The following is a 72089-nucleotide window of genomic DNA, read 5'->3' as shown; positions in this document are numbered from 1 at the left end:
GGTGCCTGAGAGTGTGATCGAGGCAGCTTCAATCGAGCGTTCAGGGTTTGGAATGTGGTGCCTGAGAGTGTGATCAAGGCAACTTCAATCGAGTATTCAGGGTCTGGAATGCGGTACCTGAGAGTGTGATTGGGGCAGCTTCGAGTGTTCAGCGTCTGGAATGCGGTGACTGAGAGTGTGATCGAGGCAGCTTCAATCGAGTATTCAGGGACTGGAATGCGGTGCCTGACAGTCCGATCGAAGCAGCTTCAATCGAGTGGACAGGGTCTGGAATGCGGTGACTGAAAATGTGCTCGAGGCAGCTTCAATCGAGTGTTCAGGGTCTGGAATGTGGAGCCTGAGTATGTGATCGAGGCAGCTTCAATCGAGAGGACAGGGTCTGGAATGCGATGCCTGAAAATGTGATCGAGGCAGCTTCAATCGAGTGTACAAGGTCTAGAATGCGAAGCCTGAATGTGTGATCGAGTCAGTTTCAGTTGCGATTTCAAGGACTGGATAGCAGTTCCTGAGAGTGTGATTGAGGCAGCTTCAATCGAGTGTTCAGCGTCTGGAATGCAATGCCTGAGAGTGTGATCGAAGCAACTTCAATTGAGTGTTAAGGGTCTGGGATGCGGTGACTGAGAATTTAATTGAGGCAGCTTCAATCGAGTGTTCAGGGTCTGGAATGCGGTGCCTGAGAATAAGATCGAGGCAGATTCAATCGAGTGTTCAACGTCTAGAATGCGAAGGCTGAATGTGTGATCGTGTCAGTTTCAGTTGCGATTTCAAGGACTGGAATGCGGTTCCTGAGAGTGTGATCAAGGCAGCATCAAGCGAGTGTTCAGCGTCGGGAATGCAGTGCCTGAGAGAGTGATTGAGGCAGATTCAATCGAGTGTTCAGGGTCTGGAATGCGGTGCCTGAAAGTGTGATCGAGAAGGTTTCAATCGAGTGTTCAGGGTCTGGAATGCGATGCCTGAGAGTGTGATCGAGGCAGCTTCAATCGAGTGTTCAGTGTGTGGAGTGCGGTGCCTGAGAGAGTGATCGAGGCAGCTTCAATCGAGTATTCAGGGTCTGGAATGCGATGCCTGACAGAGTAATTGAGGCAGCTTCAATCGAGTGCTCAGCGTCTGAAATGTGGTGCCTGAGAGTGTGATCGAGGCAGCTTCAATCGAGCGTTCAGGGTTTGGAATGTGGTGCCTGAGAGTGTGATCAAGGCAACTTCAATCGAGTATTCAGGGTCTGGAATGCGGTACCTGAGAGTGTGATTGGGGCAGCTTCAATCGAGTGTTCAGTGTGTGGAGTGCGGTGCCTTACAGAGTGATTGAGGCAGCTTCAATCGAGTGTTCAGGGTCTGGAATACGGAGCCTGAGTTTGTGATCGAGGCAGCTTCAATCGAGTGTTCAGGGACTGGAATGCGGACCCTGAGATTGTGATCGAGCCAGCTTCAATCGAGAGGACAGGGTCTGGAATGCGATGCCTGAAAATTTGATCGAGGCAGCTTCAATCGAGTGTACAAGGTCTAAAATGCGGAGACTGAATGTGTGATCGAGTCAGTTTCAATCGAGAGTTCAAGGACTGGAATGCGGTTCATGAAAGTGTGATTGAGGCAACTTCGATCGAGTATTCAGGGTCTGGAATGCGGTACCTGAGACTGTGATCGAGGCAACTTCAATCAAGTAGACAGGGTCTTGAATGCGGTCCATGAGATTGTGATCGAGGCAGCATCAGTCGAATGGACAGGTTCTGGAATGCGGTGACTGAAAATGTGATCGAGCCAGCTTCAATCGAGTATTCAAGGACTGGAAAACGGTTCCTGAGAGTGTGATCGAGGCATCTTCAATCGAGAGGACAGGGTCTGGAATGCGATGCCTGAAAATGTGATCGAGGCAGCTTCAATCGAGTGTACAAGGTCTAGAATGCGAAGCCTGAATGTGTGATCGAGTCAGTTTCAGTTGCGATTTCAAAGACTGGAAAGCAGTTCCTGAGAGTGTGATCGAGGCAGCTTCAATCGAGTGTTCAGGGTCTGGAATGCGGTGCCTGAGAGAAAGATCGAGGCAGATTCAATCGAGTGTTCAGGGTCTGGAATGCGGTGCCTGAAAGTGTGATCGAGGCAGTTTCAATCGAGTGTTCAGGGTCTGGAATGCGATGCCTGACAGTGTGATCGAGGCAGCTTCCATCGAGTGTTCAGTGTGTGGAGTGCGGTGCCTGAGAGAGTGATCGAGGCAGCTTCAATCGAGTGTTCAGGGTCTGGAATGCGATGCCTACAGAGTAATTGAGGCAGCTTCAATCGAGTGCTCAGCGTCTGAAATGTGGTGCCTGAGAGTGTGATCGAGGCAGCTTCAATCGAGCGTTCAGGGTTTGGAATGTGGTGCCTGAGAGTGTGATCAAGGCAACTTCAATCGAGTATTCAGGGTCTGGAATGCGGTACCTGAGAGTGTGATTGGGGCAGCTTCGAGTGTTCAGCGTCTGGAATGCGGTGACTGAGAGTGTGATCGAGGCAGCTTCAATCGAGTATTCAGGGACTGGAATGCGGTGCCTGACAGTCCGATCGAAGCAGCTTCAATCGAGTGGACAGGGTCTGGAATGCGGTGACTGAAAATGTGCTCGAGGCAGCTTCAATCGAGTGTTCAGGGTCTGGAATGTGGAGCCTGAGTATGTGATCGAGGCAGCTTCAATCGAGAGGACAGGGTCTGGAATGCGATGCCTGAAAATGTGATCGAGGCAGCTTCAATCGAGTGTACAAGGTCTAGAATGCGAAGCCTGAATGTGTGATCGAGTCAGTTTCAGTTGCGATTTCAAGGACTGGATAGCAGTTCCTGAGAGTGTGATTGAGGCAGCTTCAATCGAGTGTTCAGCGTCTGGAATGCAATGCCTGAGAGTGTGATCGAAGCAACTTCAATTGAGTGTTAAGGGTCTGGGATGCGGTGACTGAGAATTTAATTGAGGCAGCTTCAATCGAGTGTTCAGGGTCTGGAATGCGGTGCCTGAGAATAAGATCGAGGCAGATTCAATCGAGTGTTCAACGTCTAGAATGCGAAGGCTGAATGTGTGATCGTGTCAGTTTCAGTTGCGATTTCAAGGACTGGAATGCGGTTCCTGAGAGTGTGATCAAGGCAGCATCAAGCGAGTGTTCAGCGTCGGGAATGCAGTGCCTGAGAGAGTGATTGAGGCAGATTCAATCGAGTGTTCAGGGTCTGGAATGCGGTGCCTGAAAGTGTGATCGAGAAGGTTTCAATCGAGTGTTCAGGGTCTGGAATGCGATGCCTGAGAGTGTGATCGAGGCAGCTTCAATCGAGTGTTCAGTGTGTGGAGTGCGGTGCCTGAGAGAGTGATCGAGGCAGCTTCAATCGAGTATTCAGGGTCTGGAATGCGATGCCTGACAGAGTAATTGAGGCAGCTTCAATCGAGTGCTCAGCGTCTGAAATGTGGTGCCTGAGAGTGTGATCGAGGCAGCTTCAATCGAGCGTTCAGGGTTTGGAATGTGGTGCCTGAGAGTGTGATCAAGGCAACTTCAATCGAGTATTCAGGGTCTGGAATGCGGTACCTGAGAGTGTGATTGGGGCAGCTTCAATCGAGTGTTCAGTGTGTGGAGTGCGGTGCCTTACAGAGTGATTGAGGCAGCTTCAATCGAGTGTTCAGGGTCTGGAATACGGAGCCTGAGTTTGTGATCGAGGCAGCTTCAATCGAGTGTTCAGGGACTGGAATGCGGACCCTGAGATTGTGATCGAGCCAGCTTCAATCGAGAGGACAGGGTCTGGAATGCGATGCCTGAAAATTTGATCGAGGCAGCTTCAATCGAGTGTACAAGGTCTAGAATGCGAAGCCTGAATGTGTGATCGAGTCAGTTTCAGTCGCGATTTCAAGGACTGGATATCAGTTCCTGAGACTGTGATCGAGGCAGCTTCATTCGAGTGTTCAGCGTCTGGACTGCAGTGCCTGATAGTGTGATCGAAGCAGCATCAATTGAGTGTTCAGGGTCTGGGATGCGGTGACTGAGAGTGTAATTGAGGCAGCTTCAATCGAGTGTTCAGGGTCTGGAATGTGGTGCCTGAGAGTGTGATCAAGGCAACTTCAATCGAGTATACAGGGTCTGGAATGCGGTACCTGAAGTGTGATCGAGGCAACTTCAGTCGAGTAGACAGGGTCTTGAATGCGGTCCATGAGATTGTCATTGAGGCAGCATCAGTCGCGTAGACAGGGTCTTGAATGCGGTCCATGAGATGGTGATCGAGGCAGCTTCAGTCGAATGGACAGGTTCTGGAATGCGGTGACTGAAAATGTGATTGAGCCAGCTTCAAACGAGTATTCAAGGACTGGAAAACGGTTCCTGAGAGTGTGATCAAGGCAGCTTCAATCGAGAGGACAGGGTCTGGAATGCGATGCCTGAAAATGTGATCGAGGCAGCTTCAGTCGAGTGTACGAGGTCTAGAATGCGAAGCCTGAATGTGTGATCGAGTCAGTTTCAGTCGCGATTTCAAGGACTGGAAAGCAGTTCCTGAGAGTGTGATCGAGGCAGCTTCAATCAAGTGTTCAGCGTCTGGACTGCAGTGCCTGAGAGTGTGATCGAAGCAGCATCAATTGAGTGTTCAGGGTCTGGGATGCGGTGACTGAGAGTGTAATTGAGGCAGCTTCAATCGAGTGTTCAGGGTCTGCAATGCGGTGCCTGAGAGAAAGATCAAGTCAGATTCAATCGAGTTTTCAGGGTCTGGAATGCGGTGCCTGAAAGTGTGATCGAGGCATTTTCAATCGAGTGTTCAGGGTCTGGAATGCGATGCCTGAGAGTGTGATCGAGGCAGCTTCAATCGAGTGTTCAGTGTGTGGAGTGCGGTGCCTGAGAGTAATTGAGGCAGCTTCAATCAAGTGCTCAGCGTCTGAAATGTGGTGCCTGAGTGTGTGATCGAGGCAGCTTCAATCGAGCGCTCAGGGTCTGGAATGTGGTGGCTGAGAGTGTGATCAAGGCAACTTCAATCGAGTATTCAGGGTTTGGAATGTGGTACCTGAGAGTGTGATCGAGGCAGCTTCAATCGAGTGTTCAGTGTGTGGAGTGCATGCCTGACAGAGTGATTGAGGCAGCTTCAATCGAGTGTTCAGGGTCTGGAATGCGATGCCTGAGAGACTAATTGAGGCAGCTTCAATCGAGTGCTCAGCGTCTGAAATGTGGTGCCTGAGTGTGTGATCGAGGCAGCTTCAATCGAGCGTTCAGGGTGTGGAATGTGGTAACTGAGTGTATGATCGAGGCAGCTTCAATCGAGTAGACAGGGTCTTGAATGCGGTCCATGAGATGGTGATCGAGGCAGCTTCAGTCGAATGGACAGGTTCTGGAATGCGGTGACTGAAAATGCGATCGAGCCAGCTTCAATCGAGTATTCAAGGACTGGAAAACGGTTTCTGAGAGTGTGATCGAGACAGCTTCAATCGAGTGTTCAGGGTCTGGAATGCGGTGCCCGAGACTGTGATCGAGGCATATTCAATCAAGTCTTCGCCATCTGCAATGCGGTGATTGAGAGTGTGATCGAGGCAGCTTCATTCGAGTGTTCAGGGTCTGGAATACGGAGCCTGAGTTTGTGATCGAGGCAGCTTCAATCGAGTGTTCAGGGACTGGAATGCGGACCCTGAGATTGTGATCGAGCCAGCTTCAATCGAGAGGACAGGGTCTGGAATGCGATGCCTGAAAATTTGATCGAGGCAGCTTCAATCGAGTGTACAAGGTCTAGAATGCGAAGCCTGAATGTGTGATCGAGTCAGTTTCAGTCGCGATTTCAAGGACTGGATAGCAGTTCCTGAGAGTGTGATCGAGGCAGCTTCATTCGAGTGTTCAGCGTCTGGACTGCAGTGCCTGATAGTGTGATCGAAGCAGCATCAATTGAGTGTTCAGGGTCTGGGATGCGGTGACTGAGAGTGTAATTGAGGCAGCTTCAATCGAGTGTTCAGGGTCTGGAATGCGGTGCCTGAGAGAAAGATCGAGGCAGATTCAATCGAGTGTTCAGGGTCTGGAATGCGGTGCCTGAAAGTGTGATCGAGAAGGTTTCAATCGAGTGTTCAGGGTCTGGAATGCGATGCCTAAGAGTGTGATCGAGGCAGCTTCAATCGAGTGTTCAGTGTGTGGAGTGCGGTGCCTGACAGAGTGATCGAGGCAGCTTCAATCGAGTGTTCAGGGTCTGGAATGCGATGCCTGAGAGAGTAATTGAGGCAACTTCAATCGAGCGCTCAGCGTCTGAAATGTGGTGCCTGAGAGTGTGATCGAGGCAGCTTCAATCGAACGTTCAGGGTTTGGAATGTGGTGCCTGAGAGTGTGATCAAGGCAACTTCAATCGAGTATTCAGGGTCTGGAATGCGGTACCTGAGAGTGTGATTGGGGCAGCTTCAATCGAGTGTTCAGTGTGTGGAGTGCGGTGCCTGAGAGACTAATTGAGGCAGCTTCAATCGAGTGTTCAGGGTCTGGAATGCGGAGCCTGAGTTTGTGATCGAGGCAGCTTCAATCGAGTGTTCAGGGACTGGAATGCGGTCCCTGAAATTGTGTTCGAGGCAGCTTCAATCGAGAGGACAGGGTATGGAATGCGATGCCTGAAAATTTGATCGAGGCAGCTTCAATCGAGTGTACAAGGTCTAGAATGCGAAGCCTGAATGTGTGATCGAGTCAGTTTCAGTCGCGATTTCAAGGACTGGATAGCAGTTCCTGAGAGTGTGATCGAGGCAGCTTCAATCGAGTGTTCAGCGTCTGGAATGCAATGCCTGAGAGTGTGATCGAAGCAGCTTCAATTGAGTGTTAAGGGTCTGGGATGCGGTGACTGAGAGTTTAATTGAGGCAGCTTCAATCGAGTGTTAAGGGTCTGGAATGCGGTGCCTGAGAGTAAGATCGAGGCAGATTCAATTGAGTGTTCAAGGTCTAGAATGCGAAGCCTGAAAGTGTGATCGAGTCAGTTTCAGTTGCGATTTCAAGGACTGGAACGCAGTTCCTGAGAGTGTGATTGAGGCAGCTTCAATCGAGTGTTCAGCGTCTGGAATGCAGTGCCTGAAAGTGTGATCGAGGCAGTTTCAATCGAGTGTTCAGTGTGTGGAATGCAGTGCCTGAGAGAGTGATTGAGGCAGATTCAATCGAGTGTTCAGGGTCTGGAATGTGTTACCTGAGAGTGTGATCGAGGCAGCTTCAATCGAGTGTTCAGTGTGTGGAGTGCATGCCTGACAGAGTGATTGAGGCAGCTTCAATCGAGTGTTCAGGGTCTGGAATGCGATGCCTGAGAGACTAATTAAGGCAGCTTCAATCGAGTGCTCAGCGTCTGAAATGTGGTGCCTGAGTGTGTGATCGAGGCAGCTTCAATCGAGTAGACAGGGTCTTGAATGCGGTCCATGAGATGGTGATCGAGGCAGCTTCAGTCGAATGGACAGGTTCTGGAATGCGGTGACTGAAAATGTGATCGAGCCAGCTTCAATCGAATATTCAAGGACTGGAAAACGGTTTCTGAGAGTGTGATCGAGGCAGCTTCATTCGAGTGTTCAGGGTCTGGAATGCGGTGCCCGAGACTGTAATCGAGGCATATTCAGTCAAGTCTTCACCATCTGCAATGCGGTGACTGAGAGTGTGATCGAGGCAGCTTCATTCGAGTGTTCAGGGTCTGGAAAGCGGTCTCTGAGATTGTGAGCAAGGCAGCTTCAATCGGGTGTTCAGGTTCTGGAATGCGGAGACTGAATGTGTGATCGAGTCAGTTTCAATCGAGAGTTCAAGGACTGGAATGCGGTTCATGAAAGTGTGATTGAGGCAACTTCAATCGAGTATTCAGGGTCTGGAATGCGGTACCTGAGAGTGTGATCGAGGCAACTTCAATCGAGTAGACAGGGTCTTGAATGCGGTCCATGAGATTGTGATCGAGGCAGCATCAGTCGAGTAGACAGGGTCTTGAATGCAGTCCATGAGATGGTGATCGAGGCAGCTTCAGTCGAATGGACAGGTTCTGGAATGTGGTGACTAAAAATGTGATCGAGCCAGCTTCAATAGAGTATTCAAGGACTGGAAAACGGTTCCTGAGAGTGTGATCGAGGCATCTTCAATCGAGAGGACAGGGTCTGGAATGCAATGCCTGAAAATGTGATCGAGGCAGCTTCAATCGAGTGTTCAGGGTCTGGAATGCGGTGCCTGAGAGAAAGATCGAGGCAGATTCAAACGAGTGTTCAGGGTCTGGAATGCGGTGCCTGAAAGTGTGATCGAGGCAGTTTCAATCGAGTGTTCAGGGTCTGGAATGCGATGCCTGACAGTGTGATCGAGGCAGCTTCAATCGAGTGTTCAGTGTGTGGAGTGCGGTGCCTGAGAGAGTGATCGAGGCAGCTTCATTCGAGTGTTCAGGGTCTGGAATACGATGCCTGACAGAGTAATTGAGGCAGCTTCAATCGAGTGCTCAGCGTCTGAAATGTGGTGCCTGAGAGTGTGATCGAGGCAGCTTCAATCGAGCGTTCAGGGTTTGGAATGTGGTGCCTGAGAGTGTGATCAAGGCAACTTCAATCGAGTATACAGGGTCTGGAATGCGGTAACTGAGACTGTGATTGGGGCAGCTTCAATCGAGTGTTCAGTGTGTGGAGTGCGGTGCCTTACAGAGTGATTGAGGCAGCTTCAATCGAGTGTTCAGGGTCTGGAATGCGGAGCCTGAGTTTGTGATCGAGGCAGCTTCAATCGAGTGTTCAGGGACTGGAATGCGGACCCTGAGATTGTGATCGAGCCAGCTTCAATCGAGAGGACAGGGTCTGGAATGCGATGCCTGAAAATTTGATCGAGGCAGCTTCAATCGAGTGTACAAGGTCTAGAATGCGAAGCCTGAATGTGTGATCGAGTCAGTTTCAGTCGCGATTTCAAGGACTGGATAGCAGTTCCTGAGAGTGTGATCGAGGCAGCTTCATTCGAGTGTTCAGCGTCTGGACTGCAGTGCCTGATAGTGTGATCGAAGCAGCATCAATTGAGTGTTCAGGGTCTGGGATGCGGTGACTGAGAGTGTAATTGAGGCAGCTTCAATCGAGTGTTCAGGGTCTGGAATGCGGTGCCTGAGAGAAAGATCGAGGCAGATTCAATCGAGTGTTCAGGGTCTGGAATGCGGTGCCTGAAAGTGTGATCGAGAAGGTTTCAATCGAGTGTTCAGGGTCTGGAATGCGATGCCTGAGAGTGTGATCGAGGCAGCTTCAATCGAGTGTTCAGTGTGTGGAGTGCGGTGCCTGACAGAGTGCTCGAGGCAGCTTCAATCGAGTGTTCAGGGTCTGGAATGCGATGCCTGAGAGAGTAATTGAGGCAACGTCAATCGAGTGCTCAGCGTCTGAAATGTGGTGCCTGAGAGTGTGATCGAGGCAGCTTCAATCGAGCGTTCAGGGTTTGGAATGTGGTGCCTGAGAGTGTGATCAAGGCAACTTCAATCGAGTATTCAGGGTCTGGAATGCGGTACCTGAGAGTGTGATTGGGGCAGCTTCAATCGAGTGTTCAGTGTGTGGAGTGCGGTGCCTTACAGAGTGATTGAGGCAGCTTCAATCGAGTGTTCAGGGTCTGGAATGCGATGCCTGAGAGACTAATTGAGGCAGCTTCAATCGAGTGTTCAGGGTCTGGAATGCGGAGCCTGAGTTTGTGATCGAGGCAGCTTCAATCGAGTGTTCAGGGACTGGAATGCGGACCCTGAGATTGTGATCGAGCCAGCTTTTATCGAGAGGACAGGGTCTGGAATGCGATGCCTGAAAATTTGATCGAGGCAGCTTCAATCGAGTGTACAAGGTCTAGAATGCGAAGCCTGAATGTGTGATCGAGTCAGTTTCAGTCGCGATTTCAAGGACTGGATAGCAGTTCCTGAGAGTGTGATCGAGGCAGCTTCATTCGCGTGTTCAGCGTCTGGACTGCAGTGCCTGATAGTGTGATCGAAGCAGCATCAATTGAGTGTTCAGGGTCTGGGATGCGGTGACTGAGAGTGTAATTGAGGCAGCTTCAATCGAGTGTTCAGGGTCTGGAATGCGGTGCCTGAGAGAAAGATCGAGGCAGATTCAATCGAGTGTTCAGGGTCTGGAATGCGGTGCCTGAAAGTGTGATCGAGAAGGTTTCAATCGAGTGTTCAGGGTCTGGAATGCGATGCCTGAGAGTGTGATCGAGGCAGCTTCAATCGAGTGTTCAGTGTGTGGAGTGCGGTGCCTGACAGAGTGATCGAGGTAGCTTCAATCGAGTGTTCAGGGTCTGGAATGCGATGCCTGAGAGAGTAATTGAGGCAACGTCAATCGAGCGCTCAGCGTCTGAAATGTGGTGCCTGAGAGTGTGATCGAGGCAGCTTCAATCGAGCGTTCAGGGTTTGGAATGTGGTGCCTGAGAGTGTGATGAAGGTAACTTCAATCACACTGATGGGGAAATGAAGACAGAGAGCGACAACACACTGAACTAGGGAATGAAGACTAGAAATGACAACACGCTGAACTGGGGAATGAAGACGCAGAGTGACAAGAGGCTGAAATGGGGAATGAAGGCACAGAGCGACAACACATTGAAATTGGGAATCAGGACACAGAGGGACCACACGATCAATTGGGGAAATGAAGACACAGAGTGACAACACTCAACTGGGGAATGAAGACACAGAGCAACAACAAGCTAAACTTGGGAATGAGGACACAGAGTGACAACACATTGAACTGGGGAATGAAGACAGAGAGCAACAACACTCTGAACTGGGGAATGAAGACTCAAAGCGACAACACGCTGAACCGGGGAATGAAGACACAGACCGACAACACTCAACTGTGGAATGAAGACACAGAGCGAGAACACACTGAACAGTGGAATGAAGATACAGAGTGACAACGCACTGAATGGGAATGAAGACACAGAGAGCCAACACGCTGAACTGGGGAATGAAGACAGAGATGACAACATGCTGAAATGGGGAATGAAGACTCAAAGCAACAACATGCTGAAATGGGGAATGAAGACAGAGCAACAACGTGCTGAATTGGGGAATGAAGAAACAGACCGACAACACTCAACTGGGGAATGAAGACAGAGAGGGACAACACGCTGAACTGGGGAATGAAGACACAAAGTGACAACACACTGACCAGTGCAATGAAGACGCAGAGTGACAACGCACTGAATGGGAATGAAGACACAGAGTGACAACACGCTGAACTGGGGAATGAAGACAGAGAGCGACAGCACTCTGAACTGGGGAATGAAGACTCAAAGCAACAACACGCTGAACTGGGGAATGAAGACACAGAGTGACAAGAGGCTGAAATGGGGAATGAAGACACAGAGTGACAACACACTGAACATGGCAATGGTGACATAGGGCTTCAACACACTGAACTAGGGAATGAAGGCAACGAATGACAATACACTGAACTGGGGTATGAAGACACAGTGCAAAATCACGCGGAAATGGGCAATGAAATCACGAAGCGAACGAAGACACAGAGTGACAACACACTGAACTCGGGAATGAAGGCAATGAATGAAAATACACTGAAGTCGGGAATGAAGACACAGAGCAACAACACACTGAACTGGGGAATGAAGAGGCAGAGTAACAAGTGCTGAACTGGGGAATGAAGGCACAGAGCAACAAAACACAGCACTGGGGAATGAAGACCACAGTGTGACAAGATGCTGAACTGGGGAATGAAGACATAGAGCGACAACACACTGAACTGCAGAATGAAGACATAGAGCGATAATACACTGATCTGGTGAATGAAGCCACAGAGCGACAGTACACTGAACAGAAGAATGAAGACACAGAGGAACAACACATTGTACTGGGGAATGAAGACACAGAATGACAACACACTGAACTGGGGAATGGAGACACTGAGTGACAACACGATGAACTGGGGAAAATAAGACACAGAGTGACAACACATTGAACTGGGGAATGGCAACACAGAGTGACAAGAGGCTGAACTGGGGAATGAAGACACAGAGCGACAACACACTGAACTGTGTCATGAAGACACAGAGTGACATCACACTGATGGGGAAATGAAGACAGAGAGCGACAACACACTGAACTAGGGAATGAAGACTAAAAATGACAACACGCTGAACTGGGGAATGAAGACGCAGAGTGACAAGAGGCTGAAATGGGGAATGAAGGCACAGAGCGACACCACATTGAAGTTGGGAATCAGGACCCAGAGGGACAACACGATCAATTGGGAAAATGAAGACACAGAGCAACAACAAGCTAAACTTGGGAATGAAGACACAGAGGGACAACATGATCATTTGGGGAAATGATGCCACAGAGGGACAACACACGGAACTGGGGAAAGAAGACAGAGAGAGCCAACACACTGATGGGGAATGAAGACAGAGAGCAACAACACTCTGAACTGGGGAATGAAGACGCAGAGTGACAAGAGGCTGAACTGGGGAATGAAGACACAGGGTGACAACATGATGAACTGGGGAATGTAGACAGAGAGGGACAACACTCTGAACTGGGGAATGAAGACACAGAGCGACAACACACTGAACTGGAGCATGAAGACACAGACCGACAACACTCAGCTGGGGAATGAAGACACTGAGCGACAACAGGATGAACTGGGGAATGAAGACAGACAGGGACAGCACGCTGAACTGGGGAATGAAGACAGAGAATGACCACACACTGACCTGCGCAATGAAGACACAGAGTGACAACCACTGAATGGGAATGAAGACACAGAGAGCCAACACGCTGAACTGGGGAATGAAGACACAGAGCGACAACAAACTGAACTGGAGAATGAAGACACATAGCGGCAACAAACTGAAGTGGGGAATGGAGACAGAGAGTGACAACACACTGAACTGGGGCATGAAGACACAGAGCGACAACACACTGAACTGGGAAATGTAGACAAAGTTTGACAACACACTGAACTGGGGAATGAAGAAACAGACCGACAACACTCAACTGGGGAACAAAGACAGAGAGGGACAACACACTGAACTGGGGAATAAAGACACAAAGTGACAACACACTGAACTGTGGAATGAAGACACAGAGTGACAACGCACTGAATGGGAATGAAGACACAGAAAGCCAACACGCTGAACTGGGGAATGAAGACGCAGAGTGACAAGAGGCTGAAATGGGGAATGAAGACACAGAGTGACAACACACTGAATTTGGCAATGGTGACATAGGGCTTCAACACACTGAACTAGGGAATGAAGGCAACGAACGACAATACACTGAACTGGGGAATGAAGACACAGTGCAAAGTCACGTGGAAATGGGCAATGAAATCACAAAGCGAACGAAGACACAGAGTGACAACACACTGAACTCGGGAATGAAGACACAGAGCGACAACATGCTGAACAGTGGAATGAAGACACAGAGTGACAACACGCTGAACTGGGGAATGAAGACACAGAGTGACAACACACTGAACTGGGGAATGAAGACACAGAGTGACAACACACTGAACTGGGGAATGAAGACACAGCGTGACAACACACTGAACTGGGGAATGAAGACACAGCGTGACAACACACTGAACTGGGGAATGAAGACACAGGTTGACAACATGCTGAACTGGGGAATGAAGACAAAGATAGACACCACACTGAACTGGGGAATGGTGACACAGAGCGACAACACGATGAACTGGGGAATGAAGACACAGAGCTACTACACACTCAACTGGGGAATGAAGACACAGAGCGACAATATATTGAACAGTGGAGTGAAGACACAGAGCGACAATATATTGAACAGCGGAGTGAAGACACAGAGCGACAACACGCTGAACTGGGGAATGAAGACACAGAGGGACCACACGCTGAACTGGGGAATGAAAACACAGGCCAACAACACAATGAACTGGGGAATGGGGACACTGAATGACAAATGCTGAATGGGGGAATCGACGGCACAGACGGACAACATGCTGAACTGGGGAATGAAGACAGAGCGAAAACACGCTGAACTGGGGAATTAAGAGGCAGAGTGACAAGTGCTGAACTGGGGAATGAAGGCACAGAGCAACAAAACACTGGACTGGGGAATGAAGACACGGTGTGACAAGATGCTGAACTGGGGAATGAAGAAATAGCGAAACACACTGAACTAGGGAATGAAGGCAGTGAGTGACAACACACTGAACTGGGAATGAAGACAGAGCGACAACACTGTGATGAACTGCCTCAAGTAGTAAAAGTGCTTTGGTTGGCACGCGCTAGGTAGTGAGGGCTCGGGAGAAACCATCCGAATCTGAAAAGGCAACAGAAGGTCACTGCCTCTGTGCTTTTTGCCTTTGAAACAACACTGACATTCTGGATGGGTGGCTGAGAAATCCATGGGATCTGTCTTGGTCGCATCTGTCATTTATTTTGCAGTGTGGTGTGTTCAACCTCAGTTTGCCTGTTTATCCACATTTACCTCTTGTTAATCCTGAATGTTCGAGTCTGAGATAGATGTTTTAAACTTTTTTAGCTTTCTGAACTTGCATCATTTATTATTCTTCATTCAAAAACCATGGCATCTTGTGGTTTTATTCTCTTAGCAACTGCCTTGGATGTCAAATTTTAGCAACATCAAACAAAACATTACTGGTGCCTAACTGGATCTTACTAAAAACCTGAAGGTCTGGTCCAGGATCTTAACAAAAGTCAGCAAGAAATAAAACTGGACAGACCACCCGGCATCGACCTAGGCACCAGAAATAACAAAAGCAAACTCAGGCCTGTCACCCCTGCAAAGTCCTCCTTACTAACATCTGGGGGGTAGTGCCAAAATTGGGAAAGCTGTCTCCAAGACTAGTCAAGCAACAGCTTGACATGGTCATACTCACGGAATCATACCTTACAGATAATGTCCCAGGCACCACCATCACCATCCCTGGGTATGCCCTGTCTCACTGGCAGGACAGGCCCAGCAGAGGTGGTGGCACAGTGGTATACAGTCAGGAGGGAGTTGCTCTGAGAATCCTCAACATCAACTCTGGACCCCATGAAGTTTCATTGCAGCAAGTTAAACATGGGCGAGGAAACATCTAGCTGGTTATTACGAGCACCCCATTTTGCCCCCACACAGGCCCCCCCCGCCCCCCCCGCCCCCCCCAGCCCCTCAGCTGATGAATCAGTGCTCCTCCATGTTGAACACCACTTGGAGGAAGCATTGAAGGTGACAAGCAGGCAGAATGTACTCTGGGTGGGGAGCTTCAATGTCCATCACCAAGAGCACCACTACTGACTGAGCTGGCCAAGTCCTAAAGGACATAGTTGCTGAACTGGGTCTGTGGCAGGTGGTGAGGGAACCAACAAGAAGGAAAAACATACTTGACCTCATCCTCACCAATTTACCTGAGCAATTGCATCCATCCATGACGGTATCAGTAGGAGTGACCACCACACAGTCATTGTGGAGACGAAGTCCCTTCCTCACATTGAGGATACCCTCCATCATGTTGTGTGGCACTACCACTGTGCTAAATGGGATAGACTTCAAACAGGTCTAGCAACTCAAGACTGGGCATCATGAGGTGCTGTGGGCCATCAGCAGCAGCAGAATTGTACTCAAACATAATCTGTAACCTCATGGCCTGGCATAACCCCCACTCTACCATCACCACCAAGCCAGGGGATCAACCCTGGTTCAATGAAGAGCACAGGAGGACATGCCAGGAGCAGCACCAGGCATACCTAAAAATTAGATGTAAACCTGGTGAAGCTACAACACAGGACTACTTGCGTGCCAAACAGCATAAACAGCAAGTGATAGACAGAGCTAAGCGAGCCCACAACCAACGGATCAGATCTAAGCTCTGCAGTCCTACCACATCCAGTTGTGAATGGTGGTGGACAATTAAACAATTGAGGAGGAGGCTCCACAAATATCCCCATGCTCAATGGTGGGGGAGTCCAGCACATCAAAGCAAAAGATAAAGCTGAAGCATTTGCAACAATCTTCAGCCAGAAGTGCTGAGTGGATGATCCATCTCATCCTCCTCCGTTGGTCCCCAGCATCACAGATGTCAGTGATAAAAACAAAAAAACTGCGGATGCTGGAAATCCAAAACAAAAACAGAATTACCTGGAAAAACTCAGCAGGTCTGGCAGCATCGGCGGAGAAGAAAAGAGTTGACGTTTCGAGTCCTCATGACCCTTCGACAGAACTTGAGTTCGAGTCCAGGAAAGAGCTGAAATATAAGCTGGTTTAGGGTGTGTGTGTGGGGGGCGGAGAGATAGAGAGACAGAGAGGTGGAGGGGGTTGGTGTGGTTGTAGCGACAAACAAGCAGTGATAGAAGCAGATCATCAAAAGATGTCAACAACAATAGTACAATAGAACACATAGGTGTTAAAGTTAAAGTTGGTGATATTATCTAAACGAATGTGCTAATTAAGAATGGATGGTAGGGCACTCAAGGTATAGCTCTAGTGGGTTTTTTTTTATATAATGGAAATAGGTGGGAAAAGGAAAATCTTTATAATTTATTGGGGAAAAAAAAAAGGGGGAAACAGAAAGGGGGTGGGGATGGGGGAGGGGACTCACGACCTAAAGTTGTTGAATTCAATATTCAGTCCGGAAGGCTATAAAGTCCCTAGTCGGAAGATGAGGTGTTGTTCCTCCAGTTTGCGTTGGGCTTCACTGGAACAATGCAGCAAGCCAAGGACAGACATGTGGGCAAGAGAGCAGGGTGGAGTGTTAAAATGGCAAGCGACAGGGAGGTTTGGGTCATTCTTGCGGACAGACCGCAGGTGTTCTGCAAAGCGGTCGCCCAGTTTACGTTTGGTCTCTCCAATGTAGAGGAGACCACATTGGGAGCAACGAATGCAGTAGACTAAGTTGGGGGAAATGCAAGTGAAATGCTGCTTCACTTGAAAGGAGTGTTTGGGTCCTTGGACGGTGAGGAGAGAGGAAGTGAAGGGGCAGGTGTTGCATCTTTTGCGTGGGCAAGGGGTTGTGCCATAGGAGGGGGTTGAGGAGTAGGGGGTGATGGAGGAGTGGACCAGGGTGTCCCGGAGGGAGCGATCCCTACGGAATGCCGATAAGGGGGGTGAAGGGAAGATGTGTTTGGTAGTGGCATCATGCTGGAGTTGGCGGAAATGGCGGAGGATGATCCTTTGAATGCGGAGGCTGGTGGGGTGATAAGTGAGGACAAGGGGGACCCTATCATGTTTCTGGGAGGGAGGAGAAGGAGTGAGGGCGGATGCGCGGGAGATGGGCCGGACACGGTTGAGGGCCCTGTCAACGACCGTGGGTGGAAAACCTCGGTTAAGGAAGAAGGAGGACATGTCAGAGGAACTGTTTTTGAATGTAGCATCATCGGAACAGATGCGACGGAGGCGAAGGAACTGAGAGAATGGGATGGAGTCCTTACAGGAAGTGGGGTGTGAGGAGCTGTAGTCGAGATAGCTGTGGGTGTCGGTGGGTTTGTAATGGATATTGGTGGACAGTCTATCACCAGAGATTGAGACAGAGAGGTCAAGGAAGGGAAGGGAAGTGTCAGAGATGGACCACGTGAAAATGATGGAGGGGTGGAGATTGGAAGCAAAATTAATAAATTTTTCCAAGTCCTGACGAGAGCATGAAGCAGCACCGAAATAATCATCGATGTACCGGAGAAAGAGTTGTGGAAGGGGGCCGGAGTAGGACTGCAACAAGGAATGTTCCACATACCCCATAAAGAGACAGGCATAGCTGGGGCCCATGCGGGTACCCATAGCCACACCTTTTATTTGGAGGAAGTGAGAGGAGTTGAAGGAGAAATTGTTCAGCGTGAGAACAAGTTCAGCCAGACGGAGGAGAGTAGTGGTGGATGGGGATTGTTCGGGCCTCTGTTCGAGGAAGAAGCTAAGGGCCCTCAGACCATCCTGGTGGGGGATGGAGGTGTAGAGGGATTGGACGTCCATGGTGAAGAGGAAGCGGTAGGGGCCAGGGAACTGGAAATTGTTGATGTGACGTAAGGTGTCAGAGGAATCACGGATGTAGGTGGGAAGGGACTGGACAAGGGGAGAGAGAAGGGAGTCAAGATAACGAGAAATGAGTTCTGTGGGGCAGGAGCAAGCTGAGACGATCGGTCTACCGGGGCAGTTCTGTTTGTGGATTTTGGGTAGGAGATAGAAGCGGGCCGTCCGAGGTTGGGCAACTATCAGGTTGGAAGCTGTGGGAGGGAGATCCCCAGCGGAGATGAGGTCAGTGACAGTCCTGGAAACAATGGCTTGATGTTCAGTGGTGGGGTCATGGTCCAGGGAGAGGTAGGAGGAAGTGTCTGCGAGTTGACGCTCAGCCTCCGCGTGGTAGAGGTCAGTGCGCCAGACAACAACAGCACCACCCTTGTCAGCGGGTTTGATGACAATGTCAGGGTTGGACCTGAGAGAATGGAGTGCAGTAAGTTCAGAGAGAGACAGGTTAGAATGGGTGAGAGGAGCAGAGAAATTGAGACGACTAATGTCGCGCCGACAGTTCTCAATGAAAAGATCGAGAGAAGGTAAGAATCCAGAGGGAGGGGTCCAGGTGGAGGGAGAATATTGAAGATGGGTAAAAGGATCCGTTGAACTGGGAGAGGACTCCTGCCCAAAGAAGTGAGCCCGGAGACGAAGACGGCGGAAGAAGAGTTCAGTATCATGCCGAGCCCGAAATTCATTGAGGTGAGGGCGTAAGAGTATGAAACTAAGTCCTTTGCTGAGCACTGAACGTTCAGCATCGGAGAGGGGAAGGTCAGGGGGTATAGTGAATACACGGCTGGGGTTGGGATTGGAAGATGGGGTGGGGACGGAGGGACAGGCAGGGTTGGAGGGTCCTAGATGGGTGTTGGTGTCGATGAGTTGTTGGAGCTTGCGTTCCTTAGCACTTGAGAGAAAGAGAAAAAGTTTCTTGTTGAGGCGTCGGATGAGCCGAAGGATAAAATGAAACTGGGGGCACGCGCAGCTTTGAAAAAGGGTACGGCGGTGCTGCTGGAGGGAGAGGTCGAGTGTGTTTTGCAGAACACCTGCGGTCTGTCCGCAAGAATGACCCAAACCTCCCTGTCGCTTGCCATTTTAACACTCCACCCTGCTCTCTTGCCCACATGTCTGTCCTTGGCTTGCTGCATTGTTCCAGTGAAGCCCAACGCAAACTGGAGGAACAACACCTCATCTTCCGACTAGGGACTTTATAGCCTTCCGGACTGAATATTGAATTCAACAACTTTAGGTCGTGAGTCCCCTCCCCCATCCCCACCCCCTTTCTGTTTCCCCCTTCTTTTTTTTTTTTTCCCCAATAAATTATAAAGATTTTCCTTTTCCCACCTATTTCCATTATATAAAAAAAAACCCACTAGAGCTATACCTTGAGTGCCCTACCATCCATTCTTAATTAGCACATTCGTTTAGATAATATCACCAACTTTAACTTTAACACCTATGTGTTCTATTGTACTATTGTTGTTGACATCTTTTGATGATCTGCTTCTATCACTGCTTGTTTGTCGCTACAACCACACCAACCCCCTCCACCTCTCTGTCTCTCTATCTCTCCGCCCCCCACACACACACCTTAAACCAGCTTATATTTCAGCTCTTTCCTGGACTCGAACTCAAGTTCTGTCGAAGGGTCATGAGGACTCGAAACGTCAACTCTTTTCTTCTCCGCCGATGCTGCCAGACCTGCTGAGTTTTTCCAGGTAATTCTGTTTTTGTTTTGGATTTCCAGCATCCGCAGTTTTTTTGTTTTTATCTCTGTGTTTAATTGACTGCCACTGCTCTTCAAGAAATGCCTACCTCCTTGAAGAAGTTCTGTTCCTCTCTGCGACAAGATTTCCGGCTTTCTCTGTTGCCTTGTTCACCTTCATTGCTTTCCATTTCTCTCCTAGTGTTTGACAAGGTATTTACTAAAACCCGCTTTCACAGCCATATCTCCTTTCTCAGTGACTGTCTCCGTCTCCGACTTACCCCACATGGATTTCAACTGAAATTCCACCCCTCATGTTTCGAACCCACCCAGGATTACAGGTATCTCCGGGACATAAAATGTTTCTCGGACTGCTGTTCCCGTCACATTCTGAAATCCACTCTCAGAGCCATGCGCCGCCATATGAACACACTCGACCTCTCCCTCCAGCAGCACCGCCGTACCCTTTTTCAAAGCTGCGCGTGCCCCCAGTTTCATTTTATCCTTCGGCTCATCCGACGCCTCAACAAGAAACTTTTTCTCTTTCTCTCAAGTGCTAAGGAACGCAAGCTCCAACAACTCATCGACAACAACACCCATCTAGGACCCTCCACCCCTGCCTGTCCCTCCGTCCCCACCCCATCTTCCAATCCCAACCCCAGCCGTGTATTCACTATACCCCCTGACCTTCCCCTCTCCGATGCTGAACGTTCAGTGCTCAGCAAAGGACTTAGTTTCATACCCTTACGCCCTCACCTCAATGAATTTCGGGCTCTGTACTCTTCTTCCGCCGTCTTCGTCTCCGGGCTCACTTCTTTGGGCAGGAGTCCTCTCCCAGTTCAACGGATCCTTTTACCCATCTTCAATATTCTCCCTCCACCTGGACCCCTCCCTCTGGATTTTTACCTTCTCTCGATCTTTTCATTGAGAACTGTCGGCGCGACATTAGTCGTCTCAATTTCTCTGCTCCTCTCACCCATTCTAACCTGTCTCTCTCTGAACTTACTGCACTCCATTCTCTCAGGTCCAACCCTGACATTGTCATCAAACCCGCTGACAAGGGTGGTGCTGTTGTTGTCTGGCGCACTGACCTCTACCACGCGGAGGCTGAGCGTCAACTCGCAGACACTTCCTCCTACCTCTCCCTGGACCATGACCCCACCACTGAACATCAAGCCATTGTTTCCAGGACTGTCACTGACCTCATCTCCTCTGGGGATCTCCCTCCCACAGCTTCCAACCTGATAGTTGCCCAACCTCGGACGGCCCGCTTCTATCTCCTACCCAAAATCCACAAACAGAACTGCCCCGGTAGACCGATCGTCTCAGCTTGCTCCTGCCCCACAGAACTCATTTCTCGTTATCTTGACTCCCTTCCCTCTCCCCTTGTCCAGTCCCTTCCCACCTACATCCGTGATTCCTCTGACACCTTACGTCACATCAACAATTTCCAGTTCCCTGGCCCCTACCGCTTCCTCTTCACCATGGACGTCCAATCCCTCTACACCTCCATCCCCCACCAGGATGGTCTGAGGGCCCTTAGCTTCTTCCTCGAACAGAGGCCCGAACAATCCCCATCCACCACTACTCTCCTCCGTCTGGCTGAACTTGTTCTCACGCTGAACAATTTCTCCTTCAACTCCTCTCACTTCCTCCAAATAAAAGGTGTGGCTATGGGTACCCGCATGGGCCCCAGCTATGCCTGTCTCTTTATGGGGTATGTGGAACATTCCTTGTTGCAGTCCTACTCCGGCCCCCTTCCACAACTCTTTCTCCGGTACATCGATGATTATTTCGGTGCTGCTTCATGCTCTCGTCAGGACTTGGAAAAATTTATTAATTTTGCTTCCAATCTCCACCCCTCCATCATTTTCACGTGGTCCATCTCTGACTCTTCCCTTCCCTTCCTTGACCTCTCTGTCTCAATCTCTGGTGATAGACTGTCCACCAATATCCATTACAAACCCACCGACACCCACAGCTATCTCGACTACAGCTCCTCACACCCCACTTCCTGTAAGGACTCCATCCCATTCTCTCAGTTCCTTCGCCTCCGTCGCATCTGTTCCGATGATGCTACATTCAAAAACAGTTCCTCTGACATGTCCTCCTTCTTCCTTAACCGAGGTTTTCCACCCACGGTCGTTGACAGGGCCCTCAACCGTGTCCGGCCCATCTCCCGCGCATCCGCCCTCACTCCTTCTCCTCCCTCCCAGAAACATGATAGGGTCCCCCTTGTCCTCACTTATCACCCCACCAGCCTCCGCATTCAAAGGATCATCCTCCGCCATTTCCGCCAACTCCAGCATGATGCCACTACCAAACACATCTTCCCTTCACCCCCCTTATCGGCATTCCGTAGGGATCGCTCCCTCCGGGACACCCTGGTCCACTCCTCCATCACCCCCTACTCCTCAACCCCCTCCTATGGCACAACCCCTTGCCCATGCAAAAGATGCAACACCTGCCCCTTCACTTCCTCTCTCCTCACCGTCCAAGGACCCAAACACTCCTTTCAAGTGAAGCAGCATTTCACTTGCATTTCCCCCAACTTAGTCTACTGCATTCGTTGCTCCCAATGTGGTCTCCTCTACATTGGAGAGACCAAACGTAAACTGGGCGACCGCTTTGCAGAACACCTGCGGTCTGTCCGCAAGAATGACCCAAACCTCCCTGTCGCTTGCCATTTTAACACTCCACCCTGCTCTCTTGCCCACATGTCTGTCCTTGGCTTGCTGCATTGTTCCAGTGAAGCCCAACGCAAACTGGAGGAACAACACCTCATCTTCCGACTAGGGACTTTACAGCCTTCCGGACTGAATATTGAATTCAACAACTTTAGGTCGTGAGTCCCCTCCCCCATCCCCACCCCCTTTCTGTTTCCCCCTTTTTTTTTTTTTCCCCAATAAATTATAAAGATTTTCCTTTTCCCACCTATTTCCATTATATAAAAAAAATAAAAAAAAAAACCCACTAGAGCTATACCTTGAGTGCCCTACCATCCATTCTTAATTAGCACATTCGTTTAGATAATATCACCAACTTTAACTTTAACACCTATGTGTTCTATTGTACTATTGTTGTTGACATCTTTTGATGATCTGCTTCTAACACTGCTTGTTTGTCGCTACAACCACACCAACCCCCTCCACCTCTCTGTCTCTCTATCTCTCCGCCCCCCACACACACACCTTAAACCAGCTTATATTTCAGCTCTTTCCTGGACTCGAACTCAAGTTCTGTCGAAGGGTCATGAGGACTCGAAACGTCAACTCTTTTCTTCTCCGCCGATGCTGCCAGACCTGCTGAGTTTTTCCAGGTAATTCTGTTTTTGTCACAGATGTCAGTCTTCAGCCAATTCAATTCACTCTATATGATATTAAGGAACAACTGAAGGCACTGGATACTGCAAAGGATATGGGGCCTGACAACATTCCAGCAATAGTACTGAAAACTTGTGCTCCAGAACTTGCCACACACCTAGCCAAGCTGTTCCAGTACAGCTACAACACTGGCATCTACCCGGCTATGTGGAAAATTGCCCAGGTATGTCCTGTACACAAAAAGCAGGACAAATCCAACCCAGCCAATTACTGCCCCATCAATTTTGTCTCGATCATCTGTAAAGTAATGGAAGGGGTCATCAATAGTGCTCTCAAGCGGCACTTGCTTAGCAATAACCTGCTCACTGATGCCCAGTTTGTCTCCTGCCAGGGCCACTCAGCTCCTGACCTCATTGGTTCAAACATGGTAAAATGCTGCCTTGATGTCAAGGACAGTCACTTTCACTTACCTCAAGAGTTCAGCTCTTTTGTCCAAGTGTGGGCATCAAGGAGACCTAGCAAAACTGGAGTCAATGGGAATCAAGGGGAAATCTCTCCGATGGTTGGGGTCATACCTAGCACAAAGGAAGGTGGCTGTAGTTGTTGGAGGTCAGTCATCTCAGTCCCAGGACATCAGGGTAGTGTCCTTGGCCCAACGACCTTCACCTGCTTCATCAATGACCTTCCTTCCATCATAAGGTCAGAAGTGGGGATGTTCAGCACCATTCATGACTCCTCAGATAGTGAAGCAGTCCATGTCCATGTAGTTCGAAAATCCCACACAGTTATTCACCCAAGGGCAATGATGATCCATTTTTAATACACACATGTCACAGGCAGAACAATGATGACATCAGTCAGGTTTAATTACTTGACACCAATCACAATACCTGATGGCTCCATTTGCAGTTCTGGTGTAAAGAGGCAAATCCTTGGCAGCTCTTCTCTGAATTTCTTGCTGTGCTTCTGGTCTGCCTTCCCGTTCATACTGTTCCTGGACAATATCAAGGCTTGTGCTAACAAGTGGCAAGTAACATTTGTGCCACACAAATGCCAGGCAATAACCATGTCCAACATGAATCTAACCATCTCCCCTTGGCATTCAATGACATTCCCACTGCTGAATCCCCACTATCAACATCCTGGGGGTTACCATTGACCAGAAACTGAGATGGACTAGCCATATAAATACTGTGGCGGCAAGAGCAGGTCAGAGGATAGGAATCCTCCAGCGAGTAAGTCACCTCCTGACTCCCCAAAGCCTGTCCACCATCTACAAGGCACAAGTCAGGAGAATGATGAAATACTCTCAACTTGCCTGGCTAAGTGCAGCTCCAATAGTACTCAAGAACCTCAATACCATCCAGAATAAAGCAGTCTACTTAATCAGCATCCCATCCAGCACCTTAAACATTCGCTCCCTCCACCACCGATGCACAGTAGCAGCAGTGTGTACCATCTACAAAATGCACTGCAGGGACTCACTAACTCTCCTTCAACAGCGCCTTCCAAACCCATGACCACTACCATCTAGAAGGAAAAGGGCAGCAGATAGATGGAAACACCACCACCTGGAAGTTCCCCTCCAAGCCACTCACTATCCTGATTTGGAAATATATCACCGTTCCTTCAATGTCACTGGGTCAAAATCCTGGAACTCTCCCCTAACAGCACTGTGGGTGTACTGACACCACATGGACTGCAGTAGTTCAAGAAGGCAGCTCACCACCACCTTCTCAAGGGCAATAAGGGATGGGCAACACAGCAACAACCACACCCGTGAAAGAATAAATGAAAATAAATAAATTCTCTTTTACAATAAAATTCCTACTTGCAAAAAAATGTTTAAACAGCTGAGAGTGCCAGCAACTATTTGCATACCTTCACATTGTTCATATTCATTATGTTCCCACAATCATCCATGTACTGCTTCAAGTCTCTGTCCTGTAACAGGAACAAGAGCAAACAATAGTCAGAGCCAAATTATCAGAAAATATTAGCTTTGGATGAATTGTGTCTCATGGAAGGTGCAGACATCCAGTGGTGTTAAAGACCTGGATAAAGATCTTGAGGCAGGGGGTTGAGCTGGGTAAGGCAGTGTAGCTAGAACTGGTCAGCATTGAGGACAGCCAGCCGGCTCAGCTCTTGATCAACAGGATACTTGGGGTTGTATTTTCTGAAGGCTGTTAAGGGGCCCCAACTCTGTAGTAAAAAGCTGCCCCCGAGCCTGCACTCAGTGGCAGTGGAATCTGCTCAGCAAGCTTCCCAAAGGGTGGCAGTCTGTGGACCCGGGGTCCCAGTCAGGAAGCTGGAGCTCAGAGGCCTGAGTGCTACCACTAGGAGAGGTGATTGCTGCTGAAGAACACAAGAGGTGGAGGACCTATGGTGGAAAAAATAAGAAAAAAGGCAAAAGCAATTCATGTGTTGGGGAGGGAATCCCACTGGGAATGTTGTTGGGGATGAGTGGGACCATCTTCCTTGCCCATAGCCCTCTCTTTGATCCAAAGATCATTTCTCCCAACTGCCCCCCTCCCCCCACCTCCCTACCTCCCCAGGCTGCCGCTGGCAGGCTGCCTTCATTTATCTGGCAGCACATGGCGGCAGCATTGCCCATGTCAGTATGATACTGAAGGTACCATAAAATGGTCCCTAATTGGGCCTTTAGTTCTGGAATTCAGCTGCTCACCTTCTTGGAGTCAGCAGCTTCTCCACATCTGGTCCCAATGTCAGTAAATTGCGCCAATGGCATGACTGTCACAGGGAGCCGACCCAAACTGGTCCCCCACAATTTAGCTGATACTTGCTTCCCAGGCTGCATCCCGGGGTCCAGTAAAATCCTGGCCTTGATGTCCAATGCTCAGGATTGACCAGAGTGAGGTACCAGGGAAGGATTTTGCAGTGAATGAGTGGAGTTTGTGATGGATTATTGTATCATTAAGTTGCACCATGGGATAATAACCAGACAGAAATATAAAGAAGTAACAAGATAAGAAAAGGCCATTCATCTGAACCGGTCCACATCTAGTTTAGTCTCCACATTGGTAAATAGGACTACCTCTGTTTTTGATGTACGCTAATGACCTGAACTTGGGGTACAGTGCATAATTTCAAAATTTGAAGGTGACATGGAACTTGTAAGTGTAGTAAACAGTGAAAGGATAGTGGTAGGCCTCAAGGGGACATAGACAGGTTGGTGGAATGATAGAATCTCAGGATACTCCACTGTCTCCTCCCACGAGTCCAATAAACAGCCATTCACCACTGCTCTGTCTCTTTTCCTTAGCCAATTTTGTATCCATGCTGTTATTGCTCCTATTATCTCAATTCTTTCAATAACTGTTAATAAGTCTAAGCTGTTGGACTTCATTAAATACCATCTGAAGTCCATATGCACCATCTATCAAGCTAGTTTGGCCCCAGCTGGAGTATTGTGTCCAATTCCAGACAGACCCTCCACTCAGAGGGTGGTGAAACTTTGGAATTCTCTCCGCAGAGGGCAGTGGAGGCTCAGTCATTCAGTGTGTTCAAGACGGAGAGCGATAGTTTTCTACATATTAAAAACATCTAGGGATATGGGAATAGTGCAGGAAAATGGCATTGAAGCAGAAGATCAGCCATGATCTCATTGAATGTTGGAGCAGGTTCGAGGAACTGAATGGCCTCCTCCTGCTCCTATTTATTATGTTCTAAATGTTAGAAAAAACGTGGTCATTGTTGTGGATACAGTAGAGATTTATTAGTATGGTTCCAGCGATGTGGAATCACAGTTATGTGGATAGACTGCAGAAGGTGGATTGACTTGTTTGGGGCACAGAAAGCTAAGAGGGCACTTGACAGAGATGTTTAAAAATGTGAAGATTTAAATAGAGTAAATAAAGTGAGTCTGTCCCAAATATCTGAAGGGTTAATACCCAGAGGACACAGATTTAAGGTGATTTACAAAGAAATAGAGTCAATTTGAAGAAAACCCTCTTTTCCCAGTGAGTGGTTAGGATTTGGAGTGTACTGTCCGACAGCAGAGTGGATACACATTCAGCAGGGAATTGGATAAATACATTGGGAAAAAATTGCAGGGAGATGGGAAAGGAGCAGGGGATCAGAACGCAATCAGATTGCTCTTGCAAAGAGCCGAGACAGACGTGATAGTTTCTGTGCTGGAATTATCTATGATTCTATCAGAAGCAGTGCAGAGTTTTAAAATCACACCTGATGGAATGGACATTGTGTGTGATTTTCTCCTCTTCCTCAGTATCTCCGTCAGCTTCTCCGATTGGATTGACAAACATTAGTCCCCACGTCTGGGGCTGGTAATAATGTCCTCATGGTGTAGAGTGGATCACAATATCACTGTCCCTGACTGGCTGAGATCTGTGGCTGTGGGGTGGATCAGTGTCACAGAATACTGTCCCTCCTACTCAAGACAGCAGATTACAGCCGATCAGCCAATGAGAGATTATATCAACCGGATTCTCTTACCAAGTATTCAAAGACCAGTGTTAGTGATTTCTCCGTGTGGATGATATCATGCAGCGTCACAATGTTGGCATGTTTGAGATCCTTCAGTAAGGACACTGTTAGCAGAAAGATAATCAATATCATTCACTGAGCAAAGGTGGAATCTGGAGTCAGTCTTCCTTTAATATAGGTTAAAACACAAAACTCAGAAACCAAGCACAGGCTCCCTTTTCCTCACCACACCGGTGAAAACCAACTCTTATATATACTTAAGGATAATGCCCTAACCTTTCCCAAATTCGGAATACCTGCTGTCAGTTACAGTGAGAGCATGCACTTCATTGTGATAGAATTGCAAAGTTAACACCCTAAACAGGTTTCAGATCGCTTCTTCTGAATCACTTCCCTTGGTACCAAAACTCATTTCACTCGGTTTTTTTTTCTGACCTGTGACTATAACTGGTATAGACAAACTGGGCACAAACCCACGTTATAATCTCTCAGCCAGTGACCCTAACCCACGTTATAATCTCTCAGCCAGTGACCCTAACCCACGTTATAATCTCTCAGCCAGTGACCCTAACCCACGTTATAATCTCTCAGCCAGTGACCCTAACCCACGTTATAATCTCTCAGCCAGTGACCCTAACCCACGTTATAATCTCTCAGCCAATGACCCTAACCCACGTTATAATCTCTCAGCCAGTGACCCTAACCCACGTTATAATCTCTCAGCCAGTGACCCTAACCCACGTTATAATCTCTCAGCCAGTGACCCTAACCCACGTTATAATCTCTCAGCCAGTGACCCTAACCCACGTTATAGTCTCTCAGCCAGTGACCCTAACCCACGTTATAATCTCTCAGCCAGTGACCTTAACCCACATTATAATCTCTCAGCCAGTGACCCTAACCCATGTTATAAACTCTCAGCCAGTGACCCTAACTCACGTTATAATCTCTCAGCCAGTGACCCTAACCCACCCTCTGGAAGTTCCCATCCAAGCCACTCACCACCCTGACTTAGAATTGTATGAACATATGGCATACGAATTAGGAGTAAGAACGTAGGAACAGTGTACAAGATTATGAGGGCCATGGACAGGGTGGATAGGGAGCAGCTGTTCCCCTTAGTTGAAGGGTCAGTCATGAGGGGGCATCAGTTCAAGGTGAGGGGCAGGAGGTTTAGGGGGATGTAAGGAAAAACATTTTTACCCAGAGGGTGGTGACAGTCTGGAATGTGCTGCCTGGGAGGGTGGTGGAGGTGGGTTGCCTCACATCCTTTAAAAAGTACCTGGATGAGCACTTGCCATGCCATAACATTCAAGGCTATGGGCCAAGTGCTGGTAAATGGGATTAGGTAGGTAGGTCAGGTGTTTCTCACGTGTCAGTGCAGAATCGATGGGCTGAAGGGCCTCTTCTGCACTGTGATTCTGTGATTCTGATTTCAACTCCAATAAATTGGTTAAGCATGATTTCCCTTTTACAAAACCATGTTGAGTCTGCCTGATTGCTTTGAATTTTTCTAAGTGCCCTGTTATAACATCTTTAATAATAGCTTCTAACATTTTCCCTATATCAGATGTTAAGCTAACTGGCCTTAGTTTCCTGATTTCTGCCTCCCACCCTTTTTGAATAATGCAGTTATATTTGCTATCTTCCAATCTAATGGAACCTTCCCCGAATCTAGTGAATTTTGAAAAATTAAAACCAGTGCATCCACTATCTCGCTAGCCACTTCTTTCAAGACCTTAGGGTGAAATCCATCCAGATCTGAGGATTTGTCAACCCGCAGCCGCAACAATTTGCTCAATACCACTTCCCTGGTGATTGCAATTTTCCCGAGATCCCCCCCTCACTTCCATTTCCTGGTTTACCACTATTTCCGGGATGTTACTTCTGTCCTCCATAATGAAGACCAACTCCAAATACCTGTTTAATTCATCTGCCATTTCCCTACTTTCCATTATCAATTCCCCAAATGCACCCTCTATAGGACCAATGCCCACCTTGTTAACTCTTTTCTTATTTAAATATCTATAGAAACTCTTACTATCCGTCTTTATGTTACGAGCTAGCTTTCTCTCATACTCTAATTTTTCCCTCCTTGTTAATCTTTTTCTCATCCTTTGCTGTTCTTTATATTGGTTCTAATCTTCTGACCTGCTGCCCGTCTTTGCATAATTATGTTTTTTTTCGTTAAGTTTGATACTGTCTTTAACTTTTTTAGTTAACCACGCATGGTGGGCTCTCCCCTTGGAATTTTTCTTCCTCACTGGAATGTATATATTCCGTGTATTCTGAAATATCTCTTTAAATGTCTACCACTGAACTTCTATTGACATAACCCTTAGCCTCATTTGCTAATTCATTCTAACTAGCTCTGCTACCATTCCCTCAGAATAATAGTCTTGGGCACGCTCATTTCTCCCTCAAAATGAATGTGAAATTCAATCATATTATGATCACTGATACCTAGGGATGCCTTCATTATGAGCCAATCAATTAATCCTATCTTGTTGCTCAATACCAGGTCTAGTATAGCCTGCTCTCTGGTTGGCTTGAGAATGTGCTGTTCTAAGAAGCTAACCCAAAAACATTCTATGACTTCCTCATCTACACGACCTTTGCTCATCTGATCTTTCCAGTCCATATTTAGATTAAAACCCTCCATTATTAAAATAAAATTTCATTCACAGGACGTGGGCTTCACTGGCTGAGGATATATATATTGCCCATCTCTAGTTGCCTTGAGGAGGTGGTGGTGAGCTGCTTTCTTGAACTGCTGCAATCCATGTGCTGTAGGTACACCCACACTGAACTCTAACAACCACAACCATCTTCCTTTGTGCTGGGTATGACTCCAACCAGCGGAAACTCTTCCCCCTGATTCCCATCGACTCCAGTTTTGCTGGGGCTCCTTGATGCCACACTCGGTCAAATGCCGCCTTGACGTCAAGGGCAGTCATTCTCATCTCACCTCGGGAGTTCAGCTCTTCTATCCATGTTTAGGCCAAGGCTGTAATGAGGTCAGGAGCTGAGTGATCCTGGCAGAGCCCAAACTGGGCATTAGTGGGCAGGTTATTGCTAAGCAAGTGCTGCTTGATAACACTGTTGATGATCCCTTCCATTACTTTACTGATGATCAAGAATAGACTGATGGGGTGGTAATTGGCTGGGTTGGATTGTCCTGCTTTTTGTGTACAGGACATACCTGGGCAATTTTTCACATAGCTGGGTAGATGCCAGTGTTATAGCTGTACTGGAACAGCTTGGCTAGGGGTGCATCAAATTCTGGAGCACAAGTCTTCAGTACTATTGCTGGAATGTGGTCAGGGCCCATAGCCTTTGCAGTATCCAGTGCGTTTCTTGATATCATGTGGAATGAATTGAATTGGCTGAAGACTGGCATCTGTGATGCTGGGGACCTCCGGAGGAGGCCGAGATGGATCATCCACTCGGCACTTCTGGCTGAAGATTGTTGCAAATGCTTCAGCCTTATCTTTTGCACTGATGTGCTGGGCTCCTCCATCATTGAGGATGGGGATATTTGTGGAGCCTCCTCCTCCAGTGAGTTGTTTAATTGTCCACCACCATTCACGACTGGGTGTGGCAGGACTGCAGAGCTTGGATCTGATCTGTTGGTTGTGGGATCGCTTAGCTCTGTCTATCACTTGCTCTTATGGTGTTTGGTACGCAAGGAGCCCAGTCTTATGGCTTCACCAGATTGACACCTCATTTTTAGGTATGTCTGGTGCTGTTCCTGGCATGCCCTCCTGCGCTGTTCATTGAAGCAGGGTTGATCCCCTGGCTTGATGGTAATGGTAGATTGGGGGATATGCCAGGCCATGAGTTACAGATTGTGTTCGAGTACAATTCTGCTGCTGCTGATGGCCCACAGTGCCTCATGGATGCCCAGTCTCGAGTTGCTAGATCTGTTTGAAATCTATCCCATTTAGCACGGTGGTAGTGCCACACAACACGATGGAGGGTATCCTCAATGTGAAGGCGGGGCTTCATCTCCATAATAACTGTGCGGTGTCACCCCTACCAGTACTGTCATAGACAGATGCATCTGCGACAGGCTGGTTGGTGAGCATGAGATCAAGTATGTTTTTCCCTCTTGTTGGTTCCCTCACCACCTGCCACAGACCCAGTCTAGCAACTATGTCCTTTAAGACTCGGCCAGCTCAGTCAGTAGTGGTGCTACTGAGCCACTGTTGGTGATGGACATTGAAGCCCCCCTACCCAGAGTACATTCCGCGCCCTTGCCACCCTCAATGCTTCTTCCAAATGCTGTTCAACATTGGGGGAAGAACTGACTCATCAGCTGAGGGAGGGTGGTACATGGTAATCAGCAGGAGGTTTCCTTGCCCATGTTTGGCCTAATGCCCTGAGACCTCATGGGATCAGGAGTTGACGTTGAGGACTCCCAGGGCAACTCCCTCCGGACTGTATACTACTGTGCCGCCACCTCTGCTGGGCCTGTCCTGCCGGTAGGACAGGACATACCCAGGGATGGTGATGGTGGTGTCTGGGATATTATCTGTAAGGTATGATTCTGTGAGGATGACTATGTCAGGCTGTTGCTTGACTCGTCTGTGAGACAGCTCTCCCAATTTTGGCAGTACCCCCCAGATGTTAGTAAGGAGGATTTTGTAGGGCTGCAATTGTTGTTGTCATTTCTGGTGTCTAGGTCGATGCCGGGCGGTCCGTCTGGTTTCATTCCTTTTTTGTAACTTTGTAGTGGTTTGTTACAACGGAGTAGCTTGTTAGGACATTCCAGAGGGCATTTAAGAGTCAACCACATTGTTGTGGGTCTGGAGTCACATGTAGGCCAGACTAGATAAGGACGGCAAATTTCCTTCCCTGAAGGACATTAGTCAACCAGATGGGTTTATACAACAATCGACAATGGTTTCAATTCAAATTCCACATCTGCCGTGGTGGGATTCAAGCTTGGGTCCCCAGAGCATTACCCTGGCTCCTTGGATTACCAATTCAGCGACAAGACCACTACGCTATTATAAAAGCTAAATGCTGCGAATGCTGGAAATCCAAATCAAAACCAAAAATACCTGGAAAAGCTCAGCAAGTCTAGCAGCATCTGTGGAGAGGAGCACAGTTAACATTTTGAGTATTGTCTCTCCTCATGTACCTTTCTGATCAACTCCCATTATCCCTTCTTTTATGCTCTGTCCTACTGTCTAGTTACAATTAGGAGGCCTGTACACCACTCCCACAAGTGAATTCTTGTCTTTATCATTCCTCATCTCAACCCAAACCGCTTCTACATCCTGGTTTCCTGAACCTAGGTCATCCCTCTCTATTGTGCTAATACCATCATTAATTAACAGAGCCTCCCCTCCACCTTTTCCTAACTTCCTGTCCTTCCTAAATGTCACGTACCCTTCAATATTCAGGTCCCAATCTATGTCATCCTGCAGTCATGTCTCTGTAATGGCTATCAGATCATACTTATTTATTTTTATTTGCGCTATCAGTTCATCTGTTTTGTTTCAAATGTTACATGCTTTTAGATATAGAGCCTTTAGTTTTGTCCTTTTATTTTTGTAATACCGAGCCTTATCTGCTGATTTACTCTTAGATTTGCACTCTTTGCCCCTTTCTTTCATGGTCTGTTTATCATTTCTGATATTCATACATTTCTCTCTTGCCTTGTCTATACTCTTTGGTTTACCACATCTTCCCAAATTTGACCCCCACTATTCAGTTTAAAAGCCTCGCTACTTCCCAGTAATGCAGCTCGCAAGGACACCAGCTCCAGCTCAGTTCGAGTGTAGACAGTCCCAAAGGTATAGCCCCCACTTGCCCCAGTACTGGTGCCAGTGCCCCACAAACCAGAACCCACTTCTCCCATATTAGTCTTTGAGTCATACATTCATCGCTATAATCTTATGTGCCCTTTGCCAATTTGCATGTGGTTCAGGTCAAGTTTTTGCTTCCTAATTTGGTACCTAGCTCCTCATACTAACTCCTAGCATCCTCATACTAACTATCCTTCCTCATCCTGCCTATGTCATTGCTATCTACATGGATCACCACCACTGGATCCTCCCCCTCCCACTGCAAGTTCCTCTCCAGCCATGATCACATGTCCCAAACCCTGCCACTGGGCAGGCAACACAGCCACCTGGACTCTCTTTGCTGTAGAAAGCAGTGTCAATCCCCTCATTACACTATCCCCTACAACCACTACATTCCTTTTTGCTCCCCCCACTTGGATGGCTTCCTGTACCATGGTGCCATGGTCAGTTTGCTCACCCACCCTGCAGCCCCCACTCTCATCCTAACAAGCTGAGAGAACCTCTTACCTGTTGGACAGTTGCAGGGGCTGACACTCCAGTCTGCTGGATCCCCTTACTTGCCTCAGCTACAGTCACACCCTCTCATCCCTGACCACCTTCCAACTCAAAAGATCCTAAGATAATGGGTGTGACCACCATTCCTTCACTGTCACTGGGTCAAAATCCTGGAACTCCCTCCCTAACAGCACTGTGGGTGTACCTACACTACAAGGACTGCAGAGATTCAAGAAGGCAGCTCACCACCACCTTCTCAAGGGCAATTAGGGATGGGCAATAAATGCTGGCCTAGCCAGCCTTGCCAATATCACATGAAATAATTATAATTCCTAACACTGACCTTTTTCCTTTTCTATCCTCAGGATTCAGACAGAAACTCTGCACATTTTCCCCCATTTCTTCCTCTCAAACATCTTCCTGGACACTGCTATCCAGCCCTAACAGAAACAAAATTACCTGGAAAAACTCAGCAGGTCTGGCAGCATCAGCGGAGAAGAACAAATTTGATGTTTCGAGTTCTCATGACCCTTCAACAGAAGAGTCATGAGGACTCGAAACGTCAACTTTGTTCTTCTCCGCTGATGCTGCCAGACCTGCTGAGTTTTTCCAGGTAATTCTGTTTTTGTTTTGGATTTCCAGCATCCGCAGTTTTTTGTTTTTATCACTGCTATCCTTTGCTTTCCTTTTTAAAATCACACCTAATGCTGACACGATGCCCCTCACGTTCAATGCTAACTAAATACTCCAACAGCTTCAGCTCATTATTTACCAGCATTTCAAACTCATCTCTTTCATCACTTCTAGCAAAGATATGCATCTTATAATATCACAGACTCCTTCCAAATAATTGCTTATCTGTGTTAACTACACTTGCCCTGTTCCCTAATTGAAATCAATCACAAGCATTTTATTGATCCCAGTCAAGATGAATGGGTCTTCTGAGTTCAGATCAAGGGCTAGTCAATGATCTGGCCTTCCTTTCCCTGTCCGATAGGCCCTTAGGATGAGCAGGAACAAGAAAAGTGAAAAAAAATGTGTTGGGTTCTGAAAGGTTAATTTTACCAAAATATATCTACTTGTGACATTCTTCCCTGGGGAAGTATCCTCAATGCCCATCACTGCTGCACAAGGAGGAGCAGGCAGTGCACATTCCAATCCAGAAAGACAGTTGGTGAAGCATAGAACCGGAACCAATCTAAAACAGTTTTATAAGGTTTATTTGCAGCACATTACAAGCATACAGTGCCTAACCCAATAATCATAATTTCAGTCTACGTTTATTTTTTTGGGCTCAACTTCTCATTTCTGATCAGACTGTGTCTGTGTGATGCGTTTTTATTTTTTTTTCTCAAGTTTTTAGTAACTAATAAACTTACTCTTTCTTTGACTCAAGAAAGCCTGGTTAAATTGGCTCCTTCTAAAACAAATACATTTGGACTGGGGAAAAGGTACCCATGAGGGAAGGGATCCTTTTTAAATTAACCTTGTTGCGACCAACTGAGGAGTTTAAATAAAGAAGGGTGTCAGTTCATCCCTCCTCACCCAGGAGCACAACAAAATTGGGGTCCTGTTTGGGAAGTTAACAAATTGGGGGACCTCACCCAGGAGCCAGTCATAATAACTTTCTCCCACATGAAGCAAGTGAACGGCCTCTCCCAAGTGTGAACTCACTAGTGTGCCAGCAGTTGTGACAACTGAGTGAATCCCTTCCCACACACACAGCAGCTGACCGGCCGCTCCCCTGTGTGACTGTAGCCATGTGTTTCCAGCAGTGATGGGTAGAATAGGAGCACATAAATCAATCCCCAACAAAAACAGAAACAGAAATATCTGGAAAAACTCAGCAGGTCTGGCAGCACTGCAGAGAAGAGAACAGTTCTGCCGAAGGGTCATGAGGACTCGAAACATCAACTGTTCTCTTCTCTGCTGATGCTGCCAGACCTGCTGAGTTTTTCCATGTATTTCTGTTTCTGTTTTTGTTTTGGATTTCCAGCATCCGCAGTTATTTTGTTTTTAAATCAATCCCCAGTTAAGCCCACTACCTGCCTACAATCAAATATCATTATTATACAATTAACAGCTCACTCACTCAAACCATGATTATTTTAAACCTATCCATCACAAAATGCTGACAATGTCACTTATTAAATCCAACAAGTTCCACATGCATTGCCTGCACAGGGATCCTTACTGCTCACATTAGGTACGTTGTGTCCTCTACAAGTAACTCTGATTTCTTATCTCTCTTCAACACCAAGCCCTGGATTTCCTCAATGCCCATTGTAATCTTGTTGTGTCAGAAGATTACACAAGGTGTGGGGTTAGGTTGCATTCAGGACTCCTGGGTACATTTAACTGTACACAAGGTGACAGGGTTTCTGGTGTAATTGTGTTATAGAGGTGTGCTCAGCAGTTTAGGCCCCAGAACATTTTAGTGTAGGAATAGCAATCCCACTGAAAATTGCAGCCTTCGTTCAGAGATTGAAGGAGGGGATGCTCAGAGCCTTCCCTCAACCCCATTGCATTGAAGGCACTTGATCAATATGTCTCCCACCTTCATCTGAACGGATTCTTGCCAGAACCATGAACCACAGAGCGCTGCGACAGACCCCCTGCCCCCCACACCCCCACGGACCCTGCACCCCTCCCCCCACTCATACCCCCCACACCACCCATCCCCCGGGCCCCCCACGGACCCTGCGCCCCCCCCCCACCCACCGGCCCCCCACCCTGCTGCACCCCCCACTCCCCCCCCATGGACACCATGCCCCTTGTTTCACCCCCCACAGACCCCGTGCCCCCATCCCACAGACCCCATGCCCCCTGTGCCCCCACCCTACGGACCCTGCACCCACTGTGCCCCCATCCCCCCCACAGACCCCGCGCCCCCCGCATGCCCCCACGCACCCCCCCACGGGCCCCACGCACGCCCATGCTCCCCACACCCCACCCCCTCGCTCTCCCCAACCCCCCCACACGCCCCCCCCAAGCCCTCCTGGGCCCCGTGACCCCCTGTATCCCCCTCCCCTGTGCCCGCCCCCCCACAGGCCCCACACCCCTCCACGCTCCCCCCACGAGCCCCCACAGGCCACCCCACACTGACTAAAAGACTGCATTTTCCTCTGTGTGAGCTCTCCTGCGGGAGGTGGAAGGTGCCAGGGACAGGATTCTATCTCTACACTCAGCAAGCCATCCAAGAGAGTCACCATTATCACCTGGGGAGAGGTGACCCAGGTACTCACTGCCAACCCTCCAGCACCTAGGCTACATAACAAGTTGAAGGGGAGGTCCACAGCTTTGTCTCTTTCTTTCTTGCTCATTCTAGGCACTAGTACCCTCAGCAACATCCTGCATACTGCAACATCCACACTGCTGACCCTTTGGGGCACCCACTCTCCTCATCCTGGACCATGCCTACACAGTTCCCTGACTCCTAGTAGCTGCCTTGTACAGCCCGAAATACCTTTCCCCATGGTTCTATTCAAATAGTGTGGAAGAGTGGTAGGAGGACTGATGGATGAGGAGGAAGGAGGAGAGGCAGCTTTGGAATAGAGCCAGCATACTCATTCCACCTCCCCTCTCTAGCATGCCACTTGTGAACAATAGCCACTAGCCCTGGGAGCTCCAGCCAGGGAAATGCACACAGTCCAGTTCAGCAAGTATTCACCAACAAACTCTTCCAACACTGGGCATCTGAGGGTGTGTGGAGTGAGCAGTCAGGCTGCCATTGGGCCATCTGGGGACGGGATGAGGGGAATGAGCAGGGGCAGTGGTCAATGTTGTGGGGCCTCCATTGGACACAGGGTGCCTGAACAGCAAGGGTCCCGCAGCCCACAACCAGGTCACCAGGTAAACCTTGGTGGTCTCATGGACAACCCTGCCATTGGCAAAATACCAGCAGTGGCAGGAGGTGGCCCTTAAATGGCCATTGACTGACCCAATAGCAGGCAGGCTGCCCAATGCCTTCCCCACTGTTAGTAACATTCCAGCGGAGGGGGTAAGACGATGACCCCACCCCCCAACACCCTCATCCCACCCCATCCAACCTCTAGCCATTGTTACACAGGACAGCTGCAGTTCTGAGACCTCAGTTATGTACCACATTTATTAGTAACCAGGATGAAGGAATAGGGAGCTCTATACATAAATTTGCAGAGGACAGCAAGTTAGGACAAAGAGTGCTAACTGAAGTAAGAAATTACAGAGGGAGATAGATAGGCTATGCGAGTGTGGGAATTAGTGGGATATACCAGCTCAATATGAGAGAGGGTGAGATTATTCACTTTGAGCTCAAGTAAAACAAATTGGAATATTCTCTCCAGAGAGAAAGGTGAGAATAGCAATGGGGTTTAGGTGCTCCTGTACAGGCCCAAACAGACGATGGGATAAGGGAAGGTACAAAATGAATATCTAAGGTACAGATGCAGCTGTCGGATTTGTCTTGTCCAGATCCTGAATGTACAGAGAACTGACCATGAGTCCCATAGCTGTGTAGAAAGGACAATTCAATATTTCTAGGGGAACAGGCAGAGTTAACAGATGGGCTGCAGCTTTAACGGACCAACAGTAAATTAGTTGAAGAATTAAACAGCGGCTAAATAAAAAAAGTTGCCAAGGCTAAGTGAAGAAATTTTAAGCACGTAAATTTCACAGCATTCTGGCAGAAAGCAGAGAGTCAGTGCTCAGGTGTTCCAGCCCCAGGACGGCCTTTCCTCATTTATAAAAACAAAAAAACTGCGGATGCTGGAAATCCAAAACAAAAACAGAATTACCTGGAAAAACTCAGCAGGTCTGGCAGCATCGGCGGAGAAGAAAAGAGTTGACTTTTCAGTCGTCATGACCCTTCGACAGAACTGTTCTCTTCTCTGCAGTGCTGCCAGACCTGCTGAGTTTTTCCAGATATTTCTGTTTCTGTTGGGGATTGATTTATGTGCTCCTATTCTACCCATCACTGCTGGAAACACATGGCTACAGTCACATGAGGACTCGAAACGTCAACTCTTTCCTTCTCCGCAAATGCTGCCAGACCTGCTGAGTTTTTCCAGGTAATTCTGTTTTTGTTTTGGATTTGCAGCCTCCTTTCCTCATTTACACGCGTTAATGAGTTAAGATAGGTGTTTCCAGGGCTCAGTGGGCTGGTGGGAGTGGGAAAATTTCCCGGCTCAGCCTGCCCGCCTTGGAAGGTGCGATTTTCGTTCCGGGAGTGGGTGTATGGAGCAGTTGAATTCTGGAGTTGGGCCCATCAAATCCAGAAACAGTTCGGAGCTGGTCACAGAGGTGGCCGAGTGCCGAGGTGGGCTGCTAAAAATATCACCGGTTTCGGATCTGAGGAGACTTATTGATAGAAACAGTGGACAAACTTGTAACGCTGTCAAGATCTGAACAAAAAATGGACGTGATAATTCAAATATTTTACCCTTTTGTAACATCATTGCAAACCTTATGTGTTACTTCAAATTTTCCCCATTCTAAATAGACAAGTCCATGAAAGTAAAATGAAATGAGCTATTGTCCAGAATCACCGAATTTACTATTATCACCACCAACATCATTGGTTACACCAGCTAACGTGTACATTTTACGAATAAAAATGCTGTCGAATAAATGGCTAAATTTATAACACTAACTTAGCAATCAGGACATGTGGTATTATGAGGATCAGAAACTTCTCTCAGTGTGTTCTTACCTTCCCTAATGGCCGTGCAAGGTGCTCCCTCCTCATGTTCTAAGCGAATCTCTTTCAATGCGACTAGGTTATCAGTGAGTTTACTCCTCCCCTTGAAAACTGTTGCATATGTACCCTGGAAGGAACATAGATATCAAACTGTGGCAGCACAGATAACTCAACGCTCGCCCGACTGCACGAAACAATAAGGAGAGAGAGGTTCCAATCATGACTTCATCATCCAAGTGCCGAAAACACATGCAGCATGAATTTTGTAAAGTATCTGACAATTTACACAGAGTTCTTCACGCAATGATAAAGTGTATCAGAAAAGGAAAAGCAGTGAATGTTGTGTTCGTACATCTGCAGAAAGCACTTGAATATGGAGCTTTCAAAATCTCAACATTCACCATGACATTTCTGCAGCTACTGATTTGCTCAATCACACCCTCACCTCCAGCTTTGATGCCTGAGTCTTTAAAACTATTATTCTCTCTCACCCTGCCATTGTCCTGGTACAGCCCTCATTTCTGCTCACAGAATCAGAATCTTAACGGCACAGAAGGAGGCCATTCGGCCCATTGTGTCTGCCCCGGCTCTCCAAATGAGTATTATGACCCAGTGCCATTGCCTGGCCTTTTCCCCATTCCCTTGCATGTTAGATGATTATTTAAATAGAAACAATGTCCTCTTGAATGCCTCAATCGAACCTGCCTCCACCATACTTCCAAGCAGTGCATTCCAGAACCAAACCACTCGTGAAAAAGTTTTTTCTCTTGTCACACTTGCCTGTTTTGCAAATCCCTAAATCTGTGCCATCTTGTTCTGGATCCTTTTACGAGCAGGTACAGCTTCTCGCCATCTACCCTGTCCAGCCCCCTTATGATTTTGAGCATCCCTATCAAATCTCCTCTTAGTCTTCTTCTTTCCAAAGAGAACAGTCCCAACCTTTCCAATCTATCCTCATAGCTGAAGTTTCTTATCCCTGGGACCATTCTTGTAAACCTCTTCTGCACTCTCTCCAATGTGTTCACATCCTTCCTATTAAGTGGTGCTCAGAACTGTACACAATATTCTAGCTGAGGTCTAACGAGTGTATTATATAAATTCAGCATAACCTCCCCGCTCTTGTACTCTATGCTCTTTTAATAAAGCCCAGGATGCTATACGCTTTATTAACTGCTTTCTCCACCTGTCCTACCACCTTCAATGATCTATGCACATATACACCCAGGTCTTTCTGCTCCTGCACCCCCTTCAAAATTTCACCCCTTATTTTATAATGTCTGTCCATGTTCTTCCTACCAAAATGCATCACCTCACACTCCTCTGCATTGAACTTCATCTGCCACCTATCTGCCCACTCCACCAACTTGTCTATGTCCTTTTGAAGTTCCACACCATCCTCCTCGCAGTTCACAACACTCCCAAGCTTTGTGCCATCCACAAACTTTGAAATTGTCCCCTGCACACCAAGATCTAGATCATTAATATATATCAGGAAGATCAAGGGTCCCAATAACAACCCCTGGGGAACTCCACTACAAACCTTCCTCCAGCCCGAAAAATATCCATTGACCATTATTCCCTGCTTCTTAATTTTCAGCCAATTTTGTATCCACATTGCTACTGTCCCTTTTGTTTCATGAGCAATAACTTTTCTCACAAGTCTGTTGTGTGGCACTGTTCAAATGCCTTTACAAAATCCATGTACACCACATCTACAGCCTTTACCCTCATCAGCCTCTTCTGTTATCTCTTCAAAAAACTCCAGTAAGTTAGTTAAGACACAATTTCCCATTTAGAGATCCACACTAGCTCTTCCTTATCAACCCATATTTTTCCATGTGACTATGAATTCTATCCCAAGTAGGTGGAGAGTGCAAGAGGAAGACTCTGGGACAGGCAGTCAGCAGCACCTAGAGGAGTCAGGAGTTGAAGAGAAGCGTGAGAGGAGTCAGGAGTTGAAGAGGAAAGCGAGAGGAGTCAGGAGTTGAAGAGGAATGCGAGAGGAGTCAGGAGTTGAAGAGGAAAGCAAGAGGAGTCAGGAGTTGAAGAGGAGCGTGAGAGGAGTCAGGAGTTGAAGAGGAGCGCGAGAGGAGTCAGGAGTTGAAGAGGAAAGCAAGAGGAGTCAGGAGTTGAAGAGGAATGTGAGAGGAGTCAGGAGTTGAAGAGGAGCGCGAGAGGAGCTGAGAGTTGAAGAGAAGCGTGAGAGGAGTTGGGAATTGAAGAGAAGCTGGGAGAGTAGGGGTGACTGAGGGAGAGCAGGGGTGACTGAGGGAGCTCGGTGAGAAGGGAAGAGGTGATCCTTTGAGTGCCATGAGTAGGGCCAGGTAAGCATTTACTACTTTTATTGCTTATAGCTTTTAACATCTTATTTTGTGGTTCATCGTTTCTAGGGGCTATATTCTGTAACAACAAGAAGCAGGGAAGGAGGGCCCGAGGGTAATTGATATCAAGTATCTTCCAAAAGGTTTAATTTAATTTAAGGGGGTAAGTCATAGCAGGAGAGCTCAAAGCCGTGGTGGGCTCCTCCTGCTCTATGTGGGAAGCCAGGAACATTTGCAGTGCCCGGGAACAGGATGTGTGTGGGAAGTGCCTCCAGCTGCAGCTCCTGGAAACCCGGGTTTTGGAGCTGGAGCAGTAGCTGGGGACACTGTGGAGTTTCCACGAGGTGGAGAGTATCATGGATAGCACGTATGGAAAAGTGGTCACACCGCAGGCTAAGAGTCCACGGGCAGGAAAGGAATGGGTGACCACCAGGCAGAGCAAGAGGACTAGGCAGGCAGTGCAGGAATTTCCTGTGGCTATTCCCATGCAAAACATACTGGATACTGTTAGGGGGAATGGCCTCTCAGGAGAAAACAGCAACAGACAAATTCATTGTACCGCGGTTGGCTCTGCTGCACAGCGGAGGAGTAAAAAATGTGGGAATGCAATAGTTATAGGGGATTTCATTGTAAGGGGAATAGATAGGTGTTTCTGTGGCTGCAAATGAGACTCCAACTCAGTTCTGTGGAAGGGTCATGAGGACTCGAAACGTCAACTCCTTTCTTCTCCCCAAATGCTGCCAGACCTGCTGAGTTTTTCCAGGTAATTCTGTTTTTGTTTTGGATTTCCAGCATCCGCAGTTTTTTGTTTATTTTTCTCTTTTTTTTTTCTCCAGGATGCTAGGGTCAAAGATGTCTCAGAGCGGCTGCAGGACATTCTGAAGGGGGAGGGTGAACAGCAGCCACTGGTTGTGGTACGCATTGGCACAAACGAAGAGGTCCTCAGAGCAGAATATAGGGAGTTAGGAAGTAAGTTGAAAAGTAGGACCTCAAAGGTAGTGATCTCAGGATTACTACCAGTGCCACGTGTTAGTCACAGTAGAAATAGCAGGATATATCTGATGAATACATGGCTGAAGAGATGGTGTGAGGGGGAGAGTTTTGGATTCCTGGGGCATTGGGAGCGGTTCTGGAGGAGGTGGGACCAATACAAACTGGACGGGTTACACCTGGGCAGGACCGGGGCTGATGTCCTAGGGGGAATATTTGCTGGAGTGGTTGGGGAGGATTTAAACTAAAATGGTAGGGGGATGGGAACCTATGCAAGGAGTCAGAGGAAGGGGAATCAAAGACAAGAACAAAAGACAGAAAGGGGAATAAGAAAAGTGAAAGGCAGAGAAATCAATGGCAAGAATCAAACAGGGCCTCAGTGAAAAATAGTGGGAATGGGACAAGTAATGTTAAAAAGACAAACCTTAAGGCTTTGTGCCTTAACACAAGGAGCATTTGCAATAAAGTGGATGAATTAACCGCACAAATAGATGTAAACAGGTATGATATAGTCAGGATTACAGAAACATAGCTGCAGGGTGTCCAGGGATGGGAAGTGAACATCCAGGGGTATTCACTATTTAAGAAGGACAGATTAAAAGGAAAAGGCGGTGGAGTTGCATTGTTGTTTAAAGAGGAAATTAACACAATAGTGAGGCAAGGTATTAGCTCTGACGATGTGGAATCTGTAATGGTAGAGCTAAGAAACACTAAGGGGCAAAAAATGTTAGTGGGGGTTGTAAATAGACCCCCAAACTGCAGTGGTAATGTTGGGAATGGCATTAAACAGGAAATTAGAGACACATGTAATAAAGGAACATCTGTAATTATGGGTGACTTTAATCTGCATATAGATTGGGCAAATCAAATTAGTAACAATACCGTAGAGGAGCAATTCCTGGAGTGTATATGGGATGGTTTTCTGGACCAATACATTGAGGAACCAATGAGAGAACAGGCCATCCTCGACTGGATACTGTATAATGAGAAAGGAATAATTGGCAATCTACTTGTGCGAGGCCCCTTGGGGACGAGCGACCATAATATGATAGAATTCTTCATTAAGATGGAAAGTGACATAGTTGATTCTGAGACTTGGGTCCTGAATCTTAATAAAGGAAACTACAGTGGTATGAGGTGCGAGTTGACTATGATGGATTGGGAAACGTTACTTAAAGGGATGAAAGTGGATAGGCAATGGAAAACATTCAAAGAGCACATGGGTGAACTGCAACAATTGTTTATCCCTGTGTGAGACAAAAGTAAAACAGGAAAGGTGGCCAAACCATGGCTTACTAGGGAAATTAGAGATAGTATTAGATCCAAGGAAGAGCCATACAAATTGGCCAGAAAAAACAAACAGACCTGAGGATTGGGAGCAATTTAGAATTCAGCAAAGGAGGACCAGGGGATTGATTAAGAAGGGGAAATAGAGTACGAAAGTAAGCTTGCAGGGAACGTAAAAACTGACTGTAAAAGTTTCTATAGTAATGCGAAGAGAAAAAGATTGGTGAAGACAAATGTAGGTCCCTTACAGTCAGAAACGGGAATTTATAATGGGGAACAAAGAAATGGCTGACCAACTAAATACATACTTTGGTTCTGTCTTCACAAAGGAGGACACTAATAACATACCAGAAATGTTGGGGAACACAGGGTTTAGTGAGAGGGAGGAACTGAAAGAAATCAGTATTAGCCGGGAAATGGTATTGGGGAAATTGGTGGGATTGAAGGATGATAAATCCCCAGGCCCTGATAATCTACATCCCCGAATACTTTTGGAAGCGGCCCTAGAAATAATGGGTGCATTGGTGGTCATCTTCCGAGATTCTATAGACTCTGGAACAGTTCCTACAGATTGGAGGGTAGCTAATGTAACCCCGCTATTTAAAAAGGGAGGCAGAGAGAAAACAGGGAATTATAGACCAGTCAGCCTGGCGTCGGTGGTGGGAAAAATTCTAGAGTACGTTCTAAAAGATTTAATAGCTGAGCACATGGAAAACTATGGCAGAATCGGACAGAGTCAGCATGGATTTATGAAAGGGAAATCATGCTTGACATGGAATTTTTTGAGGATGTAACTAGTAGAGTTGATGAGGAGGAGCCAGTGGATGTGGTTTATTTGGACTTTCAGAAGGCTTTCGACAAAGTCCCACATAAGAGATTGGTGTGTAAAATTAAAGCGCATGGGATTGGGGATAGTGTATTGAGATGGATAGAAAACTGGTTGGCAGACGAGAAACAAAGAGTAGGAATAAATGTTTTTTTTCCGAATGGCAGGCAGTGACTAGTGGGATACTGTAGGGATCGGTGCTGGGACCCCAGTTATTCACAATGTATATTAATGATTTAGATGAGGGAATTAAACGTAATATCTCCAAATTTGCAGATGACACAAAGCTGGGTGGGAAGGTGAGCTGTGAGGAGGATGCAGAGATGCTTCAGTGTGATTTGGACAAGCTGAGTGAGTGGGTAAATGCATGGCAGATGCAGTATAATGTGGATAAATGTGAGGTTATCCACTTTGGTAGCAAAAACAGGAAGGCAGATTATTATCTGAATGGCTATAAATTGAGAGAGAGGAATGTGCAACGAGACCTGGGTATCCTTGTACACCAGTTGCTGAAGGTAAGCATGCAGGTGCAGCAGGTAGTAAAGAAGGCAAATGGTATGTTGGCCTTCATAGCCAGAGGATTCGAGTACAGGGACAGGAATGTCTTGCTGCAATTGTACAGGGCCTTGGTGAGACCACACTTGGAATATTGAGTGCAGTTTTGGTCTCCTTATCTAAGGAGGGATGCTCTTGCAATAGAGGGAGTGCAGCGAAGGTTTACCAGACTGATTCCTGGGAAGGCAGGACTGACATATGAGGAGAGATTGAGTCGATTAGGATTATATTCGCTGGAGTTCAGAAGAATGAGGGGGCATCTCACAGAAACTTTTAAATTCTAACAGGACTAGACAGGGTAGATGCAGCAAGGATGTTCCCGATGGTGGGGGAGTCCAAAACCAGGGGTCACAGTCTGAGGATATGGGGTAGACCATTTAGGACGGAGATGAGGAGAAATTTCTTCATCCAGAGAGTGGTGAGCCTGTGGAATTCACTATCACAGAAAGTAGTTGAGGCCAAAACATTGTATGTTTTCAAGAAGGAGTTAGATATAGCTCTTGGGGCGAAAGGGATCAAAGGGTATGGGGAGAAAGCGGGAGCAGGCTATTGAGTTGGATGATCAGCCATGATCATAATGAATGGTGCAGCAGGCTCGAAGGGCTGAATGGCCTACTCCTGCTCCTAGTTTCTATGTTTCTATGTAACCAATGAATGCCCTTTCACTATAGCTCTTCCTTTCTCCTTCCTCCCCTCCTGTACAGCCGAGCCGCTCATGGTGCCACAAACTTGGCTCTGACTGCACTCCTCTGAGGATCCAGCATCCTTACCAGCTTCCGAAATGGAAAACTGATTGGTGAGCAGGACCCCAGGGGACTCGTGCACTACCTGCCTACTTCACATGGACTGTCTGGTGGTCACCCATTCCCTCTGTCATGGCAGAATTTTCGGTAAGTTCGCGTTTACAAAGGGTGAAAAATGAGAGTTCAGCCAGAAGCGTACTGGGATAATGGAGTCTGGAAGGAGCACAGGGTGAGTGTTTCAGCAACAGGTAACCCAGAGCAGGAGTAGAGGCAGGGTATGTTACAGAGATGGGTGTAGGTGGTCTTAATGATGGAGTGAATATGCTTATCTCAGGGACAAGGACAATCCCAAATTTGTAAACAGTCTGCTTCAGCCTCAGACAGTTGCCAGGGTGAGGGATGGAGCTGGTGACTAGGGAATGGAGTTTGGAAAGGGGACCAAAACCAAACGTTTCAGTCTTCCCAATATTCAACTGCAGATTAGGGATGTTGGACAAGTAACTTGACAACACAGGACCAGTGGAGAGGACGAAGAAGGCGTGATGGAGAGGTAGAGCTCAGTTCACTCAGATGCATGGGAAAGTTGTCTGCTGGTGAGGTCATGGGAGCAACAAGCAGAAATTCATTTCAAAAACAAGTTAGGTCATTGTTTAAGAAAGGGAATATTAAGATAATGGGAGCAAAAAGAAGCGTGGAATTAGTCTAAGGAGAAAGGCACAGCCCCTGGCTTGATGGGCTGAACAGAATCTTTCAGCACAGGAAGAGTCCATGGAAATATAAATCACCTTCCTGGGGTTCCAGATACACTGGATCTAAAAGGAATTGTGTAATACAGAAACTGTTTTTTTGCTTACCTCTCCTAGTTTATCCAATTTGACATATGTTTCCACCTTGCCAAAGCCAATTTCTGACTGGAAATGAAAGAATAGTACATCAGTCTCCATTTGGAAAACAGCCTGCCATGTATTCTCAAACATGCCACACAAAATCCATAATTACCAACTTCCTGAAAGCTATCTCTATTTTTCAATACAGAAATGAGCAGTCAGGGATTTGGTGACATTTTGAGATGTTCTGTGTTGTGAGGATCACTTTCTATATTGTGAACATTCTCAACTTCATTCTTCTCCTAAAAAGCAGTCTTGAAAAACATTCTGCAAAATGAAAGTGAGCGGCAGCCTGTCGCCTCACTGTACAGGTACTTCACTGACCTGCTCTGTATTTTCAGCATCTGGAGTCATTTGTTGGTCTTATCTGGTTTAGTCACAGCAGATCATTCAGCCTTTCTGCCCGGTATTGCATGTATGAGCTCACACAGTCCCATTTTCCTGCTGTTTTAATATCAATAAAAGTGACAATGATGCTGTCAGACTGTCATAAAAATCCAGCTGGTTCACTCACGCCCTTTTGGGGAGGAAACATGTTGTCCTTACCTAGCCTGGCCTGTACAGAGTGGTAAGAATCACAGAATGGTTACAGCACAGAAGGCCATTCAGCCCATCGTGTCTGTGCGGAATCCCTGAAAGAGCAATTCTCCTAGTGCCATTCTCCAACCTTCTCCCCATAACCATTTTCAGATAATGATCCAATTCTCTTTTGAAAGTCTTGATTGAACCTGCCTCCACCACACTTTCAAACAGCACATTCCGGACTCTAACCACTCGCCATTGCTTCTTTTACCAATTACCTTAAATCCCTGTCCTCTGGTTCTCAATCCTTCCACCACACGCACTTCGAATCACACCACGGCAGCTGGTGGAATTTAAATTCAGTTAATAAATCTGGAATTATAAAGTTAGTCTTGTCCATGAAATTATCACTGATTGTTGTATAAATCCATCTGGTTCACTCATGCCCTTTAGGGAAGGAAATCTGCTGTCCTCACCTGGTCTGGCCTACATGTGACTCCAGACCCACAGCAATGTGGTTGACTCTTAACTGCCTCAGGAATGGCTGAACAAGCCACTCAGTTCAAGGGCAATTAGGAATGGGCAACAAATGCTGTTCTTGCCAGCGACACCCTCGTCCCATTAAAGAATTAATTATTAAAAAGCTCAATATGTGCAGTGTGAATCAAAAATAAAAATGTTTGTCAAAGATGTGATGGTGAAATATAATAGTGTATGGGATGTTGGGTTGATTTTTTTAGGGGATCTAAAGAACCCAGACTAGTTTCTTAAATAACTCAGTGTCTGTGTATGAAAAATGTTCTGATTTTGAACACTAAGTATAATTATCATCATATTCTGAATAACACACAGGGATGGTTTGGGTAATTAAAGAATAAAACCAGACATCTCTCCTTCCTCAGAGTGTGTGAAGAGATGTTAGAAATACTGTACATTCAGTCATATAACATTACACCTCGAATCGTCAGGAAATAAGGATTTATAGGGAATTAAAAACTAAAAAGAGCAAAATACTGCAGATGCTGGAGATCTGAAATAAAAATAGAAAATGCCAGAAAAACTCAGCAGGTCTGGTAGCAGCTGTGAGCTCTGAAGAAGAGTCATATGGGCTGGAAATGCTAATTTTGTCTCTCCCTCTGCAGATGCTGTCAGGCCTGCTGAGTTTTGTTAGCATTTTCTGTTTTTAATTAGGGAATTCGATTCAGTTTAGTAATTCAATGGAAATTGTTAAGAAATGAAATCACAAATGAATGGATTATGATTTCTGGGTTAGACAATTACTTTCTTTGCTAAACAGAAGGGGCTCCCTAAATATTCTTACTTTATGATAGAAAACCAGCCATTAAGAAGCACGGGTATATTTGATAAAAGCCCACAGTGAGTCAGGGATATATTTCTTGTTCAAAAACAGAATTACCTGGAAAAACTCAGCAGGTCTGGCAGCATCGGTGGAGAATAAAAGAGTTGACGTTTCGAGTCCTCATGACCCTTCAACAGAACGAGGTGAATCCAAGGAGAGGGGTGAAATATAAGCTGGTTTAAGGTTGGGGGGTGGGAGGTTGGGTGGGGGGAGAGGAGTGAAGGGGGGTGGTGTCGTTGTAGGGACAAGCAAGCAGTGAACCAGACCTGTTGAGTTTTTCCAGGTAATTCTGTTTTTGTTTTGGATTTCCAGCATCCGCAGTTTTTTGTTTTTATTTTTATATATTTCTTGTTCACTTTCACTGTTTACTCTATAGTCTGTATTGATCTGCGAATCAGGCTGAGAAGGATGACACAGAGATTCACCTGATTTATAGAGTATATTCACCCTCCTCCCCCATTATAACACACAAGGACGATGTTTCCCTCATTTACAGTGCAGGAGATCAGTGAGGGGCTTCCCACACCTTGATGCTGGTGATATCATGGAATTAACCAAAGCAGCACCAAAGATCAGACCATTCAAAAAGGGAGTTATATTCAGAACCATTTCCACTGCTTCAAGGCTCAATTTGCTCACAGTACTGGCACAGAGCCAGGCAGCTGTTGTGAGATTCTGCTAACTGAGGTACCAGAATGCTCTTCAAACAGCATTCATTTTTTCAGGTGCACAGGTGGGTGCGGTGAAAAAGTGGGCGTGGAGGGGGAGGGGTGTATGTGGTGATGGGTTGGGTGGGTGTGGTGTTGGGGGGGTGGGTGCGGTGATGCGGTGAGGGGGGTTGGGTGTGGATATGGGGGTGTTGGGTGCGGTGAGGGGTTTTGAATGTGGCGAGGAGGGGTGGGTGCAGCGAAGGTGGGTGGTTGCGGTGAGGGGGTTTGGGTGTGTTGATGGGGGGCTGCAGTGAGGAGGGCTGGGCGTGGTGAGGGGGTTTGGGTGCAGTGAGGGGGGTGGGTGCGATGAGGGGGATTGGGTGCGGCAAGGGGGGGTGAGCACGGAGGGGGGTGGTTGCGGTGAGGGGAGTGAGTGTGGTGAGGGGGTGACCGTGGAGAGGGAGGTGGGTGCGGCAAGGGGGGGATGGGCGCGGTGAGATGTGCTTGGCACGGTGAGGGAGGGTGGGCATGGTGAGGGAGGGGTTAATGTGCTGGGGGGGCTGCAATTAGAGGTCAGTGTTTCAAACTGAAATGTACTAGGCGATGAGGGAGAGAAAGTCAGAATCCTTCATAACCGCCTCCTTTGTCAATGAGGCTCTGAGTAACCCTCCAGACTGACCGGTACCAAACTCTCATATCGCTATGACACAACACTGACCATAACGCTGGAACACAATGATGGTACACAATTCTTGTTATAAACTCCTGGTTTATATAAAAAATGACCTTATTTACTGAGTGGGCTAAAGTCACTGGATAAGTGTTAAAAAGACTGACAACAGCATTTGAGTGACCCAAACAATTGTTCTGAAAATGGGTGAACATTTATCTAACTTCAGTTTGTAAATTATAAACCTATCAGAATTGAGTGGTGCTGTCTGGAAGTAGCCAACCAGAACAAGAGCTTAAACAAGTGTGAATGGTCCATCCCCTGAAATATTCACAGACATCCAGGCATAATCGGTTTATTCAGGTAGATGCAGACCAAATCATTAAACTCAAACACTTTGGACAATGAACCCTGGCAGTGAAGTGGGACCTACCGATCATTTAGTCTAATCACTTTAAACAATAGACCTGAAAGGGGAATCTCCAGCTTGCTGTGACCATACTTGGTAACTGGCTAGTCTGTGAATGGAGGTCCAGTGATAGCAAGCTAACCCTTTGTGTTAGAAAGGAAACTGTTTATCTCTGGCCAGAGTCAGACACGTCATGAATGGGTAACAGTGAGAAGGGAACTCGTGCCACCCCCCCCAACTCTCTCATTCTCTCTCTCCAGCCATTCTGCAAGTGTGTGCCTGCCTGTATCTGACCAACCAAACACTGCAGGCAGCAGCTTCAGCATAAATCAAACTGCTGACTCCAGAGGAAAAGACAGAGATTGCCCATCAGGACTTGAAAGGCTGCGTTTGTGCTCAACGCCTCTGCAGTTGTACTGTTGCCCATGATGTCCTTGTGAGTGACAGCGTTGGCAGCGGCCAGGAACATTGATGCTTATCAAACAGTTATTAAAGACAGTGATTTAAAAAGCCTCACCTTCTCCATGCTTTTCCTCCTTCCATTCAGCACCAGGGTGAATGTGTAGCACAGCTGTCCCATGGTGACTACAATGCCACACTGACCAGTATCGCCAGAGAGCACTGAATCCTCATGTTCAGCCCCGCAGTATAAACAGCCCAGTGCTAGCACAATGCCAACTGAACACGTATTTGTTTTAACAAATTGAAAGCTCAGTACAGTTTTTTCAGCCAATTGTACAGCCAATGATTATTTTGAAATAAATGAACCATTTAACAAAAGAGCCTGAACATTACAAACGACCGGAGTGTGAAATACAAGAGGAAAGTGACATTTTATAATTTGCAGGGGCTGGAAATCATAGTCAGGTTTTTGCTGGCACTGTGTCTCTGCAAACGATGTCAATGGTTTTCTGACGGGTATCAGTGGCCATCTTGTGTGGCAGGAGACATGGTGGACTTTAAACTGTCTCTGAGCAGAACCCGGAAAAATCACTGAAGATAGCCAGAAGCCATCCAATCCGTCAACCCACAAGATCCGTATACAATTGACTTTGGACACGTTAAACAATTTAGCCTATACCCACTCCTTGTAACTGTGTGTGTGTGTGTGTTTGTGTGTGTGTGTGCGTCTTGGGTACACATGTGAGTGTGAGTAGCATTTTTGATATTTTTTATCTATTGGGTGTTAAGTACATAAACACTATTTCCTTTTCTTTTAAAATGTAGAAGGAAACCTGCCTGTGTGTCTTTTAAAGTCACAGCACAAACAGTTAAATACTTACTAAATTGACAGGCAAATTCTCTTAAAACACCTGTTGTCGTCAATCAAGAGAGGGAGCTATTCCGCCACATCTTGCCAGGATGCAAAACTTATACACAACTCCAGTGTACAACACTGGTACACAGCACTGGCACACAACACTGGTACACAACACTCGCATACACCACTGGCACACAACACTCGCACACACCACTGGCACACAACACTGGTAGACAACACTCGCACACACCACTGGCACACAACACTGGCACACAGTGCTGGTACATACCACTGACACACAACACTGGTACACACCACTGGTACACACCACTGGCACACAACACTGGTACACACCACTGGCACACAACATTGGTACACAACACTGGCACACAACACTGGCACACACCACTGACACACAACACTGGCACACAACACTGGCACACAACACTGGTACACAACACTAGTACACACCACTGACACACAATACTGGTACACAACACTGGCACACAATGCTGGTACACACCAGTGGCACACACCACTGGCACACAACACTGGTACACAACGTTGGTCCATATCATCAGTAATATAAAGATGTGATCCTTCTGGACCAATCTGCAGCCTGGATGAACCGAATCTGTTCATTATTACCCTAGCCAAAGTGTTCCCTCCCAGCTGGGAGACTGTTCGTCTGTCTACCAAACTAGCTCTCGTTCCAAAGATCCACAGGGTTATTTGTGCTTTGGAATATTCAACTCGCTATTCTGTCTGATTTACTGACACCCTGGGCACAGTTGTCTCAGATTGGCACTAAGTGCAGTAAAGGGCAGGTAAAATGGCGTTTTACTCACCAGCCCCAATGGCAGGTTTTCACGCAGAACGCCCCAAACCAATCATGTTATTTGTGCATTCCCGGAAACATGCCGCTTCCATGGTGGGCAGGCTCTTATTCCCCCTCCCGCCATTGCCTCGCCGCTTCATCACACCATATTTAAAGTCCAGGCACACACATGCCTCTCAGTGCTTCTCACAGTGGCTGCAATGAAGACATGGCCCCAAAAGGCAAAAAGGCTGCAGCCCCCAGGTTCAGTGACAGGACCCTCCAGTGCCTTTTGGATGCCATGGAGGCCCACCATGATGTCCCCTACTCCCACTCTGGCCACAGGGCGGGCAGCAACCTCACTAATCCGGCTTGGGAGGTGGTGGCAGCGGTGGTCAGCACCAGTGCTCTGCACAAGAGGACAGCCACCCAGTGTTGCTACAGGATGAATGGTCTTATCTGTTCTGCCAGGGAAAGTCATTCTTCTCATTACTCTCAACTCACACACTCACAAACCCATCACACATCCACAGGGATCGCACAGCTCAAAGGGCAACACCACTAACTCTCACACACACACACTCACATCACCATCAGGTTCAATTCCTCTGAAGCTTGTGTCCTCATCCCGTTTATGACTCTGCTCACCACACAAACATTCCATGCAGTGCCATGTGTCCTGCTCACACTCCCTCCATCTGTTTCCATGCAGGAGAAGCCTGCTCACATCAGCAGAGAGAGGTCTCAGACCAGGGGTGGATTGGCCCACATTAGGCCCCTCACTCACATTGAGGAGCGGCCATCATGCTGGCTGGTGAGGATGTGGACCGTGCCTGTGGTGACGGTGAGATCGGTGGTGAACACCCGTGTGAGGATCCTGCATCACATCATCCCTCTCTCAATGCATTTGTGAGTGCTCTCTCTCCTACTTTTGATTCTGCTGTCGTGTACTAATTATCTCTACTTTGGTTCACAGGGAGCTCTGCTAAGCGACCGACATCCTCAGCCAGGCAGTCCCTCAGCTCCATCCACGTCCTCATCTCCGGCCAAGAGGACACCTCCTCCACTGAAGAGCTGGAAATGAGCAGCCTAGAAGACCCATCACCCTGTCTACCCAAACCCTTCACCAGCGCAGAGACACATGCCTCGGTGGGATCCAGATCTAGAGCAGGCTCGGGTTCACAATCTGGTGGTCACCGCACGGATACGTGTCCACAGCAGGAGGAGGCAGGTTCAGCCGAGCTCCCCAGCACTCGGAGGACTGCTGAGAAAGAAGCATTTATGAGGTCCGAGTCAGGTGACCAGCCTCTGGATTTAGTCTTCCAACTCATCGTGGGGAGTCAGCAGAAGGCAGGGGAACATCACGCAGAGCTGTTGGAAGCCCTTAACAGAGTGGCATGCGAGTCGGAGGAGTGTGTCCACCTGCTCTCTGATGAAGTGGTGGCAACACGTGCGCATATGGAGGTCTCATGGGGAGGTGGCGGATGCGAAGGAGGCCCTGGTCCAGCAGAACATGGAGATGCACGCAAACCTGCACTCCCATCGAAGGAGCCATGGGCGAGTTCCTGCAGTAACGACGCAAGAGGGAAATGGGGCACCTCAACGTCCCTCCAGGTGATCCTTACATTCAACAAGTCAGGCCGGGGCCCCTGGGCACCCAATGGGAGGAGGAGCAGCAGCTGGACACACCTGGGTCATCCACTCAGGAATCTCAGAGGCTGTCCACCCCCTCAGAGTTCCCTTTGCTTGTGACCCCCTCAACCTTGTCCCCTGTCACCACAGAGGGAGCAGCTAGACAATGAATGATTCTGGACGGAGAAATGTGTGTGTGTGTGTGTGTGTGTGTGTGTGTGTGTGACGCATGCATTCTCCCACGCACACAGACCCTTCCCATAAACACTCAATGTCCTGAGCATTTTGAATGCTGCTGCTGGGGTTCATGTTCAGTTGTCCATCTGAACCGACCTGCATCTCCACTCACCCACTGATGACACTCCCATGCAGCACCTGATCTTGCCCATCACAACTCTCGTTTCACTTTCAATTTGGACAGCATGGTGCTATTCGGTTTGACTTTCCCCCAGTCACCCATTTCCTTTCCCCATCACAGTTACTCCCCCCCCCCCCCCCCCGCCCCCACCCCAGGATCACCTTCCACCTCCCCTCCGTGACCTACCAGCCACAATCCTTTTCCTTCAGGGATGTCCAGATGAATTTGCACGTTCCCTTCCTTTTCGAAAATCCCACCCCCATCCACATTAACATCCTCGACCTCCTCCTTCCCATCCCCAGGGTCCATGTCTGCATCCAAGTTCCCACCAACCACCCTCATCCGTTCCTTCCACCACGACCGTCACACCCTCATCTTCCCAACCTGCCACCTCACTCTGCCCTCGATCATCCTCACCATTCTCTCATGCCATACCCACCCTCAGTTCCCTCCCCAGGAGGCAGATATGGACCCATCAGAGCCCTCCCTTACATATTCACCTGGACATTCCCCCCACCCCCATCCGGACCCCTTCCCTCCTGGAACCCCTTGCCCCTGCAGATCCCTTCCCCCCACCCCACCCCAGATGCCATTTACCACTCTGAACCCCTTCCCCGGATCCCTTTCTCCCCCCACCTTGGAACCTCTTCCCCCCTCCAGACCCCTCACCCCCCCCCAGAACCAGAACCCGTTTCCACCAACTTAGTCCTCCCATCCCCCAGGAGTCCACCCTGCTTAGTCCCTCCCCCTTCATACTCGCTCAGACACCCTTACTTCTTCCATGACCCTTTGTCCTTCCGCCCATCTCCACTCCATCCTCCAGCCTTACCTTTTCCTCCAAACTACATGTTCCTCCAACCTTACTCCTTCCCCCTTTCTGACTTCCTCCACCACTCTTACTCCTTCCCCTCTCCACACTCCTTCCTCCTCCTGGACTCGCTCCCCTCTCCACACTCCTTCCTCCTCCTGGACTCGCTCCCCTCTCCACACTCCTTCCTCCTCCTGGACCCTCTCCCCTCTCCACACTCCTTCCTCCCCCTGGACCCCCTCCCCTCTCCACACTCCTTCCTCCTCCTGGACCCCCTCCCCTCTCCACACTCCTTCCTCCTCCTGGACTCGCTCCCCTCTCCACACTCCTTCCTCCTCCTGGACTCGCTCCCCTCTCCACACTCCTTCCTCCTCCTGGACCCCCTCCCCTCTCCACACTCCTTCCTCCTCCTGGACCCCCTCCCCTCTCCACACTCCATCCTCCCCCTGGACCCCCTCCCCTCTCCACACTCCTTCCTCCTCCTGGACTCCCTCCCCTCTCCACACTCCTTCCTCCTCCTGGACTCCCTCCCCTCTCCACACTCCTTCCTCCTCCTGGACCCCCTCCCCTCTCCACACTCCTTCCTCCTCCTGGACTCCCTCCCCTCTCCACACTCCTTCCTCCTCCTGGACTCCCTCCCCTCTCCATACGCCTTCCTCCCCCTGGACTCCCTCCCCTTTCCACACTCCTTCCTCCTCCTGGACTCCCTCCCCTCTCCACACTCCTTCCTCCTCCTGGATTCCCTCCCCTCTCCACACTCCTTCCTCCCCCTGGACCCCCTCCCCTCTCCACACTCCTTCCTCCTCCTGGACTCCCTCCCCTCTCCACACTCCTTCCTCCTCCTGGATTCCCTCCCCTCTCCACACTCCTTCCTCCCCCTGGACCCCCTCCCCTCTCCACACTCCTTCCTCCCCCTGGACATCCTCCCCTCTCCACACCCCTTCCTCCTCCTGGACTCCCTCCCCTCTCCACACTCCTTCCTCCTTCTGGACTCCCTCCCCTCTCCACACTCCTTACTCCCCAATGACTCCCTCCCCTCTCCATACTCCTTCCTCCCCCTGGACTCCCTCCCCTCTCCACACTCCTTCCTCCTCCTGGACTTCCTCCCCTCTCCACACTCCTTCCTCCCCCTGGACTCCCTCCCCTCTGCACACTCCTTCCTCCTCCTGGACTCCCTCCCCTCTCCATACTCCTTCCTCCCCCTGGACTCCCTCCCCTCTCCATACTCCTTCCTCCCCATGGACTCCCTCCCCTCTCCACACTCCTTCCTCCTCCTGGACTCCCTCCCCTCTCCACACTCCTTCCTCCTCCTGGACTCCCTCCCCTCTCCACACTCCTTCCTCCTCCTGGACTCCCTCCCCTCTCCACACTCCTTCCTCCTCCTGGACTCCCTCCCTTCTCCGCACTCCTTCCTCCTCCTGGACTCCTTCCCCTTTCTGCACTCCTTCCCCCCACCTTCCACTCCCCTGATATCTACCTCCCCAGTTGCCATCTTCTCCTCCTTTACTCCCTCCTCCCTCCATACTCACTCCAACCCTCCCAACCTCACCCCCCCAACACGTTCATTCACTCCCTCCCAACCTTACCTCCCTGACACCTTCATTCCCCCCACCCCCAACCTCACCCCCCCAACACCTTCATTCCCACCACCTCCAACTTCACCCCCCTCAGCACCTCTTCCTCTCCCAGTTAACCCTAGAGCTCCCTATTCCACCCCTTTGACCATTATCCGTCTGTGAGCTGCTGCATGGTGGTGCCATGTCCATGAGAACCCACCCAGCGTGCCATGAACATTCTTCTAGGATCCTGTTGCTTTTGGGCTGCAGCACAAGAACAAAAGGAATAGGAACAGGAGTAGACCATTCAGCCCCTCGAGCCTACTCCGCCATTCCATAAGATTGTGGCTGATCTTCTTGTGCTTCGATTTCCACATTCCCGTCTAACCCCAATAACCTTTGATTCCCTTGCCTAACAAGAATCTATCTTCCTCTGCCTTAAAAATATTCAATGACTCTGCCTCCACCACCTTCTGAGGCAGCGAGTTCCAAAGTCGCACAACCCTCTGAGAAAAAATTTCTCCTCGTCTCTTTCCTAAAAGGACGACCTCTAATTTTAAAACACCGCCACCTAGTTCTGGACTCACCCACAAGAGGAAACATACTTTTGACGTCCACCTTGTCAAGACTGTTCAGGATCTTGTATACTTCAATCAACCGCCCACCCTCCCCCGGGCTTTGTCACAAAAATCCAGAAATTGTTAGTCGACTTCTTCTGGGACAAAAGATTGCACTGGGTCACTGATGAGGTTCTGAGTCTCCCGCTTAGGGAGGGTGGTCAGGCGCTAGTGTGCCTACGCACACAGGTGGTGACCTTCTGCCTTCAGACCCTGCAGTGATACCTTTACGTTGAGCCTCCTCCTAGATGGTGTGCCCTGACAACGTATTTCTTCCATCAGGTGCACGGCCTGAATTATGACGTGCAGCTCCTGTTTATAGAACAGAGGGGCCTCGGTGGCTCCTTGCAGGCATTGCCCGTCTTTTACCAGGACCTGATCAAAGTCTGGAACATGGTCGCCTCGCGACGCAGCTCTCCCCCGTCAGGAGTAGCGGCTATCATCAGAAAGCCGCTGCTCAGGAATCCGCCCCTCCATCCTTTTCAGTGGTTGGCGGAGAGGAGGGCTGTGGCCGCAGGGGTGACCAGGATCAGGGACGTGCTGGGTGGCGGAGGACTGGGCTGGATGCTCCCGCAGGAGTTGGCGCGACGCGCGTCTGTGTGTCCAGGTCGCAGCCGATGCCATCCAAGACCTGAGAACGGTCGTGCTCGGACCCGACGTTATTTTGGGTCTTGAGGTGGCCCAGGTGCGCGGTGGTCTTCCGTCTGAACGTTCCCCTGTTCGGACAGAATTCCATATTGGCCCCAAGTCCCGAACCCTCCCTCGGGTGCTGGTGCCCCGCAATATGAGCTGCCTCGGGGACATGCCCTCTGTGCCATTTGGCATGGCGCGGAGGAGCTTTTTATACGGACTGCTGCTGCACACCTTCCATTTTCTCGCCCTTGTCCGCCGCCCAGACACGCCCTGGCGTGCCTTGTTGCCGTCCGGCGGCGGAGGCCCCCAATGGGAGGCCCTCTACGGAGGTGTCCTCCCCCTTTCTATCGGAGACCTGGGTCGGAGGGTGTTGCATGCAGCAGTCCCTTATAATCGTAGAATGTGTAGGTTCACGGACTCCCAGGACACCTGCCCTTTTTGCAGTCTTGTGGAGTCCATGGACCATGCATATATAGGGTGTGTTAGGCTGCACTCCCTTTTTAGTTATTTGAAAAACCTTTTATTAATGTTTTGTTTGCACTTCAGCCCCACGCTCCTGATCTATGGGCACCTGGTGCGGAAGGGGGTCGGGAAGGAGGAGGACCTCCTCGTGAACCTACTCCTGGGCCTGGCCAAGTTGGCCATTAACAGATCCAGGCAGCGGGCGATCGACGGGGGAGCCCCGCCCGATTGTTTGTCCCTCTTCCGCAGCTACGTTCGCGGCCGGGTGTCTTTGGAGAGGGAGCACGTGGTGTCTGCTGACACTCTCAAGGCCTTCCATGCCCGGTGGGCACCACGGGGACTGGGGTGCTTTATTGACCCCTTTAATCACATTTTGTTTTAAAGTTGTAAGTTTCCTTTAAATTTTGTCTTTAGTTTTACAGCTGACCTGAATTAGGGGCTGTGCTTGATTTGTCCTTCATTTTGTTGATTTGTTTTGATTGGTTTAACTCAAAAGATTTCAATCAACCACCCACCCCCCCGGACTTTTCTAAACTCCAGAGGAAACAAGCCCAGTCTGTCCAACCTTTCCTCATAAGACAACCCGCTCATTCCAGGTATCAATCTAGTAAACCCCCTTTGAACCACCTCCAATGCATTTATGTACTTCCTTAAATAAGGGGACCAAAACTGCACACAGTATTTGAGGTGCAGTCTCACCAATGTCCTGTATAACTGAAGCATCCTTACTTTTATGTTCAATCCCTCTTGTAATAAAGGATATCGTTCCATTAGCCTTTCTAATTACTTGCTGTACCTGCATACTAACTTTTTGTGACTCATGTACTAGAACACCTAGATCCCTCTGCACCTTAGAATTATGCAGCCGTTCTCCATTTAAGGAATACTCTGCTTTTTTGTTCTTCCTGCCAAAGTGAACAACTTCACATTTTCCCACATCAAACTCCATTTGTCAAATCTTTGCCCATTCACTCAACCTATCTATGTCCATCTGCAACCTCCTCATGTCCTCTTCACAACATACTTTCCTACCTATTTTTGTGTCATCTGCAAATTTAGCCACCATGTCTTCACTGCCCCCATCTGAATCATTGATGTAAATTGTAAAAAGTTGAGACCCCAGTACAGACCCCTGCAGGACTCCACTCGTCACATCCTGCCAATCAGAAAAAGACCTGTTTATGCATACTCTCTGCTTTCTGCCTGTCAGCCAACCTATGTTCTATCCATGCTAATATGTTACCCCCTACATGATGCGCTTTTATTTTCAGTAATAATCTTTGATGTGGCACCTTATCAAATGCTCTTCTGCTCCTCGGATGCCTGCAATATTAGCAAGGCCTTGGTGGTAATTCCAGACTTCTGCATGTCACACTTGTTAAGATGTGTTCTGCACTGACGTGGTTTCCCATTGATGTGGGCAGGCATTGCAGCAGTGGAGGGGGGGGGGGGGGCATGGTGGGATGAGTCCAGCAGGCTGGCCTTATAATGATATACTGCTGTATTACAGTGAGGTGCCCAGCGTTCGACAGCAGAGAACACAGCCCGCCATCAGTGGGCTGAGCCGACGATTGCAAACCAGTTTCACAATATCCTGAAATCCATTTTTGGCCTTCTCGCCATATTGTCCGCTCATGCCATCGAACACACCTGACACCAGCGGGCACGGAAAATCCCAGCCCTTGTGACAAATGCTTCTCTCTCCAGACTCTGCTTTCCCAGCAGTTGTGCAATGATACAGCACAGGAGGAAGCCCATTGTACTTGTGCTGTCTCTCTGTGGTAGAATTATTTAATTAGCCCCAGTTCCCCTATATTTTCTCTATAGACCTGCAAAGAAAAGCAGGAATTCGTGGAAGCATTTGTGTTTTTTTTTTAATTCACCGTGTTTGCCTCTCACCCTGGCTCCCTTTAGAACACATTTACCTCCTTTCCCTCTGACCCTCCTTCACACTCACCAGAGATTCTCTATGCAGTCGGCGACTCATGGGTTTATCAAACGGTGGACTGTTCATTGCAAACTTTTCCAGGTAACCCTCTGGCAGGCGGATATCAGCAGGAAGAGACAGACGCTTGTTAATATCCTGACAACAGAGAGCACAAATACTTAACAGGTCCCTTTGTTACAAATGGAAGTGATGAATCGAACACAGATACTAGCAAAAATAAAAATAGCTGGAAAAACTCAGCAGGACTGACAGCATCTGTGGAGAGGGATACAGTTAAAGTTTCGAGTCCATATGACTCTTCATCATATGGACTCGAAACGTTAACTGTGTTCTTCTCCGCAGATGCTGTCAGACCTGCTGAGTTTTTCCAGCTGTTCTTATTTTTGTTTCAGATTTCCAGCATCTGCAGTATTTTCCTTTACAGATACTAAAATGTTCAACGAAACAAAAACATTCTCATTTATTGTTCTCCAACCTCCCAATGGAAGCAAGCTATCAGAATCAAGTGAGAAGCTATGGTTGTGAATTAACAACTGAATAAAGAAGGGCAAGGACTTCCAATCAGCATTATTGTATCACCTCCAGAATAATACCAGATTAACTTTATTTTTATTCATTCACAGGATGTGGGTATTGCTGTCTGGGCCAGTATTTATTGCCCATCCTGAGTTGACCTTGAGAAGCTGTTAGTGAGCTGCCTTCTTGAACCGCTGCAGTCTATGTGGTGTAGGTACACCCACAGTGCGGTTAGGGAGGGAGTTCCAGGATTTTGACCCAGCGACAGTGAAGGAACGGCGCTTTATTTCCAGGTCAGGATGATGTGTAGCTTGGAGGGGAACTTCCAGGTGGTGGTGTTACCATCTATCTGCTGTCCTTGGCCTTCTAGATGGTAGGGGACGTGGGTTTTGAAGGTGCTGTGTAAGGAGCCTTGGTGAATTCCTACAGTGCATCTTGTAGATGGTACACACTGCTGATACTGTGCATTGGTGGTGGAGGGAGTGAATGTTTGTGGAAGGGGTGTCAATCAAGCGGGCTGCTTTGTCCTGGATGGTGTCAAGCTTCTTGAGTGTTGCGGGAGCTGCACTGATCCAGGCAAGCAGGGAGTATTCCATCACCCTCCTGACTTGTGCCTTGTAGATGGTGGACAGGCTTTGGGGAGTCAGGAGGTGAGTTACTCTCCACAAGATTCCCAGCCTCTGACCTGCTCTTGTAGTCACAGTATTTATATGGCTAGTTCAGTTCAGTTTCTGGTGAATGGTAAAGCCCAGGGTGTTGATAGTGGGGGATTCAGTGATGATAACATCATTGGAAATCAAGGGACGAGGTTGGATTCTCTCTTGTTGGGGATGATCATTGCCTGGCACTTGTGTGGCACAAATGTTACTTGCTACTTGTCAGCCCAAGCCTGGATATTATTCAGGTCTTGCTGCATTTGGACATGGACTGCTTCAGTATCTGAGGAGTCATGAATGGTGCTGAACATTGTGCAATCATCAGCAAACATCTCCACTTCTGACCTTATGATGGAAGGAAGGTCATTGATGAAGCAGCTGAAGATGGTTGGGCCGAGGACACTCCCCTGAGGAACACCTGCAATGATGTCCTGGAGCTGAGATGACTGACCTCTAACAACCACAACCATCTTCCTTTGTGCTAGGTATGACTCCAACCAGCGGAGAGTTTTCCCCCTGATTCCCATTGACTCCAGATTTTCTAGGGCTCCTTAACGTCACACTCGGTCAAATGCTGCCTTGATTTCAAAAGCAGTCACTCTTACCTCACCTCTGGAGTTCAGCTCTTTCGTCCATGTTTGAACCAAGGCTGTAATGAGGTCAGGAGCTGAGTGGCCCTGGCGAAACCCAAACTGGGCATCAGTGAGCAGGTTATTGCTAAGCAAGTGCTGCTTGAGAGCACTGTTGATGACCCCTTCCATTACTTTACTGATGATGGAGAGTAGACTGATGGGGTAGTAATTGGCTGGGTTGGATTTGTCCTGCTTTTTGTATACAGACATACCTGGGCAATTTTCCACATAGCTAGGTAGATGCCAGTGTTGTAGCTGTACTGGAACATCTTGGCTAGGGGTGCGTCAAGTTCTGGAGCACAAGCCTTCAGTACTATCGCTGGAATGTGATCAGGGCCCATAGCCTTTGCAATATCCAGTGCCTTCGGCCGTTTCTTGATATCATGTGGAGTGAATTGAATTGGCTGAAGACTGGCATCTGTGATGCTGGGAACCTCTGGTGGAGGCCGAGATGGATCAACCACTCGGCACTTCTGGCTGAAGATTGTAGCAAATGCTTCAGCCTTATCTTTTGCACTGATATGCTGGGCTCCTTCATCAATGAGGATGGGGATATTTGTGGAGCTTCCTCCTCCAGTGAGTTGTTTAATTGTCCACCACCATTCACGACTGGATGTGGCAGGACTGCAGAGCTTAGATCTGATTTGTTAGTTGTGGGATCACTTAGCTCTGTCTATCACTTGCTGCTTATGCTGTTTGACATACAAGTAGACCTGTGTTATAGCTTCAACAAGTTGACACCTCATTTTTAGGTTTGCCTGGTGCTGCTCCTGGCATGCCCTCCTGCACTCTTTATTGAATCAGGGTTGATCCCCTGGCTTGATGGTAGTGTCAGAGTGGGGATATGCCAGGCCATGAGGTTATAGATTGTGTTCGAGTACAATTCTGCTGCTGCTGATGGCCCACAGCACCTCATGGATGCCGAGTCTTGAGTTGCTAGACCTGTTTGAAATCTATCCCATTTAGCACGTTGGTAGTGCCACACAACACAATGGGGGGGTATCCTCAATGTGAAGGCTGGACTTCGTCTCCACAAGGACTGTGCAGTGGTCACTCCTACTGATACTGTCATAGACAGATGCATCTGCAGCAGGCAGGTTGGTGAGCATGAGATCAAGTATGTTTTTCCCTCTTGTTGGTTCCCTCACCACCTGCCACAGACCCAGTCTAGCAGCTACGTCCTTTAGGACTCGGCCAGCTCAGTCAGTAGTGGTGCTACTGAGCCACTGTTGGTGATGGACATTGAAGCCCCCCCACCCAGAGTACATTCTGCACCCTTGCCACCCTCAGTGTTTTCTCCGAGTGGTGTTCGACATGGAGGAGCACTGATTCACCAGCTGAGGGAGGGTGGTACGTGGTAATCAGCAGGAGGTTTCCTTGCCCATGTTTGACCTGATGCCCTGAGACTTCATGGGGTCCAGACTCAATGTTGAGGACTCCCAGGGCAACTCCCTCCTTACTGTATACCACTGTGCCACCACCTCTGCTGGGCCTGTCCTGCCGGTGGGACAGGACATACCCAGCGATGGTACTGGTGATGTCTGGGACATTATCTGTAAGGTATGATTCTGTGAGGATGACTATGTCAGGCTGTTGCTTGACTCGTCTGTGAGACAGCTCTCCCAATTTTGGCATTAGCCCCCAGATGTTAGTAAGGAGGACTTTGCAGTGTCAACAGGGCTGTGATTGCCCTTGTTGTTTCTGGTGTCTAGGTCGATGCCGGGCGGTCCATCTGGTTTCATTCCTTTTTTGTGTCCATGTAGTGGTTTGTTACAACGGAGTGGATTGCTAGGCCATTTCAGAGGGCATTTAAGAGTCAACCACATTGCTGTGGGTCTGGAGTCACTTAAAGGCCAGACCAGGTAAGGATGGCAGATTTCCCTCCCTGAAGGACATTAGTCAACCAGATGAGTTTTACAACAATGCACAGTGGTTTCATTGTTAGACTTTTAATTCCATGTTTTTATTGAGTTCAAATTTGACCGGGATTCAAGGCTATGGTCCAAGTGATGGTAAATGGGATTAGATAGGTAGGTCAGGTGTTTCTCACGTGTCGGTGCAGACTCGATGGGCCGAAGGGCCTCTTCTGCACCATGTGATTCTGTGATTCAAACCCAGGTCTCCAGAGCATTACCCTGAGTCTCAGGATTGCCAGTCCAGTGACAATAGCACTACGCCATCACCTCTAGAATGGAAGGGAACAATTTTACTTGTCTTAAATGATCCAGTTCTTCGACTACAAACATGAAGAAATGACTTTCACTCAGTGACATTGAATGAAACTCTTTCAATATATATATTGGTTGCACTACACATCCTCTCATAGTTCCTAATAGAGTTATATAAAATGAGCCTTTTATGGAACAATTTGTAAATCCTCCATGGGGAGGTGCTGCGCGTGATGTCCTGGGCTGAGTCATTATATTCGCTAACTCCAGCTCCTGAATTCATCAATCAAGTCTACAATATTCCCATTGCCTTTGAACCTGTTGCCCTGAGGAAATAGTGATTAATATGGAACATGAAAGAGCAGCTCTCAGAACCCCTCCCTTATCCAGTTCACAGACAGGGTGTCAGCACCTTCTAGGTTTTACTAAACCTGACTGAAGAATTAAAAAGACACAATAAACAGGAAGGTAGTCAGGAAAGAGATGGGTGCTTATTTTCCTCATTATGCAGAGAGAACATCACTAAAAAGGGGAGAAACTAAGGGGTAATTTTAACCTGGAGGAGCATGTTGATATGGATGCTAAGTAAGGTGAGGTAACAGCAGTAATTTAGGGATTGATCAAAACTGGTGAAATTCCACCAATGAATCCTCAGCCCCCACAACCTCCTCCTAGCTAACTGGTGGGAAAGGGTGTTCACAGTGCTTTCACTAAAGGATTACTTCATATCCTTGGGGTTTTCTGAATCAGAGCAGGAGCCGTGCTGTATTGGTCTTGGATTGGAACTTGGGTCCGCAGAAATAAGAACAGCAGGAGGACAGAAGGAGGGGGAGGGGCAGAGAGTAGGAGTGGCAGTGAGGGGGAGGGTTAGAGAGAGGGAGGGTCAGTAAGGAGGGAGGGTTGGAGGGGGAGCGGCAGTGAGGTTGAGGGGGCGGAGAGGATGAGGGGCAGTGAAGGTGAGGGGTGGAGAGAGAGGAGAGGGGGCCAAGGGAGGGGTCGAAAGGAGGAGGTACAGAGAGGCGTAGGGGAAGAAAGGGGAGGAGTAGAGAGAGGGGGTGGGCAGAGTGGGAGGAGCAAAGAGAGAGGGGCTAATAAGAGTCAAGGCTGTGAGGGGGATGGGCAGTGAGAGTGAGGGGGAAGGGCAGGGCGGGGAGGAGGATGGGCAGTGAGGGGGAGGAGCAGTAAGGGTGAAGGGGCAGACAGCGAGGATGAGGGGGATGGGCAGTGAGGATGAGGGGACGAGCAGTGAGGGTGAGGGGGATAGGCAGTGAGAGTCAGAGGACGGGCAGTGAGAGGAGGAGCAGGAAGGGTGAATGGGCAGGAAGTGAGGGTGAGGGGGATGGGCAGTGAGAGTCAGAGGACGGGCAGTGAGAGGAGGAGCAGGAAGGGTGAATGGGCAGGAAGTGAGGGTGATGGGGAGGGCAGTGAGTGTGAGGGGGACGGGCAGTGAGAGTGAGGGGGACGGGCAGTGAGAGTGAGGGGGACGGGCAGTGAGAGTGAGGGGCTGGGCACTGAGAGTGAGGGGATGGGCAGTGAGGGCGAGGGGGATGTGCAGTGAGAGTGAGGAGGACAGGCAGTGATAGTGAGGGGGATGGGCAGTGGAAGTGAGGGGGACAGGCAGTGAGAGTGAGGGGGACGGGCAGTGAGAGTGAGGGGGACGGGCAGTGAGAGTGAGGGGGACGGGCAGTGAGAGTGAGGGGGACGGGCAGTGAGAGTGAGGGGCTGGGCACTGAGAGTGAGGGGATGGGCAGTGAGGGCGAGGGGGATGTGCAGTGAGGGTGAGGGGGACGGGCAGTGATAGTGAGGGGGATGGGCAGTGGAAGTGAGGGGGACAGGCAGTGAGGGTGAGGGGGACGGGCAGTGAGAGTGAGGGGGACGGGCAGTGAGAGTGAGGGGGACGGGCAGTGAGAGTGAGGGGGACGGGCAGTGAGAGTGAGGGGCTGGGCACTGAGAGTGAGGGGATGGGCAGTGAGGGCGAGGGGGATGTGCAGTGAGGGTGAGGGGGACGGGCAGTGATAGTGAGGGGGATGGGCAGTGGAAGTGAGGGGGACAGGCAGTGAGGGTGAGGGGGACGGGCAGTGAGAGTGAGGGGGACGGGCAGTGAGAGTGAGGGGGACGGGCAGTGATAGTGAGGGGGACGGGCAGTGAGAGTGAGGGGGACGGGCAGTGAGAGTGAGGGGGACGGGCAGTGAGAGTGAGGGGTACGGGCAGCGAGAGTGAGGGGGACGGGCAGTGAGAGTGAGGGGGATGGCCTGTGAGAGTGAGGGGAATGGCCTGTGAGAGTGAGGGGGACGGGCAGTGATAGTGAGGGGGATGGGCAGTGAGAGTGAGGGGGATGGGCAGTGAGAGTGAGGGGGATGGGCAGTGAGAGTGAGGGGGACGGACAGTGAGAGTGAGGGGGACGGACAGTGAGGGCGAAGGTGACGGGCAGTGAGAGTGAGGGGGAGAGCAGGGAGTGTGAGGGGGACAGTCAGCGAGAGTGAGGGGGACAGTCAGTGAGAGTGAGGGGTACGGACAGTGAGAGTGAGGGGTATGGTCAGTGAGAGTGAGGGGGATGGGCAGTGGAAGTGAGGGGGACGGGCAGTAAGAGTGAGGGGGACGGGCAGTGAGAGTGAGGGGGACGGGCAGTGAGAGTGAGGGGGATGGGCAGTGAGAGTGAGGGGGATGGGCAGTGAGAGTGAGGGGGACGGGCAGTGAGGGTGAGGGGGACGGGCAGTGAGAGTGAGGGGGATGGGCAGTGAGAGTGAGGGGGACGGACAGTGAGTGTGAGGGGGACGGACAGTGAGAGTGAGGGGGACGGACAGTGAGGGTGAGGGGGATGGTCAGTGAGAGTGAGGGGGACGGACAGTGAGTGTGAGGGGGACGGACAGTGAGAGTGAGGGGGACGGACAGTGAGGGTGAGGGGGATGGTCAGTGAGAGTGAGGGGGACGGACAGTGAGAGTGAGGGGTATGGTCAGTGAGAGTGAGGGGGACGGGCAGTGAGTGTGAGGGGAACGGTCAGTGAGAGTGAGGGGGACGGACAGTGAGTGTGAGGGGGACGGACAGTGAGAGTGAGGGGGACGGACAGTGAGAGTGAGGGGGACGGACAGTGAGTTTGAGGGGGACGGGCAGTGAGAGTGAGCGGGATGGTTAGTGAGGTGGAGGAGGATGGGCAGAGAGGGAACAGGCAGTGAGAGTGAGGGGGACGGACAGTGAGAGTGAGGGGGTTGGACAGTGAGAGTGAGGGGGACGGCCAGTGAGGGCTAGTGGGACAGTCAGTGAGTGTGAGGGGGACGGGCAGCGAGTGTGAGGGGGACGGGCAGTGAGAGTGAGGGGGACGGGCAGTGAGTGTGAGGGGGACGGGCAGTGAGAGTGAGGAGGACGGGCAGTGAGAGTGAGGAGGACAGGCAGTGAGAGCAAGGGAGATGGGTAGTAAGGTGGAGGAGGATGCGCTGTCAGGGGACAGGCAGTGAGGGTGAGGGGGAGGAGCGATAAGGATGAAGGGGCAGGCAGTGAGGGCGAGGGGGACAGGCAGTGAGGGGGAGGGGAACGGGCAGTGATGGGGGTGCGACAATAAGGGAAAGGGACAAAGGGAGGGAGGGCTAGAGAAGGCGACTGGCAGAGATAGGGAGGGGTAGAGAGAGTGGGAGCAGTAAGGTAGGGGTGGAGGGAGGGAGGAATGGAGTTTGGAAGGGGTGGGGGTAGAGGGGGGGTTAGAGAGGGGTGGGGAAGAGGTTTGCAGCTCACAGGAGATGCTGCCCATGACACAGGGTACAACAGAGGGTAAGTTTCCTTGCAATGTGTGAACAGCAGTGTCTCAGGTTGAGGTCGCCACAGACCTGTGCAGCCTTCCGTGAGTTCCTGCTGGAGCACTGGCTGCCAAAATATCACCACCTTCAGCTTCCAGCCTCGAGATCCATCCACAGCACTGCCAAAGTCATAGCCTGGATCTCCCAGTCAATGGGCTACGGACGCATGAGACAGGTGACTGCTGAGTCGTTTGGCAGGGCTGTCAATTATGTTAATTTGCTCTGTGATGATGCCAGTCAGCACAAATTGGTTTGTGTCTCTGGCTGATTTCCAACACATGGCAATTTGCACACTCCCAGATCACCCAGGAATATTCCCAGGGGAAAACAGAGTAGGCAGATGAGAAGGAGGGTGATTAAACTCTAGCTGCTAACATAGCTGCCCAGAATGCCAGCAATGGCCTCATTGATGCAGAAATTTTGCAGGTTGTTTCAGCAGATCATTGTGAGAAGCACATGGAACAGATGTACTGCAGGAACTCGCCAACTCTCCTTCAACAGCACCTTCCAAACCCATAGCCGCTACCATCTAGAAGGACAAGGGCAGCAGATACATGGTGACACCAGCACCTGGAAGTTCTCCTCCAAGTCACTCACCATCCTGACTTGGAAATATATTGCCGTTCCTTCACTGTCACTGGGTCAGAATCCTGGAACTCCCTCCCTAATAGCACTGTGGATGTGCCTACACCACATGGACTGCAGCGGTTCAAGAAGGCAACTCACCACCATCTTCACAAGGGCAATTAGGGATGGGCATAAATGCTGGCCTAGCCAGCGATGTCCAAGTCCCATTAAAGGATAACAAAAAGTCACTCTTCTCACAGCCCCACACACCCCCAACACCCACCCCCCTCCCCCCGCCCTCCAAAGTGCCACTGAGAGAAAGCATTCCTGTGAACAAGCACATCTTCCACAACCGCAGAGGACCCCATCACTTCATGTCCACCCAGTCATTATTGAGGAAGTTAAAAAGTGCCTTGATACCCAACAACCAAGAAGAAAATTGGTGGAAATGAATAATACTTAACAAAAGAAACTTAAGAATGCAACATTTCCTCAGGCAGCCATGTGTAACTACAAAGCTTTGCTGCAAAGATCAAACACTCTCAAAGCTGGAGCCAGTCAACAGGTCAAATCAGAGTCTGCAGAGGGAAACACCATGGTGAGGTCGGGCTGAGTGTCATCAGATTACAAGTTTAACCTGACACTGCCTTCGGATACAGCTGCCAAGGGGCGGCACTTAGATGAGAAATAGGAAGGAGCCAAGGATCCTGTCATGAACAATCTTTCTATTGTCCTGTGACTTTCAGACCAAAGGCCTCGTGCCAACCTGGAGCTGGTGAATCAATCTTACCTCAGTAGAAAACCGCCGGTGATGGTGGTTTCTCAGTCGGACCCGAATGGGCGACTGGACTTCATCAGATGATGTTCCTGAGGCCTGGTCACTCTCCCCATCAGAACCCATCTTTACATGGTCATGGACAATTCCTGCAGGAGAGATAAATCCAATGGGTTATTCCCAGATCAATCCAATGGGTTATTCCCAGATAAATTCAAAGGGTTATCCCCAGATAAATTCAAAGGGTTATCCCCAGATAAATCCAATGGGTTATTCCCAGATAAATTCAATGGGTTATTCCCATTCTCTTGTTTCTCCAGATTCCACTTCCTGCCTGTAATTAAAGGTGGGACACATGCTGCTAAGGCTGGTGTGAGATTTACAACATACGTTTTCATTTGAGAGTCCCACTGTTGTTGAACATTACAAACTCGGCAGCATTAACAGGAAGCATCAGCATCAACATCAGCAAATAAGGCACAGAATATGTAGAAATACACAGCACCCACTGTCTAAATCCATCACTGTTGCTGCTCCCTGTTGTGCCCTCTACTTGTTACGTTAAGTGACAGTAAATATTTTTAACAGGCAGCAAGCTGTGAGCCTGAATCACACTGCAGCACATCAGCACTTTCTGCCTGGACTGCAACTCACAGCTTTCTTTAAATGGGTCTAAAGATTTCCTGGGGTGCATTGACCATCCTCCTTTGTTGAATCGATTCCCCTCGGAGTTTAATTCTTTGTATTTCTACACTGTCAGTTGAACATTGAAGTGCCTCCTGGAGGGCAGTGACATCACAGGGGTTACAACCCCTGCAAATGAATATTCCGGAAAGTCAGAGAGGAAAACATGACCAGACCATCTGAAGTGTTTATTGGGGTTAACAGTGGTGAATGTAAACATCCCCAGTTTGAGCAGCAGCTGTCACCCTCTATAGATCGGATATAATCTCTAACTGGTATTGGGTTCCCATTCTCCACATTGAAAATAGAGACAAGGGATTTATTTAGCCGCCATGTAATTTTCTTATTGTTCATTTTGATTTCACCTGCATTTAATCTGCCCCACCATTCTCTATCTCAGGGGTTCCCAAAGTGGGTCGTGACCCCCAGCGGGGTCACAGGACAAAATTTTAGAATCACAAGTTCCAAGACCCTAATGGCAGCCGAGGAGTGGCCTAATGGAATCCTTGCAATGGGTCACTTTGAAAGAAGGATAACTGCTCACATGCTCCACAGCAAGAGGCCACTGGCTATCATGAGATCTGCTGGAGCCAGCCTCCATTCTGCTGCCCTTGGGAGGGAGGTGGCGATTGGCAGGGTCAGGGCACAAGAGAAAGGCAGTGAGCAGGAGGGGTCAGGGAGGGAAGAGGGAGATGCTGAAGGAGGTGGTCAAGGAGGGAGATGGTGAGTGGCAGTGGTAGGGAGAGAGGCAATGAACAGGAGGGTTGGGGATGGAGGTGGTGAGCGGGAGATTCGAGGAGGGAGGTGGTGAGTGGGAGGATTGAGGATGGAGATGGTGAGCAGGGTGGTTGAGGAGAGGAATGACGAGGGGCAGAGCTGGGAGGGAGGTGGTGGGTGGGAGGGTCAGGGAGGGAGACCATAAGATATAGGAGCAGAAATTAGGCCATTCGGCCCATCGAGTCTGCTCTGCCATTCAATCATGGCTGATAAGTTTCTCAAACCCATTCTCCTGCCTTCTCCCCGTAACCTTTGATCCCCTTACCAATCAAGAACCTATCTATCTCAGTCTTAAATACACTCAATGACCTGGTCTCCACAGCCTTCTGTGGCAATGAATTCCATAGATTCACCACTCTCTGGCTAAAGAAGTTTCTCCTCATCTCTGCTCTAAAAGGTCTTCCCTTTACTCTGAGGCTGTGCCCTCAGGTCCTAGTCTCTCCTACTAATGGAAACATCTTCCCCACATCCACTCTATCCAGGCCTTTCAGTATTCTGTAAGTTTCAATCAGATCCCCCCTCATCCTTCTAAACTCCATCGAGTATAGACCCGGAGTCCTCAAACGTTCCTCACGTGTTAAGCCTTTCATTCCTGGGATCGTTCTCGTGAACCTCCTCTGGACCCTCTCCAGGGCCAGCACATCCTTCCTGACATACAGGGCCTAAAATTGCTCACAATATTCTAAATGTGGTCGGACCAGAGCCTTATAAAGCATCAGCAGCACATCCCTGCTTTTATATTCTAGTCCCCTCGAAATACATACCAAAATTGCATTTGCCTTCCTAACTACCGACTCAACCTGCAAGTTAACCTTAAGAGAATCCTGGACTAGGACTCCCAAGTCCCTTTGCACTCCAGATTTCT

General features: G+C 48.9%; 1 protein-coding gene across 1 annotated transcript; it reads right to left on the bottom strand.

Annotated features, from left to right (window-relative positions):
* Positions 1–23186: 23186 nt before the first annotated feature.
* On the bottom strand, positions 23187–70801 carry LOC121280018 (cyclin-dependent kinase 16-like). The gene is made up of 9 exons (XM_041191647.1): positions 70693–70801; positions 69779–69912; positions 60670–60795; positions 46925–46981; positions 39361–39475; positions 27370–27464; positions 24775–24837; positions 23784–23887; positions 23187–23190 (listed from the first exon to the last, which is right to left on the bottom strand). The coding sequence occupies exons 1-9, from the start codon at positions 70799–70801 to the stop codon at positions 23187–23189; spliced, it is 807 nt and encodes a 268-aa protein (XP_041047581.1).
* Positions 70802–72089: the final 1288 nt, after the last annotated feature.

The sequence above is a fragment of the Carcharodon carcharias genome, chromosome 7 (assembly GCF_017639515.1).
Source record: "Carcharodon carcharias isolate sCarCar2 chromosome 7, sCarCar2.pri, whole genome shotgun sequence".
Lineage (NCBI taxonomy): Eukaryota > Metazoa > Chordata > Chondrichthyes > Lamniformes > Lamnidae > Carcharodon > Carcharodon carcharias.
This window is presented reverse-complemented; position numbering and strand designations above follow the sequence as displayed.

What these genes read in the sequence shown, in the direction of transcription:
- LOC121280018 (XM_041191647.1), bottom strand. Translation starts at nt 70,801, where the DNA reads ATGAACAATAAGAAAATTACATGGCGGCTAAATAAATCCCTTGTCTCT. An exon ending in ACCGGCGGTTTTCTACTGAG is followed by an intron (nt 60,796 to 69,778) that starts GTAAGATTGATT and finishes CTCTGTTGTCAG; the next exon opens with GATATTAACAAGCGTCTGTC. An exon ending in CACTGGTCTTTGAATACTTG is followed by an intron (nt 24,838 to 27,369) that starts GTAAGAGAATCC and finishes TTCCTGTTACAG; the next exon opens with GACAGAGACTTGAAGCAGTA.